This window comes from Lepisosteus platostomus, chromosome 1 (assembly GCF_059453375.1).
Source record: "Lepisosteus platostomus isolate fLepPlt1 chromosome 1, fLepPlt1.hap1, whole genome shotgun sequence".
NCBI classification, from domain to species: Eukaryota; Metazoa; Chordata; class Actinopteri; order Semionotiformes; family Lepisosteidae; genus Lepisosteus; species Lepisosteus platostomus.
The window spans coordinates 79,210,901-79,282,989 of record NC_142611.1 but is presented as its reverse complement, the minus strand read 5'-3'; the positions used below and the strand labels follow the sequence as shown (position 1 = coordinate 79,282,989).

At 37.4% G+C, this 72,089-nt stretch overlaps 1 long non-coding RNA gene across 1 annotated transcript; it reads left to right on the top strand.

Annotated features, from left to right (window-relative positions):
• The first annotated feature begins 14,100 nt into the window (after positions 1-14,100).
• On the top strand, positions 14,101-68,966 carry LOC148678999 (uncharacterized). The gene is made up of 3 exons (XR_015926511.1): positions 14,101-14,217; positions 19,443-19,534; positions 68,764-68,966. It is a non-coding gene; the product is annotated as an uncharacterized LOC148678999 (long non-coding RNA).
• The last annotated feature ends 3,123 nt before the right edge of the window (positions 68,967-72,089 follow it).

The window sequence follows — 72,089 nt, the reverse complement described above, 5'->3', positions numbered from 1 at the left end:
CTCTTCAAAAACAGAATTTCACCTACTGAAAATTGCTATTGCCATTAAATAGTCAGCATCACTAGTCGCATTTATTGAAATAGTCCGAGCAGTTCAAACCACTACAGTTCCACCAGGAGTATTGTTAAATTACATGGTGGTAGCCAACAGGTTAATTGCAGATCTCTCAAAACCTGTGTTGTGGGATGGGTTTGAATGAGCAAGTATGAAGTGAAGGGAGTGAAAGTTAATCAGGTCTAAAAATGTCTCCATATCTCGGTTCCACATCTGACCACCACATTATGCACATGGTAATGAACTGCACTTTGCAAAAGAATTGTGTAATGAGATGATAGCTATTAAGAGATATCGAGCTGTGAAAGAAAAGTAACAGTCCTATTGAAATTAATCATTTTATCATGCAGTCAGATTCTCAGAATATTTCTATGCTCCCAAGGGGACAATGGAACAGGATGTTGCAAGCAATATGCACAGTTTTTCATTCATTCCAAGGTCTATTTTATAGCTTTTACAGTGCCATCCTTTTCTTAATGGCATTTAAATGTTTCCGTTATAAATGCAGTTTTCTTTACAAAACAACATTTATTCTACATATGGCACATTTACACAGTAAAAACATTGTCATACAAAGTAAGGTCTGCTCTTGTCTTGAGGGGACCTTTGTAATGATATATTATTCTTGTCTTTTGTTAATACACCTTAAAATCTTTCATTGTCCAAACATGAAGAACCTCTAAGTCATTTCAAACTGAAACTTGTGTTAATTTATGTTTGAGCAGCATTGATCAGCGTTCTTGTTTTCAGACCACAGTTCTGATTTTACCTCTGAATTCACCTTACTCTTCAAGGTTCATTTGATACCGCTTGGAAGTGTAAAAAGGGATGGTACCTTATTTCAGAATAATGCTAATTTAAGGTACCACTGATTTTGGCTAAAAGCAGTGCTTTGTCTTACCAGTCACACATTTTAAACCTTGTGTGATGGTCACTTTCCACCGGGCGAAAGTAAGAACTGAAACTGTAGCAGAATGCATTCTGTGCAAACGTAGCTTTGATCAGTGTGCTGGGTGAATGTAGAAGGGTAAGACAAGGTCTTTGTGGAGTTGGAGTTATCTTCTGTCTAGGGCTCAGAGCCCACTAACAACCAGGACCGAACCCCACTGTATAGAACTGCACTTATCAAATGAAGATGGCACAATCTTTATTTTAAACTTAGAACTACTATGCTAAGTTAAATCAACATTTACCATTGTTTCATATACATTAGACCTTTTAACAAAGTTTAGCCATCCTATACAGTAAAAACCTTTCCCTATAGAGTATTTACAATGTTTACATACGGTATGTTCACTTCTCTCCATAGTTAACCTGTAAATATGTCTGTGCAGGGATTTGCCAGCAATATTTCCTTCAACTATCTTAAACAAAAAGTTTGTTCTCAACAATGTGTTGGATCTTCTTTGATTTTTTAGAAGAGGAGCTGTTTCCTCTGCTGCCTTGTTAAAAATCAGACTATGACAGGCTCACTTGTTTCAATAACTCTTCCATAAACACAGGCGGCTGAATCAGAAGAGGAAGAGGGCAGAGCAATTTTGCCCTCCATAACAATCATCATGGTGTAGGAAGCCAAAACATCACTGACGTCAGCAGGAGGGGTTTTTACAACTCTCTCTCCAGTCTGGCGTGGCTCTCCGCCAGCAGGACAGGAAACTCACAAGGTGGAGCTCCCGAGCAAACCAGAATCCTGAAAAACATTCTATAAACCGTCCAAGGCCAAGAATGTGCCAGCGTCCTGTGCCCACATCCTTTCTGGAAATAGCTACTTTCCCAGACTCTTCCTCTCTGAAAATGTCTTTATGTTTCTGGAGGGAAACAGTCATTTTGTAGGGCTGCTCCATCATGGCAAGTAAGCCTTCGTGCAGACTCACTCAGAGTGTTGGTGGGTCTATGGCGGTGGACACGTACGGTACGTCTCTGGAGAATAAACTGTGGTGATTTCTTGTCGCGGTGCTCTTTGTTAAACTGCGTGCCAAGTGAAAAGCAGAGCTGGAGATTCCCACTTTTAAAAGGAGTACTTATTTGAAAGGATGAAATGCAGAGAAAATATTCTGATGCTCACTGCATTCTGTGTTACACCTGATACTGTTCAGTTATTTTTCTGCCAGTTCCTTTCTAATTTGTGTTTTTTGACATTTTTTAAGTTGTAAGATGATGTAATACAGAGTACTACAAGTACATTAATTCCTTCTTTGACAATGAATGCACAGAAACAAAATGTATATTCATCAGTTATCTTGTTTGAGCTTAATCTTATCTCACAGTTTAAAGGATATAACTTTACTTATTAAACTGGAGTAAGATATTTCTTTAATTGTATTGCTTTTCTAATACTGTATATGTCACCTTCTCCTTTCTAGAATATAAATGGTAATGCAATTGATGTGGTTCGATTCACTGTTTAATCAGAATGTCTATTAAATAATAAAATGTAGAAGAATGAACTGAAGTTAAATGAATTGTTGTAAGTGTTCTACAGTTTTAAATATCTCTTGTAATACTGCCTCAAGAGGATTTAATATAGTTTCATATACTGTAGTAGTTTCAAAAGAATCAAATTATTTTTGAAATGCATAACAACCTTTACCCTTGAATCTGTAAGGTATTAATAATTCTCACACAAAATTAGTGCATTAGAGTAAAGATATTGAGGAAGTTATGTTCTATTGATTCTTTCATAAGAGATTTAGCCAAACAGATTTTTATAAATGGTAATAAAGTTTACTGTGTTAGGAAGAAACGTTCAATTTTACAATCTATGGTTTGTATTGACAAGTGCAGCAAGTAAAAAACAACTGATGTTAATACAGAACAAAAAACATACAGTATTACTTTAATGCATTTTTATAGAACACACCCCAAACCTAGATCTGAAAACTGACAGGAAAAAGAGACCGAGGCTTTGGAAATATATACATTTCTCCTCACTGCCATTTCAACCGTGAAGATGTCATCTGTTTAAGCCTGGACTTCCTTAAGAGCTTGCAGTGATGTCGCACACTGCTTGGCTCTGGCCTTTGTCAGCATCTTGATGTCTTTTCATGGCGTGTGGAAACCACAGGAAACAGACAGACTTGCTCCTTCATAGCAGCGTGTAGGATCGTTTTTGCATATGTGAAAAATAAATATTGACAGTGTGTTTAAAGTGATTATTATTCGGTGTATTGTATTAAGCATACAGTATTTGGTTTGTGATGTGCCTGTGTCAGAGTGTGTGCATGTTACGCAGGGCATTTCTGAATGCCTTTCTAAGTGAACATGGTACAAGATGACCAACGATGGTGAAGATTCACAAGTGAATATGACACATGTTCCAGATTGCTTCAGATCCTTTCTATATAAGCAGTTTTTGAGGTACTGTATACAGAATGCAAGCACTTGTCCTGTTGACTATAGCTTAATGCACCAAAACACAACAGCTTGTAGCAGTAAAATGTGCATATTGAGACACTAGGTATTATTATATTTCGATTATGTTTATACAATTTTTTTTATTGCAAGTACAAATAAATAGCTTATGTCACAAAGAGCATTATATTTGACTGCTTGTTTTCCAAACACCAGAATAGGTGGATATTCTGACAGAATAGGTGAGCAGCACAGCCCTTGGCCCTGAATCAGAAAGACATACGTGATTATTGGGAAGGTCAAACAGTCAAGTGACTGTTCCACTTGCCCTGCTATGCATCCCTTTTCCCCTGACAGGCTCAGTTCCAGTGATGTGTCGGGGGTCGCTGGTTGCCTGTGCATATGGCTGTGCCGCCTCAGTGGCGCAGCCTGTGCATCCGTGTGGATCTGTGCCGCAGGCTATCTCTACCGCCGTCCCCTGCCTCTGCGATCGCACCCCGCCTTCCCTGTCACGGCTCAAGTCAGCTCGGGCCCGCCGTGGCCACACTTCTCCCGGGGCTCTCACCAGGTGTTCTGGCTCCTCTTAATGAAACATAAAGGGCACTGGGACGCGACAAGATAGCCAAATCTAATTCTGTTCTGCTTTGTGCTGGATTAACAACTCAATTAAACAGATCTGAGCATCTGCTGCCGCGGCGCCGTGCTGGCGAATGTGCGGCTCTCGCTCTTTCTCGCGCTGTCTCTGTTGGCCCTTTCTTCACCTCCGCGCGCGTATCTCTGTGTGTACTGCGTGCGTATGTGGGTGCACACACGTGACGGAGCCTGGCAAAGCCTGCTTCTTCCCTACTGGCACCCTAATCAGTTATAACAAACGATTTTATCCTTCACGGCTCAAGACCTTAACCTGTAGAAGCAGCTGTGGCTAAACATTATTGTCATCTGAAAGACGATTGCTTACAAAGATTGTGGATGCTTTGTGTTTATGTTTCTGCTTCCCTAAACCTTCTTCCCTTATTGTTATTTTTACTTTACTTGCTTAAAAAAAATATTCATGTATTTTCCACTGAGGAACGCATGTATCGACATGAAATGCTGAGAACCTACTGAACCTACTGAAACAAAAACTGAGCAGCTGCCTTTAATGCAGGAGTTAAAGCAGCTTGGAGCCTCATGGACTGGTGTGGCAGCAGCCGTCTTGCGGTGAAGTGAGAGCCAGGTTCTTGGATGACGCTCTCAGTTTGCAGGTCCATCTATATCCCCCTCTTCACCCTTGGACATAAACTCTAGGTAACGACAGAAAGGACTAACACGGGTTCAAGTGGCAGAGATGAGGTTTCTCCAAGTGCTGCTGGACGTGTGACAGGGTGAAAAGCTAAGCTTTCCCTGAGAATCCTCCAGATCTCTGCTGGTTCTGGGTACGTGGTAAGGATGCACCTGAGGAGACTTCCACTCACACTCTACCTGGTGTGTCCCACTGGACAGAGACCTCAAGGCACACCCGGGACACACTGAAGGGACAACACTGCTGTGCCTCTTTTGGCATGCATGAGAATCTCGTAGGAGGATCTGGAATCTGTTGCAGCAGAAAAAAGTGACTGGTCCTCCTTACCTGACATGCGATCATTAATAGGACGAGGAGACCAACAATGGAGGAGCGGACATTTAGCTTTCATGGCTTGAATTTACACTGTAGTAGATTCCTTTGAGGGAAGATGCTGATCAGAGATGTGACAAATGAAATGAATTGTTACATGATTGCTAAAACACCCACTTAACTTTTTCTTGAGATAATATGACATAACTTAAAAATGTGCTTAAAAATCATGTCTCTGTTATTATAATCAAACTGTGTGGGGAATGATCAGGAAGTATCCCATTTACCTGGCACTTACTGCTTCTGCAATGAAATTTAAATGGATTGTGAGATTGTGATGACAGAAACGATACATTAATGATGCTATAGACTGTGCCTTCAGTACGCAATTCTCCTTCAACACCTGGTGATAGACTAATGTTGTCATATTGTATTGCCTTGAAAAACCCAAGAATGACAGGGAATGCAGTGTGCTGTACTTTGAGATGGGAGCGTTGCTGCTGCGTCTTGTTCATGACCTGACTGGGATGGCCGAATGGACACGAGCCGGAGGAAAAGAGCTGGGGAAGGTGGGAAAGGTAGCAAGAGAGGGACAGAGCATGAGACAGAGCAAGAGAGAGAGAGAGTCCCAGCCTGGGACACCATCCATCATACGAATCAGCGTGTGCTGTAATTACTGTGTCAAAGAGATGAGAGGATGCCTGAGAGGAAGGGGGCTCAGTGTGCCACTGCTCATCTTCCCAATCGTCTCCCTCTTCCAAATTCATCCCCTCGTTCTCTCTCATCTGTCATGCATACCTTTGCTGTCAACCAGCGTCGTCATGTGCTACCAAGACTGCAGATTAACTCCTCCGAAGCACTACCCGATATAACTGAGCTTCCCTGGTAGGAACAGACACATGAGAGCATGTTAATGTAGCAGGGCTGTGTGGGCATTGTTGGTGAAAGAGGGAGGAACGTTAGCTCTCTAACCGCAGATCCAGTGAAAGTGGCAGAAGGAAGAAAGAGGTGCACCATGCATGTTTTGTTTGTTTGCTGCACACTTTTTCCCCTTAGACCCTGAAAGCTTTTGTAGGCTGTTTTATAAACTACTTCATATAGTAGTGAAAATCTGAAAAATAATGTTACTCGCACTGTGTAATCTCAAACTTAATGGCAGTCCTGTTTTATAGAGTACATATACTGTAGATTTTTGACGTGAAGAAATTATGACCTGAAGAGGGCTCCACAGCCGAACCGTTGTGTTTCTTTTCTTCTCTTTTCAGCAGGGAATAAACCTATTACTTGTTCCTTTGCAGGCTACACATGCTGATGGAGCTACCTACTTGAACATATATATTAATATATTATAAACATAAACACGCAGGTAAATATAAATTGCAGTGCATGATGTTTCTTACCATACTGTATTATGATGGGACAGACCTATACATTCAGCTGATTATTTTGTGGCTTATTTTTTAAAGAGCTTCCCCTCCATCACCCCTAGCATGTCTCCTTTCTCTCATGTGCCCTAAGTGTGGCAGAATCTCTTAATGAAGAACCCAAGGGCGTGCGAAGGGCTCTCACAGCGTCAAAATATTCGGAACACAAAATAACTGCTAAGCCCATCAATCACAATGAGATTAATAGCTGGAGACATCAATCATAATGTAATTAGCTGAAGGACGAGGTGTGTCTGAGAACCTGGAATAGCTGGCACTCAAAAAGCCATAAAGTTTCGAGAATCAATGACTCAAAAACCCTTGGAGGCCAGTATTTCCCGAAGTAGCCTGAAACCTCTTCAAACCAGTCCTTTTCATTCTCTGTGTTCCAGCAGCAATGCCAGCCTCTATATAGAGGAGGGGTGTGAGTATATCAAGCAGGGGGCATCAGTGAGGAAGCCTATCACTCTCTTTGATTTTTTACTTGTTGATTTTTTCAACTTGTTCACTTTTTTGGGTCACTCTCTTATCTTTCTCAGTGCCTGGGGAGAGGTGGCGTATGGAGGTTCCCTTGTATCTACAGCCTTTTGTTTTTTGTTCTCTATATGATTATTTCTGGATTCGCGGCAGGGCAGAAGGTGGAATGGGTGGGAGGCACAAATTTCAGGGGAGACAGCCCCCACATCTTGCCTCCCCTTGGCATCATTACTGCTACATTTCAATCCTTCCTCCGGAAACTTTCTTCAAATATTCATTTTCTAATTCTAGTTTTCACTACAGTTTTGAAAGACTCCAGAGATACACATGTATTTGCCTATTGGGATGATGACAACAGAGGACAACAGTGTCTCAGAAAAAAATAAATAATAGAGAATCGGTGAGCTCTGTCCTTGAGAAATTATTCCTTGAGAAATTATTCAAAAACTGAGATTCAAGCACCGCCTGAAGCCATTTGTTCCAACACCCTCCACCCCATCTTCACCCTTGTAACTGCCTCCCTGGTTTATTCCTCACAAGCAAGGGTTTTTTATCCGTCTCAACCTTACAACTGAGGCTGTAATTGCCTCAACCAGACAAGTGAATGCCAAATACAAAGATATCCAGTACACTTTGCCTTTAAAGGTCATCGTATTGCCATGTAAGTTATGATTTGAACAAACTAAAGAAGTTCTTTTTGTACCCTCACATCTACTCAGCACTACGTACAGTACGTATTCCTGTAAGAATTTATTTTAGGGTGTATGAAGTATAGTTATTCTATTTAATCCCACTTGTTCTATATTTCCTAAGTTTCATAAAGTTTTTTTTTATCTTTTAAAAATAATTAAAAAGTTTAAATTTTTATCTTTTAGATTTTAATGAATATTCTATGGACATCTGCTGATTTTAATGTGAACTGTTTTTCAACTTTTAAAATTCATGGACTATAGCTGGAACATTTTATATATAAAAAAACAGAGCTAGTTTAACGGTCAATTGGTAAACTAATAGCTTAGTCTTTTGTGAATTTTGCACAGCTTTCCTCCTGTTTTATGGCAAGACGGCAACTCTCATGGGCTATTAGGAAAATGTAACATTTGGTGCCATATGCTAGCAGGTTATTTGGGAATAGAGATGAAGTCTTAATGTGGCTTGTTGTAAGTTACATTTTGCCAGTTAATTACCACTGTGACATCAATAATGGAAAACGATTCACAGCTGCCAGGTGCTTGGTGCTGAAAACGTGCCCCTCTGAAATAATAAAAACAGTGATATCAAAAGGGGTTCATCTTGTGGCAGCAAGTGTTATTCAAACTTCTACTGAACTTCTTTAACCCCCTGTGGTTGACATACCTGATTCCCTACTGGTTTATCAAGAGGACACTGTGATGCCTGTGTTCCTTGTATTAAAAATGAATACCGTCTTGTATGTCTAAGGGACCATACACAAGGTTTATGTTTTTGATTTTGTGAAATTATAGTATATATTTAACATTATGGATTAGATTAGACAAGATAAGACTTTATTGATCCCGAAGGGAAATTGATGATTAGGTCAGATATTAACCATATCTAAGAGGATTTGGTGTAAAATAGTGTACTGTAACTATTTGTCCTTGCTAACATGCCTTTTTTACCTAGCAACAGAGTGAAAGAACAAATTGCAGGCACATTATTTGAGCTTTTGATGCTAATGCTATAACCACAGAATGTCTGGCTACATTTCACACCTTTTATTTACATACTTCCTTTTCACCAAATAAAAGGTTAAATAAAATTTGTTTCTTAAGAATAAAGTGGTCAATTACAAAGAAGTATTTGTAGAGAAAAACAACTCCTAATATGGAAATTTAGAATAAGCTCTGTGACCCTGCTGTATAAAACCCATTACCTTTGCCATCATTATTGAGAGGCTGCTCTCATATCTGTATGGTTGCATCCTCTCTGTGAGCATGAATGAAGGACTCTGCTGAACCACACCTAACCCGAGTGAAGATTTTTCTTTGACAACTGTTTTCTAGCCTGTCAACCCAGGAAAGTTCTGAGATGAGTCAAATATTTAGGGTGAACTGAATAAGTGTCATATCATTTCTTATTTTTCTTTGTTTTGGAAAATCACATTTCATGTTGGCTAGTGGAGAAACATCCCATATTTTTTTGAAGATGAGAACTTCCACTTTTGGAAATGTTTTACATGCATGAAATCACACACAGTTTATGAGTATTTTCTAGCTGCGCAATGCAGTCACTCACAATATAACTTCATTCAGATGGAAAGTGCTGTATATTTCCTCTTAGAAACAGTCTCTGAGAGCACTGAGAGAACAGGAGAAAGAAACAATCGAGACAGGCTGATGATGTTGTTACAGCACAGGGAATGAGTTTGTACAAGACTTTGAGTTTGACTCACTGAAATAATGAATCCTTCTTTTGGTCAATTTGTTGAACACTGCCGAGGTTCAAGGTATAGTAACTTGTACAGTAAATATGTGTCAGATTCTTTCTCAGGCGTCTGTGCCCACAGTACTGCAGTGGTGCTGCTCTATATTTTCATGTGGATAATTGGATGGTGAGGGACAAAGGCTGAAGGTGACATTTAAGCAGTGACAGAGAAGCAAGCAGCAGTGCCAAAAGCTGTAAAATAAGATTTATAGGAGAACACATGTACAACATCCTGTTCTGGTAATGCAGTGATTGCCAGTGGGTTTTTTTTTTTTTGCAGTAAAAATATTCAGTGTGCAGGTTGGCTAGCATGTAACCATTCATCTGGCAATCGTGTAAACAGAGTTATCAGGGCCATGAAAACAAAAGGCTTAGCTTGTTTTTCATACACTCTTCATTATGACTATCAGATCACAGAAGTACGAGGGGAATCGGATATCGAGACAAGATTTCTAAATGATACTGGAATAATTGTGGTGAAAAGCGACTGCTGCTTTGCAGTGCCGGGCCTCTGGGTTCAATTCCAGACCTGGGGTGCTGTCTGCGCAGTGTGTGTATGTTCTCTCAGTGATCCTGTAGGTTTCCTCCCACAGACCACAGACATGCTGGTAGATTAACTGGCTTCTGGGAGAAGTGGCCCTGGTATGAGTGTGTCTGGGTCTGTGATGGACTGGTCCGTTCCTCCTTGAACCCTTTCCTGCTTTCCCGTGACCCTTTATTTGATAAAGCAGTTGGAATGGATGGATGCAGGGGTTGCAGACTGGTATATTCTTAGTTAGCTCTTAATCGTGTTCATCTGTAGGAAGTGTTTTTTATGATAACACCATCATCAATAGTGCCAATCTGGAATAGCTTGGTCAGATGCCTTTTGTCATTTTCCATTCAATTATCCTATAAACCTGTTCTTTTACATGTGTTCTCACCCTTTTGAATGTATAATTTGTTTTGATATTTCTTGCATTTTATTGGTTTTATTTTCAAACATCATTAAGAAATATGAACTGTCTTTCGCAAGACAGTTTTACGATTCTGTGTGCAATTTTATTACATTTTGAACGTCTGGGCACATACTGTACTGTATTAAATAGCTCCAGGATTTTAGCAAATTTAAGATTTCATTTCATTATGCAATTCTCATCATGTGATAATCAATCAGTGTGTTTAACTAAGTGGAATTTAAAGTCGGCTGTAGTTTTAGAATAATACTCGTGCTTTCGTGGCTGAACTAGTAGCACTGAAATTTCTCAGTTGGCTCATCAAGTCAGAAACACATTAACTCCTAATCCTTTTCAGCTTTAAACTTGAAAACTAGGTTGTGTGTAAAAGCCAAGGGAGTCCCCTGACAGAAAATGTCATTCAGTATTATTGGTTTTTATGCATTTCTTCATTTGTACAGCAAATTAAATGTGTGCAATGTTGTGACTGTCCACAGGCAGCAATTGTAGATCAAGCAGAGACTTACAGTTTACATTTATTTTAATTATTTCCTGCATCAGCTAGCCATTGTCTTGATCTCATTAACGTGTACCAGCTTTAATTTCATTTGTGTCAAACAAAAGACATAAAGTCCACATTTACATTCATTTAAATATACATAGATTCTTAACAGCTTTGCAACACATAGCTTCTATATACAGTATATATTTATTTGACCAAAACAAAAGTGGGTGGCAGTTAGTGCTGCTGCATCGCAGGTGCTGGGTCCTGGTTTTGATTGCAGTCGGGGACCCTCTCTCTGTGTAGTTAGCATGTTCTCCCCATGTTTGCATGGGCTGTTGCTGGATGCTCCAGTTTCCTTCCAATGTCCAGTGACATGCTTTATTGATTAATCAATGCTTCTAGATTGTCAGCGTTCCTGTGTCCTGCAATGGCCTGGTGTCTCAGCCGAGGCATAGTTCCACTTTGTGCCCTGGGATCCTGGGATAGGCTTTGGAATGCCGCAAACCTCACCAGCAATCACCACCTTTAATATAATGGATGGATACAAAAATAGTACAGTGTGCATTAATGAATGTAATGTATATGGTTTGTCCATTTCCATATTTATCCTGTATTGAGTCATGCCAATGTGCTGACCCCTTAGGAGACAATTTCAGACAAACATTTACACTGCAAGAACTGAGTGGAGTCTTACTCTCTGCGAACAAAGCACGCCATCGTCCAAGAGACCTCCAGGCTATTTATAGGAGAAAGCAGCATGAGTGGCAGATTTCTCTTAATCAGCATGCAGCAAGAGGTAATTTAAAGACAATTCACCACTGACAAGAATTAAATTGTGTTTTGATTTTCTCATTAGCCTAATCTCAAGTGTGCCTCGTTATTGTGTAATTTTCCCAGACTGACACGACATCTCGTTTTGGAGATGACAGCCGTATGCCGCATTTTTGAGGTGAGGAGGGGTGGCAGGGGGTGCTGGTTGGCTGTCTCCAGCAGATCCAGTGACGTGCGCGTACTGAACAGAGCCTGACACCCTGGGCTAGCCTGTGAAGACTGTGCAAATTAATCTCTCAATGTCACTTCGTTTTTGCGACTCCATCATTTTTACAGCCAGGAAATTAGCTTCTCAGGGTCCATGTGACACTTTCAGTGAAAGGCTCTGTGGGACAGGGTCTTGGCTCATAAAGATTCCTCTCTTCAGAGGACCTGAAACAATTAGACAGTTAAGGTGGATTTTTTTTTTTTAAAGCTGAGATATTTTCCTTGCTTCAGTCAGTGCGTTAGACAATAAATTCTGAAAAAGAGCTGTAATGCCCTTTGGCTTCAATTCATCCACAGACTGGTGTACATCTTGACTGAGAAAAATGGAGGTCATTAAGGTGTGATTTAGTTCTCTTTCCCCTGGTCTTGTACTCTCAATAGTTAGTTGTTGCAATAAAGGAACAGTATGGCAGCCTTTTGTGTGAACGGTTAGCTCTTGAGTGGTCATGATTTTTTTCTTTGCTTTGATGCTAAAGAAAATCAAAGAGTCTCAGCAGGGCTTTGTTTAATTGTCTTAAGGTTACGGTGGGCAAATTGATCTTTTTTGTTCAGAATCAAGTTTTTATTTGAATGTAATGAATTAATACATCCATTCAAAACAGGAGAGAAGTGGCTCCTGCTCACGAAAACCACACACACATATGTGCAGGAAAACATTCACTCATTCCAAACAAAGGACAATTCTCTTAAATTATTTTAATGATTTTTATGCCAAGGAGCTCCCAAATCCAAAGTTTCAACATCGTATAGCAATATAAGCACACAGGACAATTAATGTTACGAACAAGAGGAATTAATTCATAGCATCTAGCTCATTTGATAATTAGTAGCTAATTGATCTGAGGATCTCATCCAGTCATTTCTCCAAAGATGCCAGGGTATCGGCCTCAGCAACAGGGCTGGATAGCTTGTTCCAGCGCGTGCACTGACACTGCAGAGTGTGAATTGATAAACAAGGCACACCACTATCTTACCACAACGGGAACTAATAAGGGCAGCACTGCTCACCTGGCAGGGCAAGGTGCTGTCTATTAGCATGTCTTGTTGTCTATCAGACATGACAGCAAGGAACACCGTAAAAGTCATCAAAATCATCTGAGGCTTCTCCATCCCACAAGATTAAAGTGGATTTTCAAGACCCCGTCAAGACCTTGATAACTGTATAACTGATAAACAGCAGACAGAGACACTTGAAGCAGTCGCAATAAACATGCAGTACTTAAAATGATGCAACATCCACACAGACAGGCAGATAAAGGACAGATTATTGTTTTCAGTTTGTTGAAATATTTTAGAAATCTAAAAGCAGCACCACATAGGAAATACATATGTGTACATTTCTGTTATTTAATCATTTGATGGTAATAGCAGAAGCCCAGTCCAATTATTCTTAAAGATTCACCCAATTAGATCATGAGAAAATAACGTATTTGAAACTGTTTAACAAACTCATATTATCAAGTTTAAGCTTTTTGCTTGCTGGAAAAAATGTCTTTAAAGTTTACAAAATTAGGGAATTTTATTTCTTGTCTTAATGTTTTGCATGGGTATTACCATTCTTGCCACCTTGCAGCTCATAATCTGCAGAAACCTACAGAATAAGACCCACCCTCTGTAATTTGAGAATTAACATTAGAGATTATAGATAATATTGTTCTTATGCTTAAAATAGGTCGTTTAGTTTTTATCATTAAAGAAAGACAAGACATTATCTTGAGTACAATGTGCAGTATATACACATTCTCATAAAATATTATTTTTGTAAGCATTTTTCTAAGCTGTTTTATGTAATCAATCTGAATTCCTAATTCTTAAGAAGGGTGCCTCACAGATATGAATAAAGCGGCGGTAGGGCAGCTCCAGAGTTTGGGTTGTGATGCAGGTGTGGCCAGATTATGTACACCGTGTTACAGTACATTTGATCTTGCGGTAGAGTTGAAAAAACGACAGTTCGGCACTACTGTACGTCAAACCCCACTGCCGCCTACCTACGAAAACAATGTAAAAATAAAGGTTTTTGCGAGTGTCGTCTTCGTATCCCCGTGGTATTTGCTCTTTGAGGCAGCTCCTCTGCTCAGTGCTCGGTGCAAATGGGGGATCGCGAGAGTTCAGCCACCGGTTACCAACGGGTTGTCATTCTCTTCATCCAAACCGGTTACTCACTATCCCGAATACGCAATAAAGGGTTTGACCGCACTGCTGACAATGCTCATGAATCACCAGTGGTTTTTTATCCTGGTTTTGATGTGTTCTAGTCAGTGTTTAGTAAGCCAAATCTGAAAGCTGTGACCTGGAAGCTGGCCCTAACAAATGTTGTCTTGTCACTCTTTGTCTAATGAAGGTTCATGCAGTTGTAATACTAGTAGTACGAAGCTAACCAGCAAAGACTCACACGTGAGTATTCCATCGTCATCTTATTTACAGATCTGAGGCAACCTAACTGCAGAAAGCAGTACAACTACAATTTTTTATTTGTGTTATACAGTACATTATAAACCTCTTCTGGTTAGTCTAAAATTTCACAAGACAGAAAGGAGATTAAATCAGAAAAAAAATCAAATGACATGTTAGCAAGGAAAAACATGGAAAAGGGATAAAACTGTGAGGTAAAACTGCTAAACACATGCTACATGTGTCACTAGTTACTGTGAGAAAGACTTTATTTTTAAACACTGTGCTAAACCAACACCACTGAAATTACCAAAGAAATATGTTTTTTCATCACCCCTGAAAGCCCTAACCCTTTCCTGTTTGCTCCCGGGGTGAACTTTAACCCTTGTAATCTGAAAGAGTTCCTGCAGATATTGTCATCAGCTGCTCAGACCCCAGGGCTTTGCATGTCGATTTCTCACTTCTTTGTATCCTCTGCTTTGATTCTCTTAGTTATTTATTAGCTTGTTTAGCTAGTGTCCACAAAGGAAGTGGCACAAAAGCTAGATATGACCTAGAAACAGGACAATAAAATTGTACAGTCCAAGGGGAAAAAAAACTAAAATAGACACTTCAACCTTTTCTAAATACATAAATTCGTCATACAGTTTTTTATCCTAACCACATATCTGAGGTTATAGAATTATGTTTTGTAGGTTGGTTATTATGTAGTGTGAATTACTTGCAAACAACTTTGTGTTTTTTATGTGCAAGAGCCAGCTTTTGCAGATACCCCAGGTGTACTGAACTGTGGTGACAATTCAGACAAAAATGAATTCATAGAGGCCAAAGACCAAAACAACAACAGCAGCAACAGCAACAAAATAAAGTAGTTTTACAACTGGGATATAGAGAATGCTACAACCTGTGATTTTAGCAGCTAATGATTTATTTTTTACAGTACTTACCAATTTAATCAAATTAAATATTTGTAATAAAACCGAACAAAATCATATACCCAACACCAAACGAAACTTATGGTACTCTTTATGGATGTATTGGTGATATCTCGAGAATACAAATAACATATTGGATTTTGAATATTGATTCATTTTTTGCATCATTTTGACTAATTGATCATTCACCACCGATTGCGATACACTTGAGTGACTTTGACTGTCATATAAGCACTCAATCACCTCTTTAGTAGGCACTGGTCATGAGGTGCTTTAACTTGTTGAATGTCTAGTGAAAAAACAACTAAATGAAATGCAGAAAAGAAACCAAAATGCTTATCAACAATTTGGAACTGGTTATTTAGCAAACTAGATACATTTGCAGATCATACAAAAATGGAGTAAGTGGCAAGAACAGACACAGCAGCAAGGAAATTGCAAAAAGACTGAGACACTTGACGAAATGTGATTTAACATTGTTAAACGAAAACTGCTCCATAGCAGTGGCAGGAACAAACAAAATACATATCACATGGCTGATTCATAGCTGCAGGAAGTTATTATCAGAGGGATCTGGGTGTTTATGTAGATTCGTATATCCTCATTCAGACAATGATGTGAAACCATTAAAAAGATATAGAATGCTTGGGTGTATAGCAAAAAGTATGACATTTTAATTGGTGGAAGCTATACTCAAGTTTTACGATGCATTAGTAAAAGTTCATTTTGTGTTCAGTTATGTCACCATACCACCAAAAGGACATAATAGTTCAAATGGACATGTAGTACACAGAGAGTGTCAATGAAGAACAAGCAACACAATTGATTCTTAGTCTTGGGGAATTCTCATATATATATAAAGGTTAAGGGAGCTCATTATCTTCAGTTAAAGGAGATTGAGAGGAGACTTGTGTCAATTATATAAGATACCAAGGGATATAGACAGTATATGCCCAAGGATTATTGCATATTTAATTATAAGAGAAACAAAGACACAGGATCACAACTGGAGAATAAATGTATTTAGGATGAAAAATAGGAAACTGTTCTGGAACATCTGGAACAAGCTCAGAGCCGCACTAAGTTGCTGTGTTTTGCGAAACTGGATGAACTTTTAGATTAATTTAGTTACTAAGCTACCAAATGAAGAACATAAGCCAAGAGGTCTTCTCTTGTTTGCAATCATTCTTTTGTTCTTATGTAATACACCCTATGAAAACAACTGGTCCCCTAAGAAGGACTCTCTAGTAGTGGAGTTAAGTCCTGATTACAGGTAAATAAATGATTTGTACAATCTCCTTGGAGCTGCATGGCTAACATTGTCCAAAGAGTAAACTAGCTTCTGAAACCAGATGAGAACCCAAGTTTTCTGTTACAGGACCCTATAGTAGTCTACTTATTAGTGTTCATCATCCAAACTTGAAAAAAGATCCATGTTTACAGTATATTCATTACTGATACTGCATGTGTAAAACAGCTTAGTGAAGCAATGTCTACCTTTTCTGAAACCTTGTTTGCTCTAGGTAAGATTTTATTTCCAAATAGATGAACTTCAGTCTTAGTTCTGTATTTTCATGACCTATATCAGCTACACTGCTCCATCTTATCTATCTAATCTATCTAATTCATATCAGTGATCTTGACTTTGGTATTGAAAGCATAAGAAATGTGCAGGTGACACAAAATGGAAAGAGGTGGGAACAAGAACGTTTGGAATAGTCAAGAGACAAGAGACAGTTTTCAGGACAGTTGAGATTACTGCTGGATGAAAGGATTTCTATAACCCTTATCAGATGAGCAATGAGTGAGCATTTCTGATGTCAGGAGCTAATGGAAAATGGCCAGCAAAATGCTAAGATGAATAATACTGTAAGTGTAGAACCACTGGGAGTTCTGAGAAGGACACTAATGTCCTGTTGATATTGTTTTTAAATCCCCTCACATTTACTTGCATTATTTGCAGGTATCCCTGCACTTACTGAAGACAGGTACTGTATATACTCAAGGCTCCAAGTTAAGAATTCAGGATCAATAAAAGTGCCATGAAAAGAGGTCGTCATAAAATATGCAAATCACAGTGATCAGAATATGTAGAAGCAGAAGTTTTGCTTTTTTGCTCATTCCCTTTTTTAAGTATAAGAAGGGATGTTGCCTTTACAACACCACTTTGGAATTACAGTACCAAAAATATATATATATATGTGTATGGTGTAGCACATACAGTAACTCTTTCAGTTTAATTCAGATGCAGTGTGTCAAAATGAATACAGAGCTTATAACTAACAATATTTCGGAACAGACCTATATTTTAATAATAAAGTATCATTTTTTCAATGGAGGTGAAAAATGCTAAAAAGCTGTTTTACCAACAATAATAGTTTTGCCATTTCGAGGTTATTTAGCAACGCTCTGTATGCTCAGAGCAGCAGAGAGACCCGGACATACAGTGCTCTTAATAATTTGCGATACAAAGTTCTATTTGCTTTCGTTCTTTAATCTTTTTCTGTTTAATTTATTAATAGCACATACTGTACAGTATGAACACAGCACTGGATATTTTAGTGCACTATGTAATTGCCGGCCCGGCTTGTGTACCAAAAGAAACACAGCATGTATCCCTTTTATTATCTGGTAGCGATATACTGTAGGTGTGCAGAGGGTTTGAGGGTAAAGTCTACGTTCTTCCTGGATTACCAAGACCTACAGTATGAACACGTTTGTCCCTAACCGCCTGTGTCCTTTAAATTCACTAAACACGTCGCTGTCGCATCAATTTCAGTCCCTGGCGTTCTCCATTCACCGCTGGAAAAGCTGGAAAACTGGACATGGCGAGCGGATTATGTTGTTTAAATCAGTTTAGCTTGAAACATTAAAACGCTGGTTTCTCTTGAGAGCCAACTGATTTATTCTTTGGTGACCTAATATTGTGGTATGTGGTTAAAGTCATAATGTAGATTTTAGCCAGTTCAATTATTATAAATTAAAATTTAAAATAAATGTTTTTAAATATTTAAAAAATAGTACTGCTCTTTTCAGAGAATTCATCGTGTTTAATTGGTTCGAGTGTGGAGATGCGTCAACGTGGGCGAGGCAAAGGAACAAAAAAAAAAGGTTAGGAAGGGAAAGGGAAAGAAACACAAGGTTTTGGCTATAAATCCTGTGCAGCTGAAAGGTGTTTTTTTTTACAATCGTGGCAATTAACATGCAGGTACCTGAAGGGTTTATACTGTAAGTTTAAAGTAGCTTCCATTTCGAGTAAACAGTGGGTTTTCGTTACACTTGGCTGAAATCGCTCTATCATATTCCTGTTGTATTTTTTTTCTTTCGGTGGAAATATCTGTTTAAGTACACGAAGATGTTAATAAGAGACAGCAATGTATGCTCCCCCCCTCCTTTACCAATGAACATCACGAGTTAACTCCAAGATTTTAGCCTGTATCGGACGCGCTGTGTACTTGCAATCCTCATCTGCGAAACGTGATTTGAAATTTTCTGGTTTTTTTTTTCCACAACACAAAGCAACATCTGTGCTGAACAGAATTAATTGAAACATCAACTGTTTGTGACATTGCTAATTTATTCACAGTTAATGCCGCTGTACTGAGCTAACCATTATGGTTTGGAGGTGTCTGTTTGGCCGTGGCTTGTAAAACATAAAATAAACGCGTTGCAGGATTCAGATGAAGTGTTTTATTATTGACGAAATTCCAATTAACAATATGTTCTTTTACCTTACAGTGAATATATTATCTTTATGTTTTATCAGGATGGAGATTGTACTAATGCTGTACACCAACCCTACCCCATGTCTTGTAGTGACAGGAGTTAGTCCGCAGCACACGACGTGCTTCAGTCGATCGCTTTACATTTACATGATTATTCAGTATGATGCATTGGTGACCCGGACTATACTTGTAAATGTCTTTTCATATAAAAAAAAATATTTCGTTCAGTGCCAAATGATTATTTCAAGTGCCTATTGTGTCTCTTATTAAGAGATATCCGTTGTTTCTTTTCACTGATAGTCTGATAGCTAAGAGTAGTCGGTGCCAAAGCTGAATTTGCAGTTAAAAACGTGAAAGGGCAAAATGTCCTTTTCCTTGATTTCCTATGATGTTAGTGTTTGGGGAAAGAGCCAATACAATCTACTGGGTTTTCAAAACAGAATGACAATAACAAAACAGCAGACAATAGATTCAAATTGATGGAGCTGACAACACTGTCTCTCGGGCTGATACTTTAATTTCAGACATTGTTTTTTTTTCACACTTTCACCTGACTTTTCATCCACAGCTCAGACCTGTGGCAGCTGAAGACCTGCGGGTTGTGGGCTCAAACCCCGCTTGCTGTACTCTTGAGCGAGGTGCTTCACTCAGGTCGTCCCAGTAAGTGCCCTGCTGTCTAAATAGATCCCCAGGTCAGCATCGTAAACGAGAGTTCGTTCTCAACTCACTTGCCTGGTGAAATTAAAAGCGTAAAAAAAAGTCCTGATAAAAATTAAACCACCCCCTAAACACCTCCACAACCAGAGACGGAGACACCCCAGTGGCCAGTGAGATGGGGACTGCCATTTATTCTGGCTTAATCGGCCTGGAAATGCAGCTAACGGGATTTGACTCTTATCCACATGTGCATTAGGCGACCACTGATCTGTAACCATGCTCTGCTGGGCTATGCAATGGAGTCTCTTTTACCCAGTGATCTATTGCCGCCTTAACTCAGATGATCTATTGCATGGAACTGGCAGTAACGGATGAGAATGATTCGCTGGAAAAACTCTCTCATTTGTCTCTGTCGCAGCCGGTGAAATAAAGGAGATGTTAATGCAGGGAGACGGCACAGAGTGAGGATATAATTATATCTCTGTGTGTGCCTGCGCCCGTACTGTGTATGGGAGCATATTAGATACAATAAACCAGAGGCTCACTTTCTCTCCTTTCCTATCTTGCTCTTTGTCACTTTAATAATCTCTCTTACATTCCTGTTGTTTCTGGTTCTACATTATTGTGGAGTCTTTTTTTTACTTGGCTTTAATACATCACTACTTACCTAAGGATGGGAAAAGAAATTCTGTGACTGTTGACTGGATGGTACGAACACAAAGCAGAAAACTTTTCTCAAATGCAATTACCAAAGTAGAATGTTCAAGAAAGTACCGATTCCTGTGTTTATTTTCTCACGGTCGTCTGCTCACTCTCAGGAGTGTGGAGATGGTGCCATCGGCACAGTAAATGCACTGAGTTTTTTTCACTCGGCTCATATCAATAAAATATCCGCAATTCCAAACGGAAATAAGAAAGAACTGCAGATTGCAACAGTGCGGAATGGCAGAACAAGGCTGACACAAGATTTGAGATGGATGATGCTTGCATCAAAAGTTTTCAAACAAAATTGCATGTTAGATTGACATGCAAAAGAAAAACGATTCTCCCTTCTTGAAGACCCTGTGCTTTTGTTCTACCTAATTCAGTCCAAAAAGCAACAACGATGATTCCAGCAGTCACTTAATACCTCCATTTCCTTTTTCTTGCTCTGCAAATGTACTTTACTCTTCCCTGCTACTCTCGTAAAATGGCACAATTTTATCCTCTCGTGGGAGCTGTGAAGGGGATCGCCTCATTCAAAGCTGGACTGTATAGACTTACACCTGTAAGATTTCAACAAACGTCAAAACAATTTCCTACTCTGTTCATGTCTGGTTATCCTCCTAAGCACACTTTTCTTCTGAGGGACTTAAGGGTTAATGGGTTTTTCAAAGGATCACGTACTGATGTTTGCAATGAAAATAATTACGTAATGTTGGTGCAAATGTGGCAAAGTGTGGAAAACAGTGATTTTATATTCATATGGCTTATGCAATCCTCATAATAATCTCAACTAACACATACCAGTATATAAATTATCTATAGGTACCGGGAAATGCATAGCAAGATTCAAAAGTTAAATCTGATGTTCAAATTCCTCAACACGCTCTGAAGCAAGTGAGGCGAAGCTCTGTTGTTGCTTTTAAACCCTTATTTATGCAGTGTTAGCCTGCAGTACTCCTTCTTCAGATATGCTCACATGTGCTTACATCTAGAAATGTCATAGATTCAGAACCTGATGACATGGGCGGCCAAGCCAGTATTCCATGGATTTCAGGGAAACTGTGAGAAAAAGTTCAAATGTCAAAGCAGAGGCTTCAGTCAGAACTTCATGAACTTCAAATTCCCCATCTTATAACTGGCACTACAGAATTTGAAATTCCTTTCAATTGTGTTATCAGCTTCAATAATATGGCTGGGTGGCTTGTCCAGAGCCCCACAACCTTTTAAATAATTTCCCCCATGAAAATGAGTTTTCATTTGTGATCTCTGGTTTGTGTTTCCCTGTTGATTTTGGGGAAAAAAATTAATTGAGTCAACTTTGTCGGTGCCTTTGAGGCTTTTAAGTACATGATTATAATCCCTTTAAAATCTTCCAGTGGGATTAAACAGATTGTCTTTGGTTAAGCAAATGACAAAACTACTAAATTATTTTCCAGTTGCATTTTAAAACATTTTTTTAAGTTTAAGATGAGTGCATGCCAAACCAAAATAAATCTTCAAGGTCATGAGAGTTTGGAATTAAATTTTGATATTGAACTAATTCAAGGGAATTTTCCTGCTCTTTCTTAATTGTTTTTCCAATTTCCCAATCACAGTCAGTGTTTCGGGATTTTTTTAAACTCCTCATCACCTTGAATATATTGAGTCCTCCCACATTTCATACAAGCATAAAGCTTATAAAGCTACAGTAAATCAAGGTGGAACCTTTATGAAATTTACATTGCTACAGAATTAACAAAAATTAGAGTCTACCTTGTCAATGACAAGCAGAAGGAAGATATCGGTGACAATGGCACTGTGACAGCATTTGGACGCTAGAGGATTGATCGTGTATCCCTCTTCATCTCAGGAACTAGAGCAGGAGATGTTAGGAATGTCAAATTCATACACTTTGCAAACAGCTACTGACTACGAGTAATCAATTAAAGTAATTGACTAAGTGTTGAAATCCAAATGCTCCCAACATGTAGTAGTTCTGGATTGTGTTTAGTTCTTATGAAATATTTATCTTACTGCACATACTGTACTGCACAATCAAAAAAAAGTGTCTATATGCTTTAAAAACACATACACTTAAGCTTTGATGAATCTCTGACCTTTGCTCAATATAAGATTCATTCCGCAGGACACACAGGTGAAATGATAGCTACAGAAAGGTTCTGTGGAGATCATTGAAAGAATAGACTAGGAAACTGAGTCTCCATACTGTGTGACCTCCCCTGGATTTTCCGCTCTGTTTAAATCGAGTTAGATTTGTTCTCTCTGCGTTTCATTTTTCAGTGTCTGATAAATGCCCCGGCCTTCTAGTAATTGGATTGCAGCTCTAGGCAGCTTAGAGATTATCGCTGTGGAGAGAAACGTTTGTAAAGTCAAACTGTGAGCACATATTAACACAAAAAAAGGCAAACCTTGCAGTTTTGGGTTTGAGTTTTCATTGATCAATTAAGCTAAATCAAGAGTGAAATTATAAAGGAACGCTCCTCTGCCACTGGGAAAATATACATAACCATACAAGGAATAGGCTACGATAGAAGAACAGATACAAGTCAGATAAGGCCATTCAGTCCATATAACTCATTTGAGAGGTCTGAATACTTTAATCAGGTCCCCTCATAGTCTTCTCTGTTCACGACTTCAGTTCCTTTCAATCTGTCAATTTGAACATGGGAATGTATCTGGTTGCTCTTTTCTGGACTTATTCCAGAGCATCAGTTTTTTTTGTACCAAATTGACCAAAACTGTATATTCTAAATGACGTTTTATTAGTGTATGTTTTTGCTACTTGCATGTAATATTCTGAATTGTGTGCTGTTTGCCTTGTTTTGAATTTCATCTGAATCCTTTTACATTTCTTTTGCTGCATCAGCAGTGTTTGCTAAATCTCACATTTCGGTCTTATGTGCAAACCTGATTAATTTACAAACTAAACTACCATCTAGATGCTGTAATACAGATCCCTATGGCATTCTATTAATTATATCTTCCCAACTGGAGCATTCACCCTTTATCTGTGCTCTTTGTTTTTTGTTAACAAGTTTTCAGTTCAATTACCCTAAATGCATATCTCTAATAGATTAAAATGTAATCTCTAATACATGATATACTATCTGGGTGTCCATTATTTGTTGCTACTGTACAGTAGTTAAAAAAACATGTTACTCAGATGTCAATGTTTCCCATTGAGCATAAATGTTATACAGTAAGATTTTGTATTTTGTAATGGAGAAAGAGGGAAAAACCCCACCCATTAATGCATACAAGTATATAAAAAAATACTGTTGTGACTGAGGGGGAAGCATAATTTCAGCAGAGTTTAGCAATGTTCTCTTCCCATCTCGATTGCCTTACCCAAGAGATTTCGGACACATCTTATTGTTCAGGCGATATTGTCCTTGCTGTCCTTGGGCTAGGTTGCAAGCAAGCTTGGGGGAAGACACAGATGAACAAAGAGTGTTCCTAATAATTCACTTGTATTAATTAACACCATAGTCTTTAAGATGCTCATAATAAAGAGTAAGTATTCAACAGTGACTGGAATATACAAGTGATGAATAGAGCAGGACATGCTAGAAGAGGACAGGAAGCTGAATGGTAGGAGAGCTCCTTTTTCTAAAACAGACAGGTAAGCAGGTTCTGTCCAGGTATAACAATAGATCAGTATTTCAGAATCAATTGGACAGTACAAATGTCCAAAGAGCATTTTTACAAAGTAGAAGAAAGATGTTCTTGTGGTGTTTCTAACCTGACAAGAACACTTCAAATGGCAAGGTGAAATGTAACATCTAACATCTTTTAGCTGCTGTTAAGGCTTTTATTTCACTCCTATAATCAGTTCACTGTGAAACCCAAGTCCGTGCTGGAAATCTGACCAATTGGAAAAATACTTTGAACAGGGGTGGAGAAAATCATGGAAATACCATGCAATATATTAATATTTATTAGCTAATAAGGAGTTGCCCTTTGTCTTCAGCACAGCTTCAGTCCTTCTTGGGGTACTGTTATACAAGTTTTGAACTGTTTCTATTAGGATATTGGACCATTCTTCAAGGAAGCTCCCAGTTCTTTGAGAGGCGAAGGAGGCGGAAAATTATTTTGCTCTCTGTGTTCTTAAACGTCCCATGAAGTTCAGTGATGTTTAGATCTAAATCTGATTACTTGTGTGCATTGGGGCATTATAGTCTTCGAATATGGGAAAATATGAATGAAACAACGTTTGCACTATAGGATGCAGCTGGTTGCCTAAACTGGCTTTGTAGTCCTAGTATGTATTCAGATTAGAAATAATCTGAGCCAGTGACCCCCTCAAGACGACTGCTCCCACCGTGACAAATACAGCACTATGTTTAATAGGGAGATACAGGCAGTGTGGGCTGAAGGCTTCCTTTGCCTTTCCCCAAACATAAACCCATTCCGATGTAGGGAAAAGAGTCAAAGTTGACTCATCAGAAAATATTACTTTCTTCCACTGCTGACAAGTCCAGGTTTGGTGCTCATTACACCAGGTTTTGCATTGTGTTTACGAATGACAGCCATACCACAAGTATTAGCTTTGTGAAGCTCATGATATACAGTTTTTGTTGAGACTGGGTCACCAATTCAGTGCTGTGGTAGTTTCTGAGGCTGTTGCATTCTGGTTTAGGATAACACCTGTCCTGTTATTTTTCCATCAATCCCAGTCAGTGAGCTTGGACTTGCAACCACTGTTCCTCTTTCCTGATGCTGTATTTCATCATGATTTTCTACACTGTTCCCCTTGATGTATTAAATAATTTGATCTTTTCTGTGACTGACACACATCGTTCATGTTACTTTAGAAACTCACGTATTGTCGAAGTCCTTTTTCATCAGGTGTTTCTAGTATTGTGTCCACCCCCTGCACATACAGTACCACGTATGTAGCAAAGGCTCCAGCTCTGTGTAGCACCCTGAGTAAATCTCAGATTACGTAGATAAAAACAGTTTTTTTTAAAGGTTTTACACAGTTAAGGACTTGAAAGATTTGTTTATTGACTACAGCAATGAACTATTACTTCCCTCCACACTTTCACAGCTTTTATGCTCTTGAGACTTAAAACACTCTTTGGCCTTTTTTCAGTTTCCAGAAACAAGGCTCCGAACACTGGAAGACCATGCACCTAGACCATATTAGATTTTAGGGACAAGTAAAGATTAATTGCACATTGAATGGTAAAAAGAAAGTAGATAAATCTGGAAAGCCAAAGGATGCTCCACAGCTGAATTATTCTGTGTTTTTTTTTTACTTTCCAGCAAGAAATTGGCTTCTTATGTGTTTTGTCGCTTTTTATAGAAATAGATCCTAACCTAAACCTATAAAATAAAATGACTTATGGAAAAAGAGAAACACTGTTTATGTGTGAACCGTACTGTTAATTAAACCACACCGCAGAATATGAATTCACAAAATAAAAAATGAATTGCCTCTCCAGAGAAACTATCATTTTTAATGTTCAAGCTAAAATGATTCATCAGGCAGATTTACAAGTCAGTCTAGAAATCTTAAAGACCTATTTTATTCACTTGCTTTTAATTTACTGAACTGATTTATGTGCACCCTCCTTGATGTTTTTTCTTTGTCTTGTTTTATGGAAGAGCACCTTGAGCCGATGCTGAAAATTATGATTATTAATACAAGCACAGGGTCCCTTCACGTCCTCCCTCATAATCTTTGTTTTTATTTTCCACAAGCCACTTTAAATAATAAAATAATTTCAATTTCAATAATAAGATGTAGCACTTCTGTGTTTGAGCAAACTCAATCTATTGAATTATCAGTGTTGTTTTGCTACCCCTTCTGAAGCATTTCAATGCTTTCAATATTTCAAAATTCAACAGTTTACACAATATTTCAATATGCGTGAGCTATTTTGTGTGTTTTAATCTCCTGCGCCCTTTTTAACATAAAAGAGAGGTGAAAGTCTGGTGCAGAAAATCAAAAAGGCTCACGTCTAGACAGTATTGATTTACAAAGATGTTTGATACATTACTTCCCCATTCTCTTTTGCTGAATGCTGAAAAGGAGAAGTACATACTGTACAAGCATTAAAGTATGGGGACTAAAGACTCAAACATTTATCAAATCAATTGAGCACTTGAGATGAGTGTGTTTGATTTCAATTGCCCAGATGCCGAAACAAATGTTCAAAGTGAGTTAAAAATCAGTTCTCAGAGAGTTAATAAAGTGTAATGTTTTAGTTTTACAGTGTGTACAGTGTAGTATACAGTATATTACTTACGGTCCACTCAAGATCTTTCAGTGACTTAAAGTTATTGTGTAATTTATATACTATAAGATCCTATAATGTATTGGTTTAATTTAGATACTACATGATGGAATTTGACAACTTCTTTGTTGCATTTTTTGTTGCTTTATTGTGTGTAGGAGAATCCAAACGTTTATTAAAAAAGAATGGAAACTGACAGCAAAATGATCAACAATTTAGAACTGGATGATGTCCAACCGCGAAACTGCACTGTACAGTATGTTACAGTAGATTTAAGGTGTTAGGTCTTTGGATTTAATATATACTGTATGTTTGGTACAACTACGTAATCTGTCATGACAAAGACATAGATTTGGATTGTAGAAGTTAAAGTGCAAAAGAGGGAGAATAATTAACTAATTAACGTATTTTCCAACATTTGTATAAAAGACATGTCTAGTTTTGTTGTAGTTACAGAAAATAATATTCATCATTTTTTTCTCTTTTGTATGTTATCTTCAAAAATACTATGTGCTCCAGTAAATTAACTAACATCTCTTAGCCTGTAATATTCTAGAATTTGGCATGAGTTCAAAGTCACATTCAAAGTATAATGTTGCAGAAACAGCAACATTAAGAACAATGACTAGGTAGTATTTTTCCCAAATGCAGACTTAAATACATTGTGGAGTATTTCTGTCAGTGGCAATACATATAATGAAGCAGAAAGGAAATGGCACCTACAATGCACATTAATCTCCCCCTTGATTATATTTAACAAAAAACAATGTCAAGAATGATTAGAGTAGTTCTTTATTTTCACATACCCAAGTAACATTTTAAGAGTGCTCTAGATGCTAATGTGCTGAATTAACTTTGGCATTCAAGATATCCAATGCATTTCAAACTATATTTTAGAACTGTATCTAAAAACATTCAAATGTAAAGACTATTTACAAGCCTCTAAATACAGTAATGCAGGTCATTACTATGAAGGAGTTCCAGGAGGCGCTCCTTAAACCAAGCAATGAAAACTCTCTCAGGAACATGATGAACTGAGTTTTTTAATTGCATAGGTGATCACAGTTGCAGTCAAAATCCCAAATTAAACACAAAGACGTATTAATAGTGGGCAACATGGTGGTTGTACTTGCAACACTGGGGTCCTGGGTTCAATTCCAGCCCTAGGGTACAGGCTGTGTGGAGTATGTGCACTTTCCTTGTGTTTGGAATGTTTTCTTCGGGGTGCTCTAGTTTGAGGGGGTGCATGTTTATGTCTGTATGTTTGCCCTGTGATGGACTGGTGCTCAGTCTGGGGTGTACCCTCTCTTGTGCCTGTTGCTAGCTGGGACAGGCTTTGGCATCATTTGGAAAATGAATGGATGGAAAAATTAATAGTCACAAAAATGCAATTAATCTTCTTTGAAGCACTTGTATTTTATTTCTAAATGTAAGACTACAAGACTACTTCCAATATTTCATCAGATAGTTTGGTTCACTCTTGGTTTCATTAGACTGACCCTATGCTGCCGGAACTGTGCAGAATGGTTTCTGTGCATTGACAACATTTACTTCTCTCTGCCTTCTGTTTGATGTGAACAAGGACAGTCTGACTGTAGGTAACAGGCATCTAATGTTGTTAAATCTAATAAATTCTGCCTGGTGGAGTTAAAAAGGAAACTTAAATAACATCACAAATATTAAATTATTCTCTGTCACTAAAGTTAGTGACTAACTTCTCATTCTCTGTCACTAAAGTCCCTTTGTTGCCCAAATACCTGATTTTTGGTTCTTCAAGGAGAAATTCAGTGGTAGTGGTTGGATGAGGGTTTCTGGCTACTGTATATTTCTCTTCGTCTCTGCTGCTGAAATGTTATATTTCTGTCAGTGTTGTCTGTTTTTAATCTGTGTGCTACTCATCTGTGTTGTCTAGACACTGGTCTCAAGTCTAGCCTTACAGCAAAGGTGCGAACACCTTATTATCCACTTTTTATAGTGACCCCACAAACTGTGGGACTGGTGGGGTGAGTTACTTTCCAAAATAAACTGTGATAATTATTATAAGCATTTTAAAGACCTTCCCATACCAAGGAATAATATATAATGTACTGCATCCTGCACTGTGCTGTACATATACTGTAAGCAGTCCCTGGAGATACAGGTATATGAAAAATTCACTTTAAAGTAGAATGGAAAAAATGAATCTAAATTGAAACATTTGCACAATGTTTAAGGAGTGGGTGACAACCATCAGATGTGGGTGCTGAGTTTGAAGGTGTCCAGTATGTAGGAGTTACATTTAGTCATTTAATAATTAAGGAACATGCCTTACTAAGCAAATGAGGCAGCAGATTAAAGGAAATAGTGTTGGAAGAAAGATGGGAGAGTCATATTTTTAGGCTGCTAATTCAGCTGTGATAGCAAATGTTGCTTTTGTTCTACGAAGAACTATGAGAGAAGTAACACCTCACTTACCCCTCACTCCCTACCTCACTTTGAGAGCCATCTCGAACACTCTTCTGTGTTTCTGGTAGCACTCTAGCATAATGGATTGGTGAATCTGTCTGCTGCTAATGCATTCCTTCATAGAAAGGAGGAGCTTGGCACTGGCTCCTCCTGGTCTCTGAAGACCGGTCGAGAAGGAAAAGCAACTTGTTAATTATGTACTTGGCAAGCTCGGCTCAGACTGACAATTTGTTATAGGAATTATTAATGAGCTGTGGCTGCTGCAGTTTTGACGTACCTCAGTAATCTTACAGTGCCTCGAGCAACCATTTACCTCTGTTGCCCTCAACTAGAACGTATACTTTTTGTGCCTCGTATTTTATAATTCCTTTGCATGTCTCGCTCAGGGATTTGTCAAGGACATTTTGGACTTCTTAGACTAGACTTTCTTAGTTAACAGCCTGTACTTTTTCAGCACAATTTAGATAAGAATCTGTCAGCCATTAGATGTCCCTTGTAATAATATGAAATAATTCACAGCAGAATGTTACAAAATAAAGTTTGATTTAACTTCTAATAGCCACTATATCACTGTTGTATCTCATACCAGGGTTTAGAAGTAATCAGCCTTAGAAGGCTACACAGCCAACATGGTGTGTCTCTTGTCATGCAATAAGCCTGTTACTTTGCAGCCTATGCTCATAGTTCACACACACTCACATCAGGGCTAATTAACCTACCGGAATTATTATCTGTTTCAGACTATGATAGACAGCCACATCAACTTAAATTAAAGATTCTCAATGCACAGTACCACTCCCCCAAAAAAAATATTGATGATAATTTTAGAACTCAAAAGTACTTGTATATGTATTTTGTCTTACAGAGGTTAACTAACACACGGTATTAGTAATAACAGGGACTAATCACAAGCTTGCTCTCCACTCCTCATTATGGTTAATTATGGGAGGAACAGCAGATGATCACTGGTTTGCTATTCTTTTCAGATCCTTTTAGAGGTACAGGAAAAGTACACTTAACATGAATATCAAGAAATGAAAGGAAATTGGATGAAATACAAAATTATTATTTAGCTAAGGAAGAATTCAACAGCATGCCACAGGAAGCAGAAGAACAAAATCTATAGTATGTTCATTAATAAAGCAATATTGCAAAAGGGCATTTTTAGGGTACTAGAAACACTTGAAATTCTTTAATTTCCAGGGCTAGCTATCCTACCAAATGTACCTGTTACAGAAGAAACAATAGTGGCAGTAGATTCAAGTCATTATCATGTTGAAAAACAAACCCTTCACTGAAAACCTTGATATAATTGATAACTATATAGCTATTTGTCCATTATATGTGTATCTTCTTTTTTTACTGTATGATCTGCTTATTTACCATCAAGGGTTCTCAAAGCCTTAATATGACCAATTCCAAGGTTTATTTCTGTAAGTGTTACACAGCTTTGTTAATAATCTCTAGTTTTCTCCACAAACTCCGTTTGAAGCGGAACATTACAACTACTGTTTCACATTACACTCTTCCTCACTGACTGGTCTTTATGGTTAAGCTGTCAGAAGGATAACTGCTCTGTTTGAGTGGGGAACTGAAACCAGCAGTAACGTGCATACTCATTAGCCTTGGTTTTTAAAACATCAGAACGTAAGAACTTACAATGAGAGGACTCCCTTCTGCCAACCCCCCTTGCTCATTTTGTTGTTAATGACCAATGGATTCAACTATGTCATCTAGCTACTTCTCAAAAGAAGCTGAAGTCGGCTTTAGCAACGAACTGTAGCCGAGTAGCTTGTTGCAGACTTCCACTGCACTTTGTATAAAAACATGCTTCCTGTGGTCAGTTTTAAATGCACTTCCCCCTCGTTTTCATTTGTGTCCTCTGGTTCATGTTTCAGTGTTCACCTCGCTCATACCTTTAAGGAACTTAAGAAATATTTTACCCTGTCAGTGTAGGTCGTCCCTTTCAGACCAAAATATACCGTGCTACTCTCCTCTGAATTAATTTCAGGGCAGCAAAATATTTTTTTATGACATGGAGATGAAGACTGTACAAAATGAGGTCTTTATTAGTGGATTAAATAGTGCATTTAGCAATGTTATTATAACATCTCCTGATTTAAATTCTACAATTGACTGGTCATACTGACATTCTGTTGGACTTTACAATCAGTCAGCCCTGTCAGCTTAGTGTTTCACTCTTTTACGTTTAGACATGTTAACTTGTGTAAGTTGGACTAGTGAGGCCCCACAGAGATATGACTGCCACCACTCACAAGAGCCCCAGCGTCTCTGCCATGCCACTGCTTAGACAGTGGAGAATTCCACTGTGCCAAAAGATCAGGTGCCCTGCCAATATAGAGCTATCCAAGCTGCTAAGGGATTCTGACATTGTAACAGGCTGATATCAGCTGTTAGGTAAGTACATAAGAACAGGTACAAACCAGAAGAGGGCATTAATTCATCTAGCTAATTGATAAATTACTATCTCATTCAATATTGGCTTCGACAACATGGCAGTGTAGCTTGTTCCATACTCTCAAAACCTTTGGGTTAGTATGTGGTAGATCTGTCACAGTGTGTCAGCACTCTCTGACAATACTGCAGTATAATACTGTGGATCACATTTATTACATCTTCCTTTCTCTTCCTAACCATGAGCATTCATTTACTGCATATTTCTCTACTGTTTTTCTTGCTCCCCACTTAACGGGGAACAGCAATGCTATTTCTATATTTCGGGGTTAGAAAGAATCAGCATTGATGAGTGCATTTCAAACCACACTAAAAGTAAAATGTACAAAGTCACTTGTTAAACCTCCAATTTATACCACAAAATAGACAAAAGTTTTGTGTATGCGCAGCGCGATATTCTGTGATTTAGAACGAGGTAACCAAACTTCCAGTGATGGATTTGCCAACAAATACTGCTTACTTGTTAACTTTGCATGCAGCTCACGTTGGAACAATTCTTGTGAAATGTCTGCTGCACAACCTGTCCTTATTCACTCATATATCACATGACATTAATCATTACAGTGACTAGTGAGCAGGAAAGGCAGCATCACGCCAGTCCGTGGGAACTCTCACTTTCTCCCGTGGCTAGACCAGGGGTTTGCAACAACATGACGACACACAGTACTTTCACAAAGTTAATATTTTTTGTGCTTAATTCAAAATTTGTAAAATGTCTCTGTACCGTCAATGAAATTAATTTGTCACCGAGATTTAATAAATGGTCTGAGAAATTGCGACTGCAGTTTGCAAGATATAGGAGCAGACTGCTTTACTTATTAGCTGTTATCTTGTCCCAGTTTCCATATCTGTCTTTTCACATCAAGAGCTGAAACTGTCTTCTGCCTGAGACAGAAATGTACAATAGTTACATTTAATGGGAAACATAGTCTTATATCCTGCCTAACAAACTACCTAACATCATTGTACTTTGTGAACAAAAACGCTCAAATACTGTATAACAAAATATTAGAATAGTCATGATCTTGGTTCTAACACGTCTAAATAGAACATGAGCGTCGTTCATGACAAAAGATTGATAGGATTAAGTTCTATAGGAGCAACTGGTTAGACTGCTTTGCCTCAGAAGAAATTAAAGAGCATTCAAAGAGGAACTGTAGATAGTGTTCTGGACTGTGAAGGTCGTGGGTTCAAAGCAGTTAGAAAGTTGTGGCTTCAAACTGAAGGTGAGACATTGCTGCTAAGCATGGTACTTCACCTGAATTGTCCCACTAAAATACCCTGCTGTATAACGGAGTGCAAACATCAATTGTTTTAGATAAAAGCATCTACTGAAAAAATCAGCAAGTAAGATAATACAGCATATATCAAAATTTAAAATGTTAAAGTGAAAATTACTTCTTATATTTAAACTGCAGTTGTTGCAGTTATGTTGTTGCAGATACTGGTTGATTAATCTTGCCAGCAATCTTGGATTCACACATTGTGTCACTATGTTTCGGCTCACAACATCCACCTCTGTACCCACGCAGGGAGAATGAGGAAGAGCTCTGGCTTACCTGCCCATCAAATGACTTGTCATTTCACACACTATAAGCTTTGTTGTGAAACCCAGGTGTTTAATACTATTTCCCTTCCCTTGCTGATGTCACTGTGTGACCAGGGTTAAGGGTTTTACTAAGAGAGAGCACTGAACCCACCGAACCCTAGTGTGTTGCTGCTTGGGGAATCCTAATTACAGTCAAGCTAGTGACGTGATCCAGGCACTTCGCAAAGTCTGGATCAATGAGCTCAACTTATGCTCGGAGGAAACATTTTTACCAGTGAGTTTCGGGAGCCTCCAAAAACTTGTGAAATTGTAAGTATGACATTTTAGCTTTGTCCACAATGCCCCACACTTGAGCGCCTTCTGAGATCAACAGTCAGTCATCAGTTCTTCTTCTTTTTTATTTTGAGAGAGAGAGTAAAGAGGAGTTCAGGTTTGGCCTCCATGCCACTGCCTTGCTAATTGGAACCAGGATCTGTAAAAATGGGAACTTTAGTAAAACATGCAGTAAAATTCTGAAGGGTAACCATAAACTAGACAAATTCTTTCATTCCTTTGGAAAGGGACTCTTGACTGAAACCCCCGCTTGAATTTTTACGAGGACCCCTGGGTTCAACAGTAAACCCGTTAATATAGAAGAGATATGAGTGGGCAGGACAGGCCTCCCATTTCGTTCATTTTGATTATGACCCTTTTGAGGGTCAAGTGCTGGAGCTCCAGAGGAAACCAAGCTGAGTTCCGCTTGCAGATTCCTGCTGTACTAGAAAAATAAAGACAGAAATACACGATGAGCAGATGTATGTTCAAAAGTTGAAAAGTTGGGGTGGGTCCTGCTGTGGTTCATTCGGTCAAAGCCTCTAATCAGAGTACAGAATAAAAGAATATGTATCTCACACTTCTTGAAGAGAATCATTCTATGCAGCCTATTTTCCTCCCCTGAAGTGAAGTAGATTTTACCGTTTATCCTAAAGCCTCCTGTACAACTGTGTTTTGCGAGAAGGAGAAGGATGAAGGTGGAGATAATGTACAGTGCAAAGGAACAGGTTTATTCCATGCTGAAAAAAAGAAGAAAGAGAACACAACGTTTCGGCCGTGGAGCCTTCTTCAGGTGTCTTTCTTCTTTTTTTCAGCATGGAATAAACCTGTTACTTGTTCCTTTGCAGCCTACGCATGCTGACGCAGCTCCCCACCTGATAATTTACAGTGCACATTTGAAGATAGTGATTGGAGGTGCATTCATGCGGTCTTTAAAAATATGTCTTCTTTACTAGGCTTTATTTTGCACAGGATGCAGTATTGTATAATAGAAAATATTTACTTAAACCATCATGTAAGGTGTCAACTATTTTCTTTTCCTGATGCTGGACTGCTTCAATCATTCTCTTACATGTCAGTGCAATAGTTAAACTTTAATATGGCATGGTAACTGTTGAGTAACCTGCCCCAGTATTAATAATGCCCTTGAAAGACGTTCCACTTTATATCTTTTGTCTTTCAGTAACATTCAAATCAGAAATTTCATTTTTTTGTATGGATTACATAAGACTCAATATTTCTGACTTGAAAAAACTTAATCTTCTTTTTCACTCTTGAAGACATTTCCTTTGTATATTTTAGCTCCATGACAATATTAAAGTACACAAGATTATACAAATGTCCTAAGGTACAAACAGTTTACCATTCTCTTGGGAAGTTTCAGTGCTGTGTGTCAGGTTATTGATTATCTAATGGTGTTTTTGTCAAGGATATAGATACAATAAGATAATCATTTTCATGCAGCACAACTTACAGATCTGTTTTGAGTGTGACATTTCTGGAACTTAGGGGCTTGTTTGTACAAGACACAATGCCATACCGTTCATGGACATAATTAAGTTCACTATTGCAATTTAAAGCAGAAAACTAACAAAGCAGCATAAAGCCATAGTGTGAAAAAAACCACTACAGCACTGCAGTCATCACAATGACTTGTGGAGACAAATGGAAACTTGTGACTTGAGTTTGGGGACTCAAAGGAAAATGTAGCCTCAAGCGTGCAAGGGACAGGAGAGGGAACTATAGAATGCAGAATAACAGAATGCATCTATATGGTTAGTTTATTATTATTAAAAATTGCCATTAGTGTGGGAGTGTAGTATAATGTAGTGGGTAAGCCTTTGGATTCATAACTAACATGTCAGCGTGTTTGAGACACTGCTGTTGTATCTGTATCTATATGATTATCCATTCACCATGTTATATTTGTCCTGTAACCTCTTATTTTGTCTTTTTACATGTACAATGTGTTAATAAAATAAATATAATGCATTCAGAGGTTAGGAAGTTTTCTTCTTTCGTTTTTAAATTTAAGTATGGACTTCACCTCTACTTGTCCCTTATATAGATGGCATATTTGTATTGTTTAAACATCCTGTGTATACTTATATGTAACACTTGATTTCACAGCTACAGTATAGAATTTTGTGGCGCTGCATACATCTGCAGTATGTACTAGTATATGCACATTGATTTCAATGTGTTTTCATTTCCAACAGCTTTAGGGTTAAATGGAGAGCCCAAGCTTAGCACAGGATATATGACTTCTCTATATTCATCTTGAAGGAAATTAAGAGCCCGTGGAGCCACTGAGAAGCTATTAGCACAGGACTTATGGTGGTGCTGAAAATTCTGACAAAACAATTTGTTAATTTTACAAATGATAATGGTTTTTGGTGAGATAGCCCAAGGCAAATAAACAGCACAGTAAAATGTCGTGTTTGAGAGTTTATATGTTTGTACTATTGTGGTCACTGGGGTAACTGTCTGGGTTTTTTAGTACAATGTTAACCATCTCGGATTACCTTGAAGTCTGAGTCCTGAAGAATTTACCTCAGATTAATCTTCCCCTTGTAACGTTTTATAATTTGCCATTACAGAATCCATTAAGCTCTCAGCCTGATCTCGAGCTCAGGGAGGCCAGAAAGAGGAGGGCACACTGCACTGATAGACCTTAAATGGCCTCCTGCACCTAAGACAAGCTCAAGCCAAGAGACAGGTTCTTAAAACCCGGGTGAAAAGATCACTTTAAAGAAAACAACAATGATTAATGAGGAATCAAGGGGTTTTCTTTCATCCCTGGGAGTTCAAATCTTCTGTGAGTAATTAACCCAAAGGACAACTGTCCAATGAGTAAGTGAGAAATGAAAATGGTGCCCAGGGTTCAGACTAATGTTTATGCCTTGGAATGAAAGTAAGGAAAAAAACAGAAGAAATTAAGTCTACAAAATAAATGATTGATTGGTGTTTATATAACAACAACAATAACAACAGTTACCATTATTGCTGATGTAAACTGTAAGTGAGTGACCCTCACCTTATTCTATCATTTTATTATTTCCTTCAGTTAATAATCCAATATAATAATAATTCTTCATCATTTTTGCATGTTTAAATTGCAGCATGTAAGATTTTTGAAAGTTTAGTAAAACCCCTAGAGTGAAATCTATGTTACTGTAACTCTCATCGACTGAATATTTGCTTAGATAATTTTTGAAACAGATACTGCCTTTTTTATTATTCTGAATTTAGTCAATGGGTCAGATAGTCTCTAAAATATAACCTTTTCAGTTAAAGGGATAAAACTAGTAAAGTTCAATTTTAATGACTAACATTGTTATCTGACAAGCTAAAAGTATTGAATCATTTAGGTCTTGAAAGGAGACAACTATGAAGGGACCACATACAAGTATTAAAAAGCATCAAACGCACTGACAGAGTCAACCCAGTACACTTCATCAAAATCCACAGCGAAGCATCAGCTCAAGTGTGGAAACTGCACTGAACCACATTTCACACTCAAAAAAGGAGAAACTTCTTCATGAAAAGGGCTGTGGGAGTCTACAGCAAGCTACCCAGCCGTGTGGATAAAGCCAAAGTTACACTGGCATCTTTCAAGGCGTGAAATGAATCAGATCATTGGATCACTTAGATACTAGCAGCCCAACAGGATAGATGGGCTCCTTGTTTGTAAACTTTCTGATGAGACCAATTTTTTTAACCTAACGTGTAGGAAGACTGGGGTTATGCTCATAGACTCCCAGCAGCAGTTTTGCCAGACTAATTTATTGCTGTTGCTGACAGTGCTGGAATTAAACCCTTCACAGAAGATAGAAAACTTTGTGTTACTTTTGGATCTGTGCTGTCACTTGGAGCTGAATAACATTGTTTGGTTAACATCCTTGCTCTGGGTAAGTGATGTTGAAGTATTGGTAATAGGTTTTTATTTTATCAAGATTAGACAACTGTAATGCCTTATTTACTGGAGTGCCCATTAGGGTACTAAATACAGTGGCCAGAGCTGTGAAACTTAAAGTACTAAAAGATCACCACATAACTCCTACCCTGTGTAAATTATTATGGCTCCCTGTGAGTCTTTCGAGTGGACTTTATGATGCACTGGGGCTCTGAATGGTCTTTCCAGGATATTGTAAGGGCTTCTTGCATTGGAATAGTGCAACTTTTAAAATGAAATATGACGATCAGTCCTTCTTACACTGTTGAAAAGGTGACAGAGCCTTCTTCTCTTACAGGATCTTTGGGTATTGATATCTTTAAAATACAACTACTACTGCTACTACTAATAATAATTTCCAAATGTGAGGTTCTGGAGACCACTTGGCCCTGGTGTGAGTGTGTGAGATAATGACTGTGTGTGTGTCTGTGATGGACAGGCATCCTGTCCAGAGTGTACACTCCCTTGCATCCATTGGATAAAGCCAACAGAAAATGGATGGATGGATAATTTAAAAATATTTACAATCCAAGACTTTATTTGACAAGCAATAGAATAAATTACATGTATGGTACTTTAATTCAGCCTCTATTTTAAAGGTATTTACATTTAGAAATGCTAGAAAATATTCTAGGAACCTACAATTATTTGTTTTAGCTTTTTAAAATTAATATTTTAAAGAATAACATGTGAAGCAAATTCCTGATGTTCAAAAGCCTTCGCATACACTATATTACTACGTTTAAAGTGCTGCTTTGTAAACAACATGATACATAAATTATGCAAGCCAAAAAACAATCAATTCTAGGAACAAACTAATTCAGACATAAAAAATTGACATTTTGAATCCAATGTTTATAAGAATTTTCTACAAAAGGGTGCTAGTGCCTTCTTTACCAGCAGCTTTTATTTGTCAAGGGCTCTGAGCTGCTATGAGCGCTTACTTGAAAAACCAGTGAACTGTAGTAAAAATCCTTGAGCATAGTAGCAAAATGTGATAAATGGTTAAGGGCCCGATATTCAGTAAGTAATCATGGAAAATTTAAGTCAGCGCCTGACTTTTAACCTTTTAAGTTTGATTAATAAAAACTGTTGTGACAGGAAAAATGTGTGCAAAAGTAAACTCTGGCATAAATAACTCAGGGCAGCACTCAAAGTCCATATGCTTGTGTGGTTCTCAGGGAGTACAAAGCAAACACCTGGCCAGATATGAAACTGAATCTATCCTGAACTTTCTCTCTGATTGTTTCCTTTGGTCAGACTGTTCTCAGTGTAACAGCTGGGAAAAAAGATAAGGTAAAGTGATTATACTGGAGTAAGCAACAACAACCTTATGCACATTAAAACATTTCTCTTTTATTTTATAAATTGTCTTGTTCGTTTTTTATTTCCGGTAGGTCACCGACTTGCAAGAGTTTCTAAGAACGGTGACAAAATCAGGGATAAATATTTGATCAATCATTGTAATTGAACATGTTGCAGACGACTCATGAACCCAGAGACTTACTGAAGACTTCTGTTCTATCCCAAATGCTCCTCGAGGTGGCAACCTGACTGACAGCTATCATAAAATCCCCAGCACTGTTTCCTGAGGTTAAGGAGCAAATCAAATGTATAGTGGCTTGTAACTTGCATCAGAACACATTTCATTTTACTGTAAGTAGTGGTATTAGGAGCAAGGCAGCTATTGTACAAGGAGTAGAGGTTAGAGTTGTAGGCCCCTGATAGGAAGTTTTGGGAGTGAATTCCAAACTGCTGTTGCATGCTAATGAAACGTACTTTGCTCATATTTGTCCAGTTAACATACACAGCTGTATACTGTAAATGGATGTAAGCGTTTAAAAGTAACACCTTAGTAATAAGAAACAAACTTCTCTTCTTCTTTTTTTAGCAATCTTTCCCTATCAATATTTGGCTTTGCTACAGTATATGCTACAGAGTGTACGCGGGAAATCCACTGAGTATTCAAATGTATGATTCTGTCTGCAAGCCAGCAATAAAAAGAACAATAAGTGACTAAATATATCAATCCCAGTAGACCCTTCAGGACAGGCATCTCTAACCTTAGTCCTAGTCCTGGAGAGACCCAGCCCAGTTCAGAGTCCTGTCTCTAAAGATTGACAATATCTGTAAACTACTGATGAATCAATCTACTTAGACTTAACAAATCGAATGACAATGGAATTGAAGTAGAAATAAACTTCAAAACCTGCTGGATTGGGGCTCTCGAGGACCAATTTCTAGACATGTACTGTGCTGTTCTGCTCTCTGCTCTCAGCCTGAGTTTGGGGTCCCTGAAGCCTCTTCCACTCATAATAAGAGCTGTAGCAATTGTAAATTCCCTTGGTATTACAGCAACCCAACAACCTTCTCCTCTGCTTTTTAAAAGACTCTGCCAGCTTCCAGAAGAGCCTGAGACACCATGTCCCACCTCCACCACAGCCTCTTGTTGAGAAATTTCCAAGAAGCAGTCTGTTACACAAATAACTTTTCCACAGCAGTTATTTTTAACAGTGCTAACTGGTATATGGAATTGATATTCTTGCTTGTGAAGAAAAAGCTTGAATGGTCTTCCTGGACTTTAGTGGGACGGTAAATGATCTCCCAGAATGTTCTAAAATAAAAACGAATAAATTGTAAATGTGCATAACATGTTAGAATATTTTACTACAGAAGAAAAAAACAAACAAACCATAATCTTGGAATGCTAAAGAAGGATAATGGTATTACACAAAACTATGTACAAATACTAATAATTGTCAAAATGACTTTAAGGGGAACTGCAGTTTCAATTTTCTCAGACCGGTTATTTTATCTCAGTAATAAAATAAATTCAATATATTTTAAAGAAAAATTGTACAAATTTGAAATCAAGCACAAAATCATGAGATTTGTAAAAGTACTGTAAGTCGTCATGTTACCATAAACGTTAGGTCTCACCATGGGCGAGAGCGAGAGTTCCTACAAACTGTGACATGATGCAGCCCTTCCTGCTCACTAGTCACTATAATGATTAATGTAATGCAATGTAGCGACAAATAAGAACAGGTTGTGCAACAGACATTTTACCACAGAAATATTCAAGCGTGATCAACATGGAGAGTTAACAAGTAAGTAGTATTTGTTGGAAAAACCGTCTCACAGTTGAGAGCAATATTTCTTTTGGATTAAAAGAGATGTATTCACAATCGGAAGTTTGGTTGCTTTGTTCTGAATCACAGAATATGGCACCACGCATACCTGGAAATGTTGTATATTTTGTGATGTTAAATTGGAGGTTTTACAAGTTACTGTGTACATTTTACTCTTATTCTTGTTGATTCTTTCTAACACCAAAATATAAAAATAGCTTTGCAGTTCCCCTTTAAACAAACATCCTTACCAATATACCCTACAGTATCTTGATATACTCTGTATGCTGTATCTTTACAGTTAAGGTTTATCCAATGCTGAAAAGAGAAGAAAAGTAACACTTGGAATAAACCTTTACTTGTATCTTTACAGATAATTCGTTATAGTATAAACCATATGTTGTGTCAACACCTAAGCATATTTCTGATCTTTCTGTGCTACTGAGTGGCAAACCATGAATTTCCATTCATAAACATTTTGCTCACATTTCCAGTGCCAATACTGATATTTATTCATACAAATCAAGATATTAATTTAATATTTCACATTAAATCTAATGTAAGGACATTCATTTAAACTCTTCACAACTATATGAGTTGTTCTTTTTGTTCAAATAAAAATATCTAATTGTTTGACCACCATCCTTTGTACATTCAGCAAAAACGTGCACCAATAACAATGTTTTGTATTAGTCCCGCATCGAAGAATAAGCGAAAGAATAAAGGTTCAGCACGATTGTGCCCTGTACTTCTCCTTGTTTTCCCCTTGCTTTGTAACAGAAATTCAATGTAATAAATTCGGTAAAAAACATTAACCTTTTGCTCATATTTGAATGATCACAAGTATACATCAGCATATTTAAGGCACACACAAATACAAACAAGAAAATCATTGCTCTTACAGATCAAGCTGGGGTGGATTAAATCAAGTCTAGTGTTTGTTATTAAAATGAATATTATGGACAATCTTCTCTAATATGCTTCTCTGAGTGCTGCTTAATTTTAATAATTCCGTATAATGTGAGAAATGTTTTGCAAGTGAGCATTTAGATTAGCTACAGAAACATTTCTAATGGATTATTTTAGTACTTAATATAATGAATAGTGGGTCAACTATATTTATTCTGTGCATATGGGAGCATTTAATCATTGAAATACATATTTGTTTAACAACACTAAAAAATAGGACTCTTTTTCTTTAAAAAATATAATGATGTTGAGGAACTAAAAATCTGCTTCTTAAGGTAAATTACTGTACTTGTATGAAACACAGAAAATGAATATTTCTCTTTAATTTTACATTTCATTGCAATAAACTTGGTTTTGAATTAATAACAATTTGTAATTTAATTGCCCCATGTGAGGTGTAATTTTAACTTGGTAAATCAGGTTTCTTTCACATTCAGAGTCACATGAGAGTAGACAATTCCTGCTAGGCTTAGAAGTAATCATTCATTAACCTCTGGCCTGGGGGGAGTGTCTGTGGAGTCAATCCAGTCTCTTCATTTGTTGCCACTTGCCCCTCCAGCTGGGTTACTGTGAAATGTCAATTCACGTGTCAGTCCCTAAACACGTTAACTTGTACTACAGTTAGATTCAGTCATTGTTTTATTCAATTATGCAAAGGACCAAAGATCAAATTGTACTATATAAGATTAAATTCAATAATTTTATTTTTCATAGATAATAAAACATGTTTTAATGCAATTTGTGCCTATAGGAATATTCCCTATAAGTACTCCTGATATGTGAGTTTTACATTGTATACTATACGACTTTGGGATGAAATTTTTACCCATTTTATGTCATTTTATGTTTGACTGTATTGATACTAGCATGCTAATACAAAATTAATGTCAGGCAGTATTTTGCCTTTCTTAACTTTAATAGGGATGTGTACATTTAACCAGCACTAAATACTTGAATCAATAAATATCACTGCACAATACAGTGAGAGGAAAATGGAAAGTTGTTTCAGATGTATTTTTCAATGAAAAGCATCATTTTAAAGTGGCTCAGGTCTAAAAAGATACTACTCCTGTAGTTTCAAAATGCAGTAAATTGTTTCTTCTGTAGGTGCAGTAGACAAAATGGAGCCTGATATCAGAACACTAATGTTGACCTTTATTGAGTGATACTGTTCTGAGAGGCACTACACTGTATAGAAACAAACCAAATGTCAGAATATGTGCCAAAACATTTGAAAGTTATTCCCTACATAGTGCAGTGTCTGTAATGAAAACTGGTCTGGCTGTTAGTACTAGATTGACCTTTGTGGTTACAGTTACTTTGACATTTCAGCGAAGGAGAAAAACTACATGCTGAAAGAAAGAGAATGAACCTTCTCCTACCACTTTATACTTTATTTCACCTGTTAGAAAGAGGTTTTATTGATTTGAACCCTCATGGCTTTATATGAGGGTCGATAGTCTATGTTGCAACCAGACTAAGCACTGTTGTATTAATCAAATTATAAAGCTGTGTCTGTAAGTATTATAGCCTAGACTATGGCAGAAATTCTCCCTGTTGCAGTTTCTGATGGTCAAGTAACAAGACATTTCAGATAAATATTTTACGTCATATAAAAAGTCATTCAGATGATAAACCCTTTTCTTACATGATTGAAACTTAATATTTTGCCATAACCTTTGATCTGTTTTTATTTCAATGAAGGTATTTGTTCATCTTTATAGTTTTCTATTTGTTACATACCATAGATTTGTTCAATCATTCAAAAGTTTTAACAATAATTTCACCTTATATTTCGATTCCTTATATCTATATAAATATAAGCACCATTTTACCATTTGAAGGCAAGTTTCCTTACATATCTTGTTTATATCAGATCTCTTTATTATATACGCAGATTCTTATGCATATATAATTGTTACTATTGTTGCTCTTAAGTTTCACATCATATTCTGTTTCATTTCTATTGTTTGTACTGCACCAACATTTGCACACAATTTCCAGCAATTAGTATTTTGCTGGAGCGATTTCACATTGTATATTTCACAATTATGTTAAAAATAACCTCACTAAAATCTGACCTCTATGTTAAATATAATGACTTAATTCCCCATCTCAAAGGTGACTTGAAACCATCTGTGAACCAGTCATTTTATCTCCCAGTGTGACACTGTAAGAAATTGGGTTCCTTTTGTTTAGCTTCAGTCCTATGTAACACTGTCTACATAATATCTGCACATTTTAATTTAGCATGAGAAACCACTGTCCCTGATCAAGACAAACACTGTCAGGGAGGGAGCAACTGCTTAATAATTCAGGAGGCTGAGATTAAAAACTGGATCCATTACCATTTTATTAAAAGACAGGGTAATTAGTTCGGGACAAACAGCTTAAACATGTCAACATTTCAATAAAAGCTGTAATTCGTTTAGAGATGCTTTACTTGTAATTGGTGAAAATGAAAGATGCAGCTACAAGAGATATATCTCCCAAGGAAGGTTCACGTATGAAACATTCTGTACTCGAGCAGCAGCCGATTAGAATATGAATAGAAAACATTCTATTACATGGATTATTAACAATGTGCATTGTATTTGTGTGTTAATGCGTGTAATTTCTGCTCTTCAGATTTCAGTGGTTGCTTAAATAAGTATTTATACCAGTTAGTTCTTTCACTTTAAATCTTAACCTACATTGCTGGGAGAAATATGTGTTAAAAAAACACAAGAAATACAATGATAAATGAAATGTGAACTATCAAAAACTGTATTTCATCTGATATTTAACTGAATAGCTTTACTGGAAATAAACATCTCCAGCTGCATCTAGATTTGCCTCTACATATGCCCAGGAATGATTGAAGAAAATTGTCAATGTGTAAGGATTCCTAAAATATGAATAAATCCCTTGTATTTTGTTTGGGAGAGGCTGCATAAGTGAGTGACTGATGGATCATTCATGGACTGCTTCCCTTCACTTATTGGTAAGACAAATGTTATTGAAGTGTAACAATCATTACTCTCATTACAGATGACAGGAAGAAGCAGATAGTGTTCACTTGTATAAACTCAGTATTCCTTTATTTTCTGCATAAAAATACAACTGGGTTTTGCATCAATGTGTTCACTCAAGCTACAGCCATGAAAATAAAATGGCATTTATGGGCATTAATGGGGTTAAGGATAACCGGATAGGATTGTGCGAAACGGTCAGTAATTTTGCAGAACAGTGAAAACCTAAGTGTGCACTGCCAAAGGTTTATCAGTTCTGTGCCTGGATAAAGGATAAAGACAAACACACACAAATTATCAAAAGATCAAAACTGTGCTGGTGTTGTGCTGTTATGAGACAGACCTTTTGCTGTTAATGCAAAAGATTCCTTAATTTCATTTTGTGCTATCTACAGAACCTAAACTGCCATTTAAATAGATAAATGTATTATCATTTAAAATCTATAGTGTTTGGTGCAGGGTTACAATAAATATACATTCAAATACAAATGCTCACCAAATTGTTTCAAAAAAGCAAATTCAAAAGCACCCGTGTTTCATATCCCAATAAGAATTCTGATATTACTGAGATTAAATAAGTGGATGTTATATAAATACATTTATCATGTACATGTAGTTCAAACAAAACACTAACAAAACATGGAAGCTTTTCTCTGCCAACTGAAATGGATCTTGTTTTATTAACTTTAATCATACTAAGATCAATCATTTAATTTCCTGGAGCATATTTCATTACTGTATTTCAGAACACTGGACAACAAAAAATCCTGTAAAACTAGAAAGAAGGAGTAAATGTTTGAGATAACCAAAGTAATTTGACTAATAAACCTTTGGATAACCCTCTCTTAATATAAACTGTGACAAGACATTAGCTGTGCAAAGTTCAGTGCGGCGACTTCAGTGTTGTTGTTGATTGTGTTGAAATTGTCTGGTGTTGGTTTTGATCTTGTGTTATAATTTAAAGTGCATTCTAAGAATGTCACAAGGGCATTGTTCTTTTACCTTCATAACATTACCCAACTAAGACCTGAGATCTGCCAATCTGATGCAGAAATATTGATATACGTATTTATTTAATCAAGAACATTTGTACTGCTGACTTAATGGGGTACCTCTTATGGTAAGAAATAGGCTTCAGTACTCCTCAATTCAACAGCCTGTTTATTGACATGCTGTACTTGCTGCACTGTCTAGCTTCAGATTAATTAATAAGAGGAGTTAATTAGTTCTTAGATTAATGATATTTTGATTAATTGCATTTACAGTATATAGTGCTTTATGAACCCAATGTCCCAATTTACAGCAGATCAGGTGGATAAGTGAGAAATTGCTTCATCAACTAAGTGAAGAGAGAATGCAATATGAGAAAGCCCAGTATAATGGAGTTAACAATCTTACCTTTCCTACCTACCTTGGGATCGTTTATGATGAAGTCAGAACCTCACTTTCCATAGATGGTATTCAAAGGATAGAACCCCTATAGAAAAATAATATTCCTAGTTACCAAAATAAATTAGTTTTTGAAAATTCTGGTCCAGCAAGAAGACTGCCACTTACTGGTCCATCAACATCACTTACAGCAGCAACCTGTTACTTTCCTGAAGTCTCAAACAGTCAAGACAAAGTAATGTAAACAGAGCTGAGAGAACCTATTAAGAACTGTGATCACCATTCATCATAATAGTATGATTTGAAGTAGACTGAAAAGTAGACTATGACAGAAAATACAAAAGAATCAGTAGTAAGGGTTATGACAATTTTACAGATATATTTTCCTTGAACCATAGAACAGATGTATTTCAAGATTAAACTAATCAATGTCTGTCTAGAAATGGTTAAAAAATTAAGGAAAAGAAGAAAATAAAGAAAATTTAAAAAAACAATTAAAAACAAACACAATTAAAGAAACTATGTAAAATGAATTCTAAGAACAGAAGAAGAAAATAATATTGCGCTGGGTGTTAAAATAAACAATACATTTTTTCAGTATTTTACAACTGCAAACAAACAGCAAAGGAATGAAATAATATGGCTCAGAGATGGGAAATGTTTTGCTGATGAAATGGAAATGGCAAGTGTATTAAATGTTTCACTGAGGTATTTAACAAAGGACAAAGTGACAGTATATCTCAAGCTGAGTAAAGACAAAATTCTATATATTAAAGAGTATTCACACAGGATATTCAGAAGTGTTACAGGAATGAGTAGAACTTATAAATAATTTAAGAATAACAAATATCCAAGACCTGCTAGTATTATCTGAACTGTACTTATGGAAACAAGATGTTATTCATAGTCTATTAAAAAAAGCTCCTCCAGCGGTCACTCAAGTCTTCCAACAATCAGGAGTTAATTCCTATCAACAATTTTCCAAATTTCTAATGAAACACCTTTACATAAATTAGTAAACTTCATAGATGATACTAAAATAACAGAATTTATATACACTTTAAAAGCCAGAACGTGTGTTTGAAACAGAGACAAGGAAAGTTGTTTTGCTGAAAGGCTTGAGAGTCTGGAAAAAGTTACCTTGCCATGTTGTTACAGTTAATACCCTGTGGTTTGTTTCAAGAATCTTAATTGAATCGTTTTGTCTTTTATTAGGAATTATGGCATTATTGAACACAAGTTCAGATAGAGGTGAAATTCTAATTTCACATTTCTGCTTCTCTGTGCATAAAGGCTCACTGGCTGAACCTAGATCTGCGCACATCACTGTAGCACTTAATATCTTGCTTCGTCATAGACAGATGTTTCATTTTGAATTACGGGGACCCTGCCTTCATTGTGTTCAACCAGGAACGGGGTAACTCTCACCCCTTCAATCTCAACGCTCCACTAAAACAAATGAATCTGTGTCCTCCACAACGTTTTTCAGGTCTTCTGATGTCAGCGAGTCTCTCGTACTTCCCAAGCTTTGATTAGCAAAAAGAGAATAAACCATTTCCTCAATTTACACATTTGTTTCAATTTAGAAGCAACATTTAAGGCTCATCCTATGTGAAAATTCAGTTTATCAGGGACCAGATGGTAACCCTATGGAAGAATCACATTAACTGCTACCTTACTAAGTTTCATTTTCTAAGCCTTTTATTCATGATTGTTCTTTTTATCCTGTTCGTTAACTTAAAAGACAGCTTGTAGAGATACTTTTTAGGTGAATTTGAGGAACAGGCATCTTAAAAATTTATGCAAGAAAACATTTTCAATGTTTGAATTACTTTACCAATCAAAACTCATTCTGAAAACATATTCCTATTGGTTTTTAATCGATTGATACTCAAAAAAGAAATGTCTTGAGGCTTCATATTTCACTCTTTCAATTCATATTCAAAGTGCAGAACCAGGTCAAATTAAATATTTATACAGTTCGATTCTGCAGTTATTTGAAAACCAGTTTGAAACGTTTGATTTTTGAAAAGATCAGCATTGCAATGCATCACTCTGTTGTAATCTTTGTGTAATATGAGGAAATTCCCTACATTTGTCTACCTATATATAGTTTTAGTTCTGAACTGTTAATGTCAACTGTTAATGTCAGGGATGGTTTGATTTAAATGCACTTGTATTTGTGTTTCAGCACAGTTATAAAGTATTTGCATTACATGGAATAATGATCTATTAAGTATGTTAAACACCTGTTAACATCAGTGCACCTCAATAACATTGCTAACATGATTGAGGGAGCTGATGGATTAGCCTTTTCTGTTTGAAACAATTTGTATGTACTTTTTTATTGGCAGTCCTTTCTGCGACATTCAGGAAGTTTGTACCTCAGATGTGGCCGAAATTCCTTGGAACACACCTAGAACACCAATGGGTTTATACTATTGTATTAATTTACAAAATAATACAAATATAAAAGACAAAAAATTGCACATTTTATGTTATACATACTATATAGGATATGTCATCCAATGCTAAAACATTTATTTTTAAATGCATACATTTTTAACAGGATAAAAGCACATAAAATGAAAATGAAGGATTATACGACACTCTTTACATATATATATATATGAAACCAGAACAAAATGGGAAACTGGGGGAAGCTATCTGCTGGCAGTGACATCACGGTCTGAAGAAGTTGCTACTAGTTAAACAAACAGAACCCAGCTGTACATAACTCAAATCCACTTAACACATGTAACTCCTTGTCAGCATATCTTTCACAGTTTCTCCTTACTCCCACCTTCTCTGACCAAAATAAAGAAATTGTTCTCCTTCTATTTTTAATTTTAATAAGCTTTCTCATCAATCCTTGCCTTTTTCCCAGGTGCAATAAATAATGTCAGTTTTTAAAGAGCGACCCAGAGCTGCTCGGCGGAAGACCCTTGGAAGATGCAGTGATATTTAATTGTGATCTTCGACACAAGGAGCTCAGAGGAGTGGAGAATCCAGGGCACAGGTTAAGAGTTTGGAGGTCATAGTTCATTCCTTTTCCCATTTCTGCTGCTCTCCCAAGCATGAGAGGCTCAGATATATACTTAAAGGTTAATTTATTACCTTTACTTGAGAGTGAAAATGATGCTTTACCTGCTGAGATCATTGTTAAATTTGCATTAATACGCTTTAATGACCTAACAGTACTGTTATGCAGCAAAGTATAAGTGCTGCATAACAGTATAGCATAACAGTATAAGTATAAGTGCAACCATTCAGTCAAAGAATGTTCCACCTTGGGGTGCTGCTCACCTCAGCCAGGCTTTTTAGCTCATCCTCCAGCATACAAAATACTGCACACTGGTGATGTAATTGAAATTGTCTCTAGTGCTTTCATTCTCATTAGCAGGTTGTTGTTGGGGATCCAACAAAGAGCCTCAGCCTTCAACACTTTCAAAACAAGAAACAAACAAAAGAAATCGTGCTCTCTTCCCAGACTGCTAATGATTCATTTCCCAAGCTTATCTGGAAGTTTGGGTGGCTCAACAATGTTTAAACAAAAGACCAAATCCATTTATTCTCAGTACTGGTACAGGCTAAAAGACCTTCAAGAACTCTTCTTTTTGGTTATTTGATGATTGCAAACTGGCCTCAATCTAACTCGGTTTGTATTTAAAGCCTAGTATTCCTCATTTTGCACATGTTTGTGTATCTTGAGCATATGTCTTTTTTGACTGCACCTGTGCTCCAATAACTCAGGACAAATGTCTCTTGTTCCACTTCTTAACAAAACGTGAACATTAACCTTATTTACCTGTGGCCACTTAGGAAATGTATTTTCTTACTCCTATTGGCTCCTTGAACTACAGAATTTAAATGGGGAGACTTACAGAAGATAAAGACCCTGCTAGATCCTGTTCACATAACAGATACCCTCTGTAATCATGCCCCATAATTTGTCATGAAAAATTGTTATTGTTTTAATTGTGAATTTACAATTCTTAGTGCTGATGGAAATTGTAGAAGGTGCTGTCCTTTGTATGAGACGTTAAAGCAATATTTTAATATCTCTCATAAGAGTAGAGGTGATATCCTCAGTGACCTGGTTGAGTTCCACTCTGGGCTTGCACAGTCTCCTTTAGATTAATCAGACTTATTTAAAGAAGTTGTTTGGCCTGCTGAGTAAGCAATTTATGGAAGGTTGCAAAATGGCAATCGCAAAATTCAAACAATGAGATCTGAAACGTTCCAGGAATTATAGATACGTGAACCACGTGGTATGAAATCTTAAAATCAGATATATAACTAGCTGCAAAACTGTAAACGAATACAAAATTTACCAATATAGAAGATGACTGGATTTCAATAAAAGGGCAATAAAATATGAACATCTTTCACGAGTTTCCTTGCTTCACAATGAGCCATTATGGTCCATCCCTTATTTCCACATCTAAGAGTACACATGCTATAAGTTCACCTGGTTTCTCAAAGTTTAAACCGAAGTTCATAGCAAAGACCTGTCTGCCTCAAAGTGATGAAGCTAAGTTTCTCACGGAGTAGGATGCAAGTTAAATAACTGGTATTTATCTAGAAGATGAACTGCTCTGCATGCTTAGATAATGTTATGATGTAATTCCCCCGACAGACATGATTAATTTGGGCTGGCTCCGCTTCTGAACAGAGGCCCACAGAACCAAAATTCCATGAGAGCAAGGACAGATTTTCCTCAATTGAGATATCCCACTCAAGATCACAAAACCAAGTATGTAGGCAGGGAGCCTTGTAGAAATAGTTCACTTGACTTGGAGTCACAACAAGTTTGTGCCAGTCAACATCTTCAGATTTATTTCGAATTTCTTGTGTGATGTACATATGCCATTAAATTGATTTTTTTAAGTACTTTTGCATAAAATTATCCAAGAACATGTTTTCAGTCATCTGTGTAAAATGTGCATCTCCATCCATGAAAGGCTATTATCATCAGAGATCTGGCACTGTTCTATATAATCACACCATCAATGTCAGGAAATAAAATAGATTGTGTTCTATATGAGCTCACAATCTTGAAATCTCCACGAATATGGGGGAGAATTAAAAGGTCACTCGATAGAAACTCTTCTGAGCCTTTTTTGCTTTCATTTTTCTTTTCTTTTTTGAAGGATATAAAAAGTTCTCAGCAGTCTATTCCTGATTAATGCAGGGACTTGAAGAGACAAGCCACTATAACCACAGCAGATTACAGTTGTGAATAAAGATAGGAGTGTGGGGATTGTGTCGATGCTCTGGAGACACAGGTGTTGATGGAGGTAATCTTCTTCTTCAAAGAACAGGTATTGCAGCCAACAGTTATGCTAAAACCAAAATGTATCACACTGTTTGGGATTTTCATTTCTTCATTTGCCTCTTAAACAGTCCTGTGCTATGACAACATAGTCAACATTGATGTTCCAACTGTCAGGGAGGAGCAGGCTGGAGCAGGCAGGACCCTGTGCGTAACAGTCTCCAGTGGCGTCTGGTCAGGAGGTAGATAAGGTTCCGAATCAAAAACGAATCCAAAAACGAGAGGCAAAGTCGTGGTCGGGAACGGTCGCAAGGAGTCAACAGCCAGTCAGGACAGACGAGAGAAAAGCTAGTCTCCAGGAGAAGGAAGTTGTAGAGGAGCTCGGCGGGGAAACCTCAATAGTGAGGGAGGGCCAAGAGGAGAGTGAGGGTTTAAATAAGAGAGTGTGTGGTGTTAACTGGTGCGTGGGCATTTACGGTGACGAGTGCTCGTGAGAATGCGGGAGCGTTTTTGCGTGTTTGCGTGCGGTTCGTGACACCAACCTGGAACTAACTAAGGAGTGTCATGGAATTCCAAATTTGACTCAGGCTGATGGTGTATCTTCTGTATTTTTTATGAACCTGGTAATAATCATAACCCTTTTGTATTGTTACTGCTATAGAGGTAAATGCAAACAGTACCAATATAATCACAGATACAATAAGATCTACAATGTAACAACTGCCAATGTGAACTGGTCATAAGAGATGAGCCAAAAATAATAATGTTGATGAAAATAATAAAAATATTCACAGACAAGAGGAATGCTAAACTAAAAGCAGGCTTTAAGCCTCAGTAGCAGCAACAAAATTTCTCTGTATGCACATTTTCCTTCACTCAGAGATTTTGTCTCATTAAAACGTAAAAACGGGTCACTTAGTATAAAATAGTTAGGAGAATTATTTTCATTCAAAGAACGGGAGAACATCTGGGAATCATTCAGGTCTCTATGTCCTGCATAAATATAGATGTGTCAGGTTGTTGAGCCACCACAAGACATCAATACAATTCTCGGTTTCATCTTAATTAATTTAAATGATTCATCAATATACAGATAGAAATATTGAGCTAGGCTCCTGGCTGTTGTAAATAAGATACAGTCCGTCATAGAAGGTGTTACTAAATGTGATAATTCACTGAAAACTTCAATATAATATAAACATTCCAGGAGGTGCTTCCTTGATATTTGTGTTAAATATAAAATATGGGCCCAAGGCAGTCAAATGTCTTGTTCCTTTGTCGGTTTAGTTTTGATTAATGATCTTAGTTATATAGTTTATCTGTCACGAGAAACAAAATATGTATCCTGCTTCATAACTGGACCCTGAATGTTTTGTCAGTTACCTTCTGTGTGCAGGATTCAGTGCCGTCAGTGCTTGAGAGGACACGCAGTAGAAAAATGATTTACCTACTTGGTTTATCACACAGCACAGTCAATACAGCAATGTCTACTTTTACCTTTGAAAAGCAGCCTTTATTTGCAAGATTCTACATACTGGGCATAATGTATACCAGTATGTCACACTTTAACATTGCTAAAGGTTCATTCTCCGCGTGAAGATTGTCAAAGCTTTTGTTAGAAGTTCCAGTAGGTAGCTGAGTCAGGAACGGGTAAAGGAAAGGAAAGAAGACGCAAAGTTGTGGCAGTGGAGCCTTCTTCAGGTGTCCTACTGAAGGCCACACCTAAAGAAGGCTCCACAGCCGAAAAGCTGTTATTAGCCTCACTCCTAGGAAAATCAAGTTCTAGAGACATTTCATTGATGATCAGAAGAAATGGGATGAATCTGGGCTCAATTTGGAGAGTCACAGTGAAGGGTCTGAATACTTATGTAAATGGGAGGTTTCAGTTTTTTTTTTAAATAAATTTGCACAAATTCCTAAAAATGTGTTTTCGCTTTGGCATTATGGGGCATTGTGTGTTGACTGATGGCAAAAAAGAATCATTTCAATCCATTTTGAAATCTGTCTACAACACATCAAAGTGTGGGAAAAGTGGAGGGTCTGAATACTTTCTGAAGGCACTGTATAACACATTTTAATGTCCTTTAATATTAATTGAAATTTATCTTACATGTTTTGTCTTCATATTTCTTTAAGTTACAATTGCAGAGTAATTAGTAAATTTTGCAAAGCACTATACAATTTGCCTTCTTGCTTAAGAATTCAGTTTACATTATTTTTTTAGAAATTAAATTTGTCCATACACATTGATATGTATAAATATATTTGTGAAATAATATCCATTAATACTTAGCTAACATTTTACAATAATATTTATATTTGTTTAGCCAGAGCTACTCGGATAATGACAACAGTACATACTTCAGTTTGTACATCGGAAATAGTTTTACAAGCCTCGTAATCAATATAGTTTTCAGATGTCAGCACGGAAACAACACTTCTCTGTTACATAACTTTGGGGAATTTAGAACAAAACAAGATTTAAATTAAGTAACAGAGAACATTCTCTAATAATAATTAATAGTGTTTTATCGAACTTTTTTCTTTTTTCTGGAAGTGAAAGCACTTGAACCTAAAGGACATTTAAAACCAGAAAATCAGGCATATGATTATAATTGTACTCAAAGCAGCCTCACAGGGTGTTTTTATTTCATTCCCTTTTCCTCCTGCATCCAGTGACTGAAAACCAAATTCAATAAAGCAGCTATATTGTAGCTGGCGCTGAGAAGTCGTTAAGATGCAGAGGTTAAATATCTGCACCTTTAGGCACTGCATGATTTCCTTGTGATAGATCACGTTCGTAGCTTTCCTTGAACTGAAATGTAGAATAAACGCATATATAATTGATTCAATACAGAGAAGAAAGCAACAGGGAAATCTAATTTTCAATATTTCTAGCGTGAATGCGCAAAAAGCAATTGACACACAAAATGAAAATTTAATAACTAATGTTCCTTTATTATTTAACCAAACAGCAATTGATAAATTGCCCGAAAGGCAGAAAAAGACCTTCATATATCATAATTTAAACTACCCACCCCATCCCCGCCACCCCTTTGTGAGACATGGAGATAATAGAATTTTCACATTGCTCTGTGCCTCCAACAAGCCCTTAATTTCTCCTACCAGCTTCCACACTGAAGGTAGGGCAGATTTTTTTAAGGGTCGTTTTTAAATTCAAAAGGACGGGAAGAAATAAAAGTGTATTTTTCAATCAAGGCAGCAACGGGAAAAGAACACACGGATCAAAAACAGAGGTACGTATTGATCTGTCCTTTCTCCACAGTGAGAGGGTCATAGAAATCATTAACCCCAATGACACAGACAGAAAAAACAACTCCACAGTATCTTTGAGAGGTTAATTAAAAGTAAAAAGTTGGGGTAAAATACACTCGGGGAAAGTGTATTACCTTTAAATAGCCCTGAGGCAAATAACCCACAGCACAGGCCTGACTTGTGAAGAAAGCCTCAGGCTAGGACTTGACTATACCTCTCTGGAATACTTCGATTCTTGTCCTTGAAATATTTATTGCAATTGACGTTCAACTGTTAAGTTATCATCTGCCTGTTTAATATACACTGAGGTACTGCAAAGGCACCATCAGTGCAAACGCGTTCGCTATTCTTCGGTTTTCCACAAATATTTCGACAAAATACATCATAATTTCGGAGAACAGAAATAAAACATTGTGTAAAATCTAATACAGAACCTGAGACGTCCAAAAGATTCATGTGAACTTGATCTTGCTATTATGATGATGATGTTTTAAAAAAACTGACAGCTTAAATTACTCTAAATACTAATTTTTCATTGGCATTCTTTGAAGTATTTTGTAATTTTCTTTTAAGCCAAACCATGAAAGGGCGCCCCAGGCAGTCGCTTGTTCCAGTCTTTTCTTTCATCCTGTTGCACAAGTAAATTTCCAAAGTCTGTATTATTTAATTTATGCTGGTTTGTCATGCCACTACATACCAAGCAGAAAATAATATGTTTTTGCTTTATTTGTCTTGATTATCCTTGAGTGATAGAGGTTGGTAGAGAAATTCCTAAATCTAATCCCTACAATATTTCAAAAAATAATAATTATACCATTTACCAATTACAAATACCTCCAAACTTTTACCCTTGTGTTAAAATTCATGTGACTTTGATATGTTTCTAAAACTGCTATTTCATATAACTATGTTTTACTCATGTTTTACTTGTGTGACTACAACAATATCAGTTTGTTTCTAATCTCCCAGTTCAAAGTGCAGCTTTGAGTTTTTAAACTCATTTATTCATTTTTCCTTTCCAATTTTCTAATTGAACCCAGAGTTCTGTATTTCCTTTCATGTAGCACAATTTATTTGTACAATTTCATGGTTATGCTTGAATGATGATAGAATCATTTTGCTCTCAAACAGATATGTGTTAATTCTTCAAAGATATGTAACAAAATTGCCCGGGTGTGGTATGTTGTTGGTAAAACACATTTTAAAACATTAGTCATATAGAACAATATTTATTTTACTTGAATCAACATATCATTCATATTGTGAAAAATTAATTCAAATAAATATTGCATAATTACTTCCTTTGCCTTAGACTAAGTAAATCAGCAGGATAGAATTCAAATTAGGAGAAATATCAAGTGATTTGTGTGTAAAAAACTAGATCTCTGGGCCATGTTATTTGTCACTGTGAAGCCACTGTTCCGTTTTTGGATTGATGACTCTCAGCTGTGGAAGTCACTAAAGAGTTCTTGATTTGTTTATTGAACCCTAACGTTCCTATGGGTATTCTCAACAGGGTACTTATATTCAATAATAAAAAGTGTGTTATGGTAATCATAGTACTTACCGTACAAATGCACACATAATGGACACACATTAAAACTGACTAAAAAAACTAGTGAGTCTAGATTGCATTATAGTAAGGAAAATATAAGTAACCATATAGACAGACAGCTGTATAGAATTACCACCTTGTAGTCGATCTCATCCCATCTCAGAAGCTAAGCAGATGAGCCTTGTCAGTACTGCAGTGGGAGACCTCCAAGGAAAACCACGTTGCTCCTGTCAGTGGATTTACAGGCTGGACCAATAGGTGGTGTTTTTGTGTTACTACAGGTTGGACCAGTAGGTGGTGTTTTTGTGTTACTACAGGTTGGACCAGTAGGTGGTGTTTGTCCTTCTGGTCCAGGATTTCCCAACCAATGCAGTCCAGTATGGGAATCAGTATCACTGTGCTATAGGAAGCACCTTCCTTCAGAATGAGGAGTTACAAGAAGGTCCTGACTGACCTGTCATTAAAGACCCCATGGCACTGTTCTTGAAAGTAAGGTTGTTATTGCCAGTAACCTTGCTCTGTGAACACTGTGGCACTGTGGGTTTCCACAATCTGGCCTACCAAGCTTCTGTTTAAAATCCAGCTGCTGGAGCAGTCTGTCGCCTCTCCACATGATGGACACTGATGCTGGACTGCTGTGTGTTACTCGGGGGGAGGGCGGCACATCCATCGTGGACGAGAGGATTCTCCTCCTAAATATAAAGCACTTGTGGATACTCCGAATGAAACTGCTCTATAAATGCAAGGAGTTGTTAATAATATATCTGACGAAGACACCAGTTCATTACTCAACCACACATGGCACTAGCAGAATAGGATTCTCTGTATCCTATAGGAATCCTAGTCGGTAGGGTAGTTTTCTCTTGATGTTGTCTATTCCCCCCAGCTCTTGTGTCCTTGGTTTGGTTACTTCTCTGTTGAGTTTGAATATTCTCCCCACATTCCCTTTGGGTTTTTTCTGGCTGCTCCAGTTTCCTTGCGCAGACATGCTGGTTAGGTTAATTGCCCATTTACGTGCAAGTCACAGGCTCCTGCATACAGTATATCTCCACCCAATAATAGATAAGAGGCCTTCTGACATTGGATTTAAGGGTTTGGAGGAGATATTTGTCACATGTCATTTGTACATTCCCTACATTAGTATCTTTTGACACTCGTAGTGATAGTGGTTTGCACTTGGCGTTCGTACTTGAACAGATGTGCCATCTACAGCTCCAGTCACATGGAAAAGCCACAGAGGAAATGAAACCCTTGCTTTATTGATTGTTGTTTCTGTGTTGTGGGCCACTTCCTGTTTTGGAAAATGTGGCTTGCAAGGGAAGAGCTTATGCTTTCAATAGAGAGACAAAATGATGCCTTGCTTACTGTCAATGTGTCAACCAACACATTTTCAAAGGAACTACTGTCATGGAATCAGAAAGTGACTATCAGCTCTTGAGCTTCTATGGACAGGGGTTTTTTTCTGCTCATATACAGATTATTTTTTCAAAACAATATTCAACAAATACTTCAGTTACGGGGGGAAAGATATGCTGAATTAATTGTTTCAATCAGTGTTTTAAAGTCATTAATTGACTATTATGTCTGAGGCATTGTAGCTATATACTTTTCTCCACAGGACAACTTTTGCAAATAGTAACACTCCTACTAATAATAGTAATGCTAATAAAACAACACCAAATGAAAAAAAGTATTTGTTCCAAACTTTGAAACAAATATAACCATCTTTTATCAATTACTCACTACTGTTATTTTCTTATTTCATAAATGCATTTTTTATGATTCCTTTATTGAAATATTAGAAGGCTGGAAGGGAAAATAATAAAAAAAAACTTTTACTCTTTCATAAAAAGTAATGTGTTCCACTGGGAGGTAATTTATAAGAGACAACGAGATGATTCGAAAGTTCTACTGTGGGCTGTAATATTGGTCTGTCTTTTCTCTTCTCAGATAAGCAGGTTACACTACTGTACGTTAAATAATATGGCATTGCTTTGATTTATCTTTTGTTTTTATTGTAAATCTGTTGAAGGATGTTATTGCTTTTTCTTAGGAGAGCATAGGAGAGCTTAATGCTTCCACTATCTCTTTTCTCCTATTTACACTAAAAGATGGTGCTGGCAGGCACAGCTATATTTAAAACAGAGTAAGTGCTGTGCTGACTAAGACCTTGCAGTATCACTGAATTAAATGAGCTAGTAATTATTTTCTGTCATGCAACACATCGCCATCTAGCACATACTCAAGTGAGGCCGAGAATATTTAAAAACAGAAGATTGGGCAAACATTTAAGGATGTTTTGGGTATGTGTTTTTACAGTATCACCTAAACCATGACATATCACATCTCATATAAAAATATATTTATTGTTGCATCCTTAATAAATATTAATTCTGAAGTGTGGCCAATTACAGGAAGTTACGGCTACTTGAACAATAAAAAATAGTCTTCATGTGCATTTTGACAGAGTGAAACCTTCCTGTTTGTATCAGAAGCAACTCTAAAGGTATCTGACTAAACTAAGTATTTTCCTGTGTGTGGTGAATGGGGGAAAGAGTGAGATTTGTGTAAACTTCTTAGAATATTATTTACATTCATTTAATATGATATTAATGACTAAGGCCAGCAAATAGGTATTGGACAGCAATTTCCATTTGTGACACGAAAGCATTGGATTTGGTGCAGGTCTGTTTGATTAAGACTACATTCTAGGTATCAACGAGGAGCTGCATCAGCATTCATTAGATGTGAAAGAACAAGGATGATTCCTCGTGAAAAGTAGAAAGAAAAATAAAGATTTGGGCTGTGAAGCCTTCTTCAGGTGCAACTGAGAGTTTGACAGACGAAAGCCTTACAACCGAAACACTGTGTCTTTCCTTTCTACTTTGTAACGTGGAATTAACCTTTACTTGTTCCTTTTTACCATACCTATCATCTTCATGATCTACTGCTTTGGCACTTATCTCCACAGATGACTGGTAATCCTAACTATTGGACTGACTGAAATCTGACTCTTTAACGATTTTAAACTTACAGTTCACAGACATCTACGAGTGTCACATCTATAATGTCTTGTGCCTTTTTCAGCTATTCAAGAGAATCTCTCCCAGTGGTTTGGATTTTTTAGGGATGTGGTAAATACCATTATGTCAGCAAATGTAACAAATGGAGTGGTATTGTCTGCAAACTCAAATCAGGAAATCTCTTTTCAAAGAACTACTATAGAATGGAATTAAGTGCTGGCAAACAGCCTAATTGCTAAAAAGAGAATGAAAAATCTTTGCTGGTGGAAAGGATTTCAATGTTTTAGTTGGAGAAATACAGCATAGTTCCACAGTAGCAAACACTGATTAGTATGTGTTTCCCAGGAATGTGTCTTCAGGGGCGAAGTTTCATCATGACACTCAGTGTTTTATGTAAAATCAAACAATTTAAAACAGGGCAGTTTAATTGGCAGAGACTCTCCAGTAGTCCCGCTAGTAATTTGTAGCAGACATCTTTGGATATGAAAGCAAAGCTTTTAACACCCTGTTTCATGAATTAGTTCATTCTGGGGAACATTTAAACTCGTGTGTGCTAGGATGAATGGTTTATTCAATTCTTAAAAAACGTATTGCTTTATTCTTGTTATAAGATGTTGGTAATTACACAAGAAACATTACTGTACATTTGCTTTCCTACAAATGATAAAATGCAGAGTATAACCACAATGTAAAAATATTAATGAAGCAATTTCAAGTATCAAAAACCCAGTTTTTCTTAAAATAGACACAACGGCGCTTGCCCTCAGGAGATATAAAGACATGCACAAGTTTGATCATTAATCTACTTTGTGAACTGCTATTTTCGGTGAAGCAATTTCATTCAACTATGTTGACTATGTTGGACTGATAACAGATCACATACAAAATAATGGTAAGCTGTTTTAGTTAGAATAACAATCAAATGTGATTAGACATTGTAAATGCTTCTATGAATATACCTCGTAATATGAATATGAATATACCTTATAATCTTCAACCTTGACCTGCTTCCAGCTGTAAGTGTTCACAGGATTCGTCAGTGAACTTGTTCTTTTGCTCCTCTTGTTTCATAACAACAGCAATTTCATGTACCTGGATTTACATAGTACTTACCATCCTGTTAGACTCTATAAAGAAAACCAGACATGGTTCTGATTAATTAAATTGCAATTTCTTTATTGCTTTAAAAAAAGGAGGACAGATAAAGTTAACAGGTTAGCCTAGTGTCACATAGCACTAGCCAACGGGAGGTACAGTAGGACCCTGTGTGTGGCAATTCAGGTATCGGTGGTTCAGTGCCAAATCAAGGGACAAAGACGTAGTCTTGGACAAAAGCTAGGAGGTCAAAAGCCGGGAAGGTTCTGAGAGCAGAAGGTACAAAAACGGAAGGTGAAGTCGTAGTCGAGGACTTCAGCCTTCAGCACTGTATCCTCAGTCACATTGGATTGGGAATTCTGGTCCACAGGGAAGAGGACTGCCTACTGACCCTCCTTCTAGTCCACTAACACCATTTACAACAGCGACTTGGTTTCTTCAGAGACTTTTCATCCCAGTACTGACCAGGGTCAACTTCTACAGTACATGGAGAATTGAACAACTCCAAACCAGACTGCAGTAAACTCAACCAATCTGTCTGTGATTTGTCCTCCTGCTCCAGAATAACCATTTTATGTTATAGTGTGTGACACAAACTGTGTGCCTTTATTATTGTACGCATTTCTATAACCATTCATGGTAATGACCTTACCACAGGAAGCATGAGGAAATAATCTATAGGGATTCTAAGGAGTAAAAAATTAGTCTACTCACAAGGAGCTTCCAAAAAAGAAGTAGTGATTTACAGTATCTATTTTTTCTCTGTGAGACTTATAGGGAGACACAAAGCAGATGTCTTCTGAACTGTGACAATACATAAACATATTTAAAATTTAACTGAGGTTAACATATAGAAAAGCAATTAGTCCACGTGGCATACTAGTTATTGTAACAATAATTGTAAAAATAATAATAATGTGCCCCAAGCCATGGGACATAGGAAAACTAAAGAGCAGCCTGAAACATAAACTTTGATGATCGATAGTTATACACTATTATCCCCCTGGGTTACCATAACGATCTCTGCTAGTAGGAGTTCAGACATTTTATCTCCTATCGTTAACAGTATCCTGTCGGGGTCGATGTTCATCTCTCTCTGATTGACTCCCTTGGTCTTTTTCTCTTTCCCTTTCCCTCACGGCAAATCCAGTATCACTTCATTGTCAGCTGCTTTTGTAGAAACACGGAGTCTTTATTCAATTCCGGAGAAAAACCAAGCTTTTGAAAGAAATAATAAAAACAATACCTGAAGCAACTGGAATCAATGAAAGTTACAAGTAAAGGTTTATTCCCTGCTGAAAAGAGAAGAAAAGAAACACAATGTTTCGGCTGTGGGGCTTTCTTCAAGTGTCTTCTTCTTCAAGTGTCTTCTTCAATTCCTTTATAAATGAAAGTTAGTTTGCCCAAAAACATCAGCCGAATAAATTAACAGAAAAAAAAACTAAATTAGTAAGTTGATTAAAATTGCAAAACCTCAGCAACAGAATGCAGTGAAACACTTTTTCACTTGGATCAAGTAGTGTGCATAAACAGAAAAGCAATAGATTCAAAGGCATTAAAAACTCTCTTAAAAGAGATTATAAAATGTGTCTTAGTAGGATCTGCTATTCCTTGTACTATGGGTTTGGTATGGACCTGTTTTTAATATTCATTACATTTAGTGGCATTGCATCCCTTTGTGTTTTTATTTTCATGAAATTTGTTTTTCTTTAAAACAAATTCTAGCTGACTTTCCCATCTATGTACACTTTTGCATGTACTTTAAACAGATATCTTTGCATATACAGTACTCTGTATAAGAAGATTCATAAGAATCCTTCTCCTTCTTTTCATGTGCTGTGAGTGTGTTAAGAAAAATACTAGAAGAAGCCAAAGACATTAATCCATGCAGAAGGATTCCACAAAGTTACCCTCAGTGCAAAAGAGAACCACATGAAAAGGGACATTGAAAACTCAGAACCTTTAAATGTAGATGACATCTTTTTAATCATTTAAGTTGCTGGTTTTCAATCTGAAATCAGCAAAGTAATTTTATGCTTGAAACATTACCAAATGGTGAAAGCTGCCAACATGATTGGACATATGTTAAGAGACATCTTTTAGTCAGAATTTAGGGTTCTTTGTAATGGCTTCCTACACATGGGTAGGTCATAAGCAGCCATTGTGCTTTTATAGCTAAAGGGAGAGCACAGTGGCACAGTGAGCACAGTGCACAAAACAGAAGACAGAAACCAGAATTTTTCCCTTCTGCATTTCCTTTTGACATTGATCATCTTCAATGTTAGAGATCAGCATTTCTTACGGAGCCTGTTCTAGCCAGCAGCTATATCACCCTGCAACTCACAACTGGAAACCCACTGTACCTACATGGGAGACCTCCTGGGAAAGCTAAGGTTGTTGCTGGAAAAGATGTTAGTGGGGCCAGCAGGGGGCGCTCACCTTGCGGTCTGTGTGGGTCCTAATGCCCCAGTATAGTGACAGGGACACTATCCTGCAAAAAAAGCTCCGTCCTTTGGATGAGACGTAAAACCAAGGTCCTGACTCTCTGTACTCATTAAAAATCCCAGGGTGTTTCTCAAAAAGAGTAGGGGTGTAACCCCGGTATCCTGACCAAGTTTCTCCTGGCCTTTACCCGTCATGGCCTCCTAATACCCCCATCTCTGAACCGGCTTCATCCCTCTGCTCTCCTCCCCACTGAGAGCTGGTGTGTGGGGAGCGGACTGGTGCAATATGGCTGCCGTCGCATCATCCAGGCGGGGCTGCACACTGGTGGTGGTGGAGAGGAGTCCCCATTACCTGTAAAGCACTTTGAATGTCCAGGTGCAATATAAGTATAAGGTTTATTTATTTATTGTTGTTTATTTGGCATAGACAATTGATCATGTTCATCTGTTCAATCTGTTCAAATCCTAAAAAGCTTTTTCACTACATTAATTGTGCATTGGTTAATCCTCTTAAAATCCTCATTCAAGAATCCCCCCCCCCCCCCCCCCCAGCAATATTATGCAGTTTAAAGTACTTTACCAAATTATGTGTTAGCTTAAATTGCTATATATGGAGTTATTTTAATGAGTACACAGTAGTTAGTGCTGTTCATTTACCTCAAGAGCCCTGAAAACAGTCTCTTGATAGGCCTGCAAACACTTGATCCAAGACCAACTGTGAGTAATGTCAACATTCTCATCAATAGTATGTTTTCCCCTCACTAGACAGGTCTTGGCTCTGTGCAGGATCACAGGGGGAGGGACTTAAAGAGGGTTTGTATCAGGAAGTTCTCCTTTAATTCACTGGCTCCCTCCCCACTCATTGTTTAGCAATCAGTGAACCTCCCTGAGAAATGAATGAATATCCATTCTTTTTTCCCATGGTGATTGTCCACTGTCTTTATTGATTTTAAATATTTTCTTATTGGTATTTTTTATTCATATTTTTCAATTCTGACATGAAACACAATGCAGTGCTTGCTAATTGCACTGGTGTGACAGCCAGGGGCGTCTCTCCACACTTGCAAAAGCCTATCAGTAAAGAGAGCTACAAAATTGCCTCCTTTTGGTGATGTATTGTTCTTGCTCTAAGACCTTTTGGCGCTGCCTGTCAAAATGAATTGTGCTTCTGGAGGATTTAGATCAGCTACAGCAGTAACCTAAAAGCAGCTAAATGATCAGAAACGAATCTCAAATTTAGAGGAATGGCTGCAACTCCAACAAGAAGAAAACTTCTTTATACCTAAATGTCAGGTCAGAAAAGTAGTTTGGGAGGCTAGCTCATACCTCAGAGCAATGATTGTGATTATTCTAGAAACAGGAAGGGTGAAGGCGTCCTCAAGATACATCCCCAAGCCTAACATTCAACACTCCCGACTCTGGAGTGGATTTCCATGACAACATAAAAATAAGAGACACACGTTTCCCAAATACCAACAAATTGCATCACAACTCGAATGGGATTGTGTGACTTGATTTGGCCACAGTAAATTGATGACATTATTTTCCTGAAACTGTTCCCAGCACTGAAACATTCAGCATTGTTGTGCTGGCAGACGTATGGACTGGCTTGCAGGAACAGACAATCTCTTGGACCTCATCCGTGTTTTATTGGACAGCAAGGATGTGCTAAAGGTGATGTCTCCCCATACAATTCCACTTCTGTCATAACGCTTATGGTGATGTCTCTACACATTGTCTTTCCACCGTGTTGTAGCAAAGATATTGCTACTCTGGAAGAGTAAACAGATGCTCTCTGGGACTGGACAGACTGAAGGAACTGAACTCCTTTATCCTTGAACCAAGAAGATTGCAGGAGGAACTGATACAAGTATTCAAAAATCATCTCAGGCACTGACAAAGTCACCCCAGGGACATCTTCAGAATGAAGAGAGAAATATGAATCAGAGGACACAAGTGGTAACTACAGTACATAAAAATGCCTTTAAAACCAGGAACAGGAGGTACTTCTTTATTCAAAGGGTTGCAGACATCTGGAACAAGCTACCCAATCATGTAGTTGAATCACTACTCTGCCTCCTTTCAATTAAGGTCTGGATGAGATACTTGGCTCAATCAACCACTATAGGCTAGATTTGCCAAATCAACTTCTCTTATGTTCTTCCATTAGGTCTGTTTACAGCAAACTGTCATTCATCCATCACTCTCTCTTCTGCCAGATGTCATCTGGCCCACAAAAGATGGCGTCTCAATTTCCCAGCTGTCAGTCTTACCTCTGGACAGCTTCGGAGCGTGTGGATCATCTGTGTGATCTACACCCATGCCTCAGATGTGCAGGTTACGTGTTGCCACTGCAGTCTGAAAACGGTTACGCAGATGAATCAGGCAGTTGTGACAGTCTTGGGCCAGCGTGGTGACTCTCTGGGTTAAAGCCGGGTTCCTTGTTCCTCTGGATGCATCGGCTGAATGTTGAATCAGAAAGTCTCATTTTCTGGGCAGTTTCTCTCACACTCTGCTTTCCATAACAGCAGCTTCATTAACCAGGTGGGGCGTGGCTGAATATTTCATGATTTTGTGTTCATTAAAATCATGCAGCTTTGTGAATGGCAATTTACACAAATTAGTCATTAACTTGTTTTGAAAATGTGAGTTAATCAGAATCCCATTACATTTCTAAGAAACACATGTTGGCAATTTTACCTAGCATTTTTATGAAATGACCAGACCTGAGCGAAGTATTTAGCTGTTTTAAAAAACAATACCACTCAAAGGATTAACAACCTTATCTGCTCACTATTTAAAAAGGTAAACGTCTATCTGTGCCCAATGAGATGGTGATGCAAAACCACATGCTGCAATTTCACTGTGGGACTGTTTATGTATGTGGGTGTCTGTGTGTTTACTGTGAATTGCTTGGGAAAGTTCTACTCTCAGTGCTGGATATGTACTTATCCTAAAAAGTGTGTGACCTTCCTGGAGTATTGATATCACTCCCCTCAGAGAACTCTGCAGATGGATTTTTCATTGCATTAATCCCCAGATCAGGTGGGTTTTGTCAAAGTGTTAAACTTTAATACTTTGGGTCATTTATCTTTACGGCAAACCCAGGGTCTGTCAGCGGCCAGACGAGCTATTTCCTCATTTTATTTTGAGCAATGGAGAACAAGAGAGGTAGAGGGCAACCACTGATCACAGCTTAATTAAATCCTGATGTTTTCAGAGCTAAGATATTCTGTGTCCCTGGCACTCAGATATTTAAAAAAAATACACATCTCTGGGGAGTTTTTATTCTGTCCTTTGTACATTTTTACACTGACTTACATTTATTATCACTGACATTAAGGGACAAATTTGTAAAATTTGTCCAGATGACCAAGTGGTAGCCAAAAGAATTACAGTGATGTAATGCAGAAACTCTTATTCTGCCTGACCCATGTTGTGTGCTCAAGGGTGCAAAGAAAAGGAATTTATCTTCTTTACTGGAGATCTTACCACCGATTATGCTTCCAAAACCTCTTTTATAACTTTCAATCTTTGGTAGAAATCATTAAGCATTCATGCTAACTCTTAGCTATCTGGTATTGAACATTGCAAGTGGCTATTCACATAATTATATTTTTCTGTAAAAGTGAAAATAATTCAGCACTCCAAATGATGAAATTGCTATTTTCAGTGACCACTCTCATATTGCTCCCATTAATATTAAACATTAAAATGCGTTAATACTCTTAGCAGTTACAGATAACAAAGATGCTGGCTGTTATTCTTTGTCTGTTTATAAAAACTCACAAACTCACACACTTAACAAAGGACAGATTTCACTGAAAGCCACTGTATACCATTAAATAATGCTTCAATACCATATCCATGAAAGTAAATGGTGGTTGATAAGCGATTGTATAATGTCTTAAATAAGGCTCTTAATAATCTTGTAATTGTGTAGTTAATATTTCTCTCAGATCAAAAGCAACACTTTGTTATTATAGGTTGCTTTTCTTAATGAATATCTTCATGCACCAGCTGACAGAATAAACTGAGTGGTGTAGTGAGCTTGCTTGTGCATGCGTTTTGTATCAAGTGTGTTTGTTTTTACTAATGCTAAAGCTATTAGCACATTAGTACAATTTCTTTGAAAAGCCTTATCCTTTACTGTATGTGATAGTTATTCAGGAAGTTTTCCAAAGATTAATAAAACAGTTTAAGATATATATGTCTGTATGGAATATCCATCTGAAATAAAAGATCATTAATTACTTTAATTATTTAATGTTGTTGTTGTTGTTGTTGTTGTTGTTGTTGTTGTTGATGTTGATGTTGTTAGATTAGTTCTTTATAACAAGTCCAACCAGTTAACAAAATGTCATGTAGTCATAGAACTTTTTATATGAACAATGTCTTCAACAATCTATCTAAAGCTACATGCAGTAAATTAGGTTTCTTAAACAATCTGTGTCTTGGAAATGTTTTTGAATTACTTCACATCTATATATTTTATTACTAATAATACATCATAATAATTCTTTATTGCAGTTGGAAGTCTATCTAGAGTTCAATATCTTACTTTTACATGGTCATAATATGCAAACAGTACATCCTAAATTTAAATGATACTTTGTATGTATTTATGTTGCTTTTAATTGTCTAAACATTGGGATGCAAATGACTTAGTTTTTGTACAGTTTCATGTCTAAAATCTAAATCTTTTATTTCTCTTGAACCATCAGCACAGAAATGTCTGGCACATTGTGGTTGTTTCCTTTGATCAGCTGAAGATTTCTACTATACTTCTCAAAACGCAAAGATCCTTCTCTCAAAAAAACATTCACTGATTCACTTGTAGTGTTTTTGTCAAATGACAAGCGTCTTTCTTTATATAGTGATCAATTTAGCATGTGTAAAAGTCAGAGAAGTATCGTCGATAAACTGCAATGTCTTCGTTTTTCTGCAGCATCTCTCTTTGTGCTGAATCCCCTCAATCCCCTTATCTTTCACCTCAAAGGACGCTGTACTGTTTTCCCGCTCCCTGATACTGCAGATCAATTCATTTATTTCAAAGACAAATGTCGGGAGATGTGTACCGAATTCACAGTGAACGTTTTGCTTCTTTTGAAGCAAGAATGAATTACTGGAGTTGAAATTACACAGCTCTTTTATACATTCAATTTCTTCCACCCAAGCTTACGGAAATGTTTTTTTTTATTCTCTAATTAATTCTAATAATGATTTTGCCCTCAGATTTCTTGTACTCGTAATTCTGGCGCTATAATTAAAGTGGTGATGAAAGAGGTCTTTTACAGGACAAGAAGGGAAAAAGTAGAATAACCGAGAAACAGTTACTATTATTGTTTTTGTTGTTGTAGCATCGGTGGATATCGTCGATATTAAAGCCAAATATTACCTTGGAAACTTCTAAGATAAAAAGAGTAGTTTAACAGTTTAACTAGGTAATAGGAAAGATATAGCTTGTAAAATATGTGGTAGTGTTAAAGATAAAACACAAAGGCAGAAAAATATCGAGAAAGAAAATTGTGCTAGCCTCATTCTCTTAGATGTAGATTTCCCGATCTTGTGAACTGAGAACATTTTTAACTATTGGAACAAAATTTGATCTTCAGCAATGATTCGTGCACCGGTTCACAGAATAAACAACGAGGCGCTATAAAATGGTGCTTTCAATAAGGCAAAATTCTTTCCAATCTATTGGGTTTAATTTATCGTTTCTGAACTTTCAGGGATAGAAATAATTCAATTTATTGACGCGCTCTGTTATTACTGACTCCTACAATAAAATACTTACCGGATAACAACTTGCAAAAGTTTATTTACGATTTTCAGCACAAGGGCTGTACAGCCACGAAGGGAGAAATTCCTGAACGCTATCACGTTCCAGTAGATTTAAATGTGTGTCTTGAGAATTGAACATGGGCTGCTATGAAATTCTACCGCATAACCTGTTTCTCACTCCAGCTCAGGTGAAGGAGCACTTATGATCGTGTCACATTCATCACTACCGAATATTTGTGAATTCAGAAATGAGCTCTCAAGAGGAACTTGGATGGAAAATGTTTGGAAGCCCAGTTAGCCCCTTGTTCTCCAGTCGTATTTGTCCGCTGTCAAACGTGCTGACTCTGCTGGGCTAAGACAGAGTGAAGCCTAGCCTGTAGCCTGTTCTGGGAAGATTTTTAAGAAGCTTAGCGAAAATACCGTGACCGTCAGTGAAAGTAACAAAAATGACAGTGACTAAAGAAATAATTACAACAATAATACGAATGATTGATGTAGTTATTATTGTCATCAGCAGCAGTATTTGTTAAGTGTTTCAGACTGTAATGCTTTCTGCTTAAGCGTGCAAACTGAGGTTTTTTTTCTTTTTGTCCACAGAAAACCCGATATTCAGAGAAAATTGTTTTCAACACCTTTCAACGTTCAACGTTCAAGAGGACACAGATCTCGAGATCTTCATTCTTTCTCCATTGCCAGTAATAATTATTGCGGACGACGTCTGTTTTTAACCCCACATTATAGAACTTCATATTTCTGGATAACTAGGAAAAATAAACGACTTCCTGGTTTTGATGATTTAACTAGTACAAATTAAATAACTGCTGTAAACAGTTCCAAATGATCACGTTTGCTTCCGAAACGAAAACTAATATAAAAGAGAATAACTGGGTTAACTGGGAAAAAAAAATAACCACAAGGCCTATTTTATAGATTCGGTAATGAATTCTAACATAAATCGAAACATATAGAAATATATTTAGGAAAAGCCACAGAATCTATGCACATAATTAAATATTATAGACCCTGGAAATACGATACATTTCAAGCATGGTATGTTAAATAGCAGCAATAAATAAATAAACACTAGGTGCGAAATTTTACGCGAATTTTCAATGTGTAAAAACTCTCTTTTCCATCTCAAATTCGAACTCTTGCGCTGCTTTGACTGAAGAGCATATTTCAAATGAAACTGTCAGCTCATAATGTAGCACATTTTAAGAGGAATGCTGATAGAACTGCGTGTCTGAACTGGTAGTGAGTAACACAGGGGCACCTCAAGGGACAGTTCTTTCTCCATTCCTCTTCACCCTCTATACTTCGGACTTTAAGTACAACTCAAAGTCATGCCACCTGCAAAAGTTCTCAGATGACTCTGCGATTGTGGGATGTATCAAGGGTGAGCAGGAGGAGGAGTACAGAGGACTGGTCAGCAGCTTTGTGGAGTGGTGTGGGGTGAACCACTTGGAACTGAATGTTACAAAGACAAAGGAACTGGTGGTAGATTTCAGGAGGAAAAAGGTCAAACCTACTCCTGTCTACATCCATGGGAGTGGCGTGGAGATGGTGGACTCGTACAAGTACCTGGGAGTGCACATCGACGATAGACTGGAATGGTCTAAGAACATCGAGGCCATCTATAAGAACGGACAGAGCCGACTTTACTTCTTGAGGAGGCTCAGGTCCTTCAATGTGTGTAGTAAGATGCTACACATGTTTTATCAGTCGGTGGTAGCGAGTGCCATTTTCTACGCAGTGGTGTGCTGGGGCTCTGGGATTAGAGCAGTAGATTCCAAAAGGCTGAACAAGCTCATCAGGAGAGCGAGCTCTGTCATTGGGTCTGACCTGGACCCCTTGGAGGTAGTGGCTGAGAGGAGAATGATGTCCAAACTGGAGGCCATCATGGACAACTTCTCCCATCCCCTCTATGACAGGCTTGCAGGAATGAAGAGCACGTTCAGCAATAGACTGATTCACCCACGGTGCGACAGGGAGCGCTACAGGAGGTCATTCTTGCCGTCTGCCATAAGACTGTACAACGCATCCACCTTGCGTCTTGGCAGAGGCAACAGCGACAGTGACCTGTTTCTGGACTAAACGCATATACACATATACTGCTACATCTGTTCTCTTTCTTTTTCTTTTTCTTTTTCTTTTTCCCGTTTACAACCACTTTTGTGCAATATATGCCAGGGACCTGTGCAATACATTTATATTTATATTTATATCTATGGTTACATCTATATTTATATTCATACGTGTGATACGATTTTCTGTGTACTGTTCTGTTCTAGTTTCCTCTTGTGTGTCCGGACTGTGAGTAACTCTTGTATTGTATTGTATGTATTGTACTATTAGTATATAATTCGTTACACTGTGGCTGTGTTGTGTGTGTTAAGCTGCTGTTGCACTGCAATTTCCCTCACGGGATCAATAAAGTATCTATCTATCTATCTATCTATCTATAAGCAGTTAACGGATCACGAATATGTGCACGTCAGTCGTGTAAGCTGTATTGTCGTTTTGTTGCTATTATAATCGGTAATTAATTTTCACTAGTGGCTGTAAAAGCGCTTCTCTCTGTCGGCTGTAACCTGCATTTTGGTCATGCTGTTCCACCAAATATACAAAAATGTACCTGAATGTTTCAGAAAGTGATACTTTCGCAATTGGAGTTCGGACACGGTAAGGTTTTATTTTGATTTCGTCAGCAAATTAGCCCGTGCTCACTTTTTAAGTACATGCTGTTCATAATTAAAAATGTATTTCGCTCCTGATATGTTTGTTTACTTACACCTCGTAATTACCTTTAATTACCCCCACTCAGTTTCTCTTTCCAAACATCCTAATCCCTCTGTGTGTGATCTTAAATGGACCCCCGAGGGGTATTAGGCCTGAGTGCCACGGCTCTCCGGGGATTAGAAGTCCCTCAACCCGCTGGAGAAAATGAGCTCGGCGGAGGTGAGAAAGTCAAGGAGCCGTTTGGCCTTGTTAGGAGCACGGGGTGACCTGCTGAGAATCCAAACATTTGTCATGTAGTGCTGGAAATGAAACAACAGGTACTAAACACCGCGGAACACGACACTGCCAAATGTAATATGGACTGTAGCAGAGTGCAAAGTCTGCATTCAGATGCCTGCTGCTGCTGGAGAAGATGTTGCGACAGATGGTCAACACAGCCTGATCTGACCGAATTTCCGTTAAGATTAAATAGTTAAAAGAGTGGCCGTTCTGCCAGCATGTAACCATAACGTATTAGTAAAGCTGGTAAACAGAGAAAATTGAATCTAATATTAACCTTAACAAGGTACGTTCATTCTACCTAAACGCATATTTAACGTTTGACAAAATGTAAGGTCGGGGATACAAGAATAATAAATACTATAAACCAGTGTGTATTCATTTAAGAGATCGACGACTGAAGCATGTACTCCGATATATAACGTTAACACTTGCTGCCGCCCCCCAGGTACTGTGTAGTATGGCAGCGAACCCGGAGTATTTACTAAATAGATCAGGAAGGTGAGAGAAGTGTTGGTCCACCAGATCCGAGGTTTTTCCCAGTTCCGTTTTATAGGCTGCAAACACATAAAGACGGGAGTTTAGCAAATGGCCAGGTACACAGACACACGGAAACACATATATAAATCATCCGAATTCAAGATTTTATTTTCCTGAGTCGTCCAGCTGCAGGTTTCTTTTCTATTTATGAACGACTTGCGTATTTCAGAAATCGTTCGAGGTACATTAGAGGTACAATTTGTCTAACTGCAACAGACATTTTAAACATTTTCGTCTTAAAATATGTTCACTTTTCTCACAAATAAACAATTGTACAAAAATGCTAATCAAAATAAAAAGTAATTTTTAAAAACTACATTGAGTGCAACTATCGTGAAGGGATCCAGTCTTTCCAGCTGAATATC